This window comes from Neolamprologus brichardi, chromosome 3 (assembly GCF_056152115.1).
Source record: "Neolamprologus brichardi isolate AB-2024 chromosome 3, ASM5615211v1, whole genome shotgun sequence".
In the NCBI taxonomy this organism is placed as follows: Eukaryota; Metazoa; Chordata; class Actinopteri; order Cichliformes; family Cichlidae; genus Neolamprologus; species Neolamprologus brichardi.
The window spans coordinates 31,086,366-31,149,395 of NC_142106.1; the positions used below are offsets into that span (position 1 = coordinate 31,086,366).

Genomic DNA, 63,030 nt, shown 5'->3' on the forward strand with positions numbered 1-63,030 from the left:
TAAGCGTTTTCTAAGGACAGCACGAAAACAGTAAAGAAAGAAAAAAAGCCACCTCTTTCCTATCAGTGGAAAAATGTACCATGTCGACCAATTAAAAAAACAGTCAACACGTGGGATTTGATTGTTTAGGAAGAGGGAGGGTTTTGTAGTGACGGTAACAGCAGCGAGACAGAGCAAGCGAGCGAGAGAGAGAGTTTTTAGATGTGGGAGATTTGTAACGTTTAGTGTGGAGTGTATACTTAGTGTGTTGTGTTGTCTTGTGTAGTTGTTCTGTTGTGTAGTCGTTTTGTTTTGTGTGTCAGTGAGGGCACTAATGAATGTCACTAAGGCACATTTGCAATGTAAACACTGTCACTAAGTAGGAAACCAGCGGAGTGATACACTACCTGTTGTCAGGCCTGCAGGCTTATCTCTGTGCTGTTCTCCTCTGTCTTTTGGTGGACAAACTTTTTTTTTTTACTGGCACACATCATTTGTGGGGCATCTTATTGCAACACCTGATTGTTCTCTCATTTTAGTTTTAGTAATATTTTTAAAATGTTGTACAAAATGAAAAAACGGCAGGTGTATTGGCTGCATTTTTAGATAAATAGCTGTATATGTTTACAAAATGTACAATTTATATTTGCATTTCAAGTTATAAAAATTGACTGTTTTTTTTTTACAGTAAAAATTACTAATAGGATTTTTAAGTTCTTTGTGTGATTTCAGATCAGTAATACTAATGCAGTATGTCAGTCAAAACAACTAAATTCAGTTGAGCTGAAAAGAATGATACCAAACAAGGCAAGGGGGAAAAATAAAATGAAACAATTTGAGGGTGAAATACAAACGTAAACTCAAAAGGAGTCAAAAATGGCTGGTTGTATTTCAGACCTCAGTGGGTTAACAACAAATCATGAAAAATTTGGTTTAAATTTTTGTTCATGACAGTGCAGATTTCTGACATTTTGTGTAATTTGAGCTGTAACAATGTGATTGTTTTCTAACAAAAAACAGTGTGAAATTTATGTTAGACTTGTGTTTGTAAATGAACCGCCCCATGTTGTGTAGCTTTCCGGATTTTATACTTATTGGGCTACATATTTACTTATTATACAGGCTATACAGTACATAGAATCAAAACTCACATGTTTTATGTAACTACAGTGTGTAATTATATGGGCTACAGACAATAATTAAGTTCTAGACTATATTTATATGAAAAACATGTATACTTACTGCATTTGAATCATTTAACCCTATGTAACCACCTGCATATGTGTTTGAAAAAAAAAGGCTTCGATTTTGCCACCGCATTTGATTTCTTTGCCACCCACATGCCACCCTAAGAAAATTTCTCTAGATCCGCCCCAGCTTGTACAGATTTGACAGTAATTTAACTCAGATGATTTAGTGCACAAATGTTTTCTGCAGATTAAATACCTTATTTTAAAAAATTAAACAGGGTGAAAATGAAAGGACACACAGAGGTCATTATATTTAACTAAAAATAAACTTAAAAAATAAAACTAGATGTGAAAAAAATAATATTTTTTTTACATAGTTTTTTAAACTGTTGTTAGGAGCCGTGGAAATAAATCGTTTGCAACATAAAAATGCACCCAATGCAATTTTATCACCACCTGCTTTACGGTTCAATATCAAATCATAAATCAAACTGCACAAAGAATAGGGGGGGGGGGGAAGCATTAAACAACCTACCGTTACAGAAGAGATCTATCCATCTAACCTTTTCTGCTTCTGCACTAAGACTGGCAGTAAGACTGTTTTCTTATTTCTGTAGATAAGACACTTCCTTTGAATTCTTCTTATACTGTAGTGCAGCAGGGATTCTGACCACCCCTTTTATACTATTAGATGAACACTTTCATTTTCACTCAAGATCATGTGATTTCTTGTAAAGGGGTTTAGTGCCTCACTTATTTTCATAAGGCAGTGTAGCGCAGGGGGAATTCTAAACGCCCTTTCAGTGAAGCGTAAACATGAGAATTACAATAACTTTATGTTCCACACAAACATGCGAACACAAAAATAATGCTGCGCAGCTGTGTAATGTGCTTCAAAAGTTTAATTTAAATAGTGTGCAATAAGTAAGACTACGATTACTGTTTCTGTGTGGCCTAACCCACTTTCTTCTTAGAGGGGTAAGATTAAGGGTTTAATTTTTGAGATGTATAGAGGTTGCAGTGGCTCTGAGCTATGTGCTCTAAAATCATTTGGAGGAAATGGTGCTGGTAGCAGCCAAATGTTTTAGTCAAAGTTTTCCTCACTCTTAGCTTGATGTAGGCCTGTGTTTGTAACTGCAGTTAAGGTTCATAAACCCAGTTTTGCGTGATAGTTTTAATGTACTTGGAGACACATTAGACATATTACAAACTTATCACATGAGAATTTGTTATATTGTGTTGGCTTAACAGGACCTTTGCACTGGTCGTAGCCACCTCTTTTTTTCTTGGCTATACTAGAAATTTAACAAGTGGGAGTTTAGTGAAACTCCAACTGTAGAGCAGTTTTTTCACTGTGCAAAAGCCCAACTACTGGCCATTCCAGTGGGCTAGCATATTGAAATTGGTCTAGTTCTTGTAAAACACACACACACACACACACACACAAACAACAACAACAATTAAGAACTAAAATATGCACTGCGCTTGTTGAGATCCTTCACAGCAGTTCATTTTGGAGGTGGATGCCTTTTATTCAGGAGTTGGTGCCATGCTCTCAAAGAGAAGATTTAATGTATCCCCTGCCTTCCTCTCCTGCTCTCTCTCTCCCACAGGATGTAATTATGACATATGACGCTATGCCAGGTGGGCCAATTTCACCACTAGATTTAACCTAGCTATCACCTACAGATCTGGATCCCACAATGTGAAACCAGTCCTCTCCCATCAATTTTTCACCTCTAAAACCACCTCCGAGGGTGCCAGAGTCCTTCCACCTTCCTGCGTCATCAGCTCACTGACTTGGGAGATTAACCCACTGGTCAAAAACACCCAGAGAAATGAGCCTGACCCAGGTAATTGACCACCTAACTGTCTTTTTGTTCCCTGAAGTGTCTGTTTTCAGGTTATACATTGGGCCTATACTGCTGTTCATTGTCACCCCAATAGAAATCGCACCATCTCCTTCCTACAACGCCTGCTTTGGTGGCTGTTAGGTCTGGGCTCGCAGGCCTCGCTAGCTGAGAGACTTATCACCGTGAACAAAAGCAAAACAACCAGAGCTCAATCGGTTTTTAGTTGAGCAAAGGAAGCCTGGTCGGAATTTCAGAGTTCCAAGGTCTTTACCCGAACTCAGCCAGCTCCAAACTTCAGCCTCCCCTCACAGCCTCAAATTTATAAGCTTGTAACATATCTGATGTAAAGTTCATCTTCTCTGATTATGTTCTAGTTGAGGCTAGTTTATTGATTGAAAACAGTTACACAACCCCCCATTGTAAAACCCATATGGTGTGTTGAAAAGCTAAGGCACTGTGTGTGCATGCACGTGCAAACATGTGAGTGCGTGTATGTGTGTCTCTGTATATGTGACTTCCTGCTAGCTATATGTGGTTACAACCGTTTAACAACATCTCTAGTCACAAAAAGGGTTATCTCTCCTCACCCCATATATGGCTCAACTCCTTTAACGGTGCACCAAATTCAAGCATAGGTGAAACCATAAAGGCAGGAAGTGAACATTCCTTACCAAATAAGGAAACCAGAATCTTACATGCAAGTGTACCTGCAGTTGGAAACTATTGCTAAATAGCTTCCACCAACATCCTACATGTAAGGGAGGAACATAGAAATATCTAAACATGCAGTTCAAGACAAGGTTTACAACTTTAAGCACAACAATGGCAACTTTTAACAAAATCACTCCAACAGTCGCCATCTCTCATTAAGGATGTCTGAGACTGAGGCTGCATGTTCGTTCTGTGCTCAAAATGAGAAATCCAATATCACAGAAGAGCACGTAATAGACACGCCGGTCCACCATGTCCGTGGACACACATGCAGAAGTTACAGTACCAGCAGGCGGGGATTCTGATCTGCTTCTTTTGAACACTTTCACCTTTACTCAGGAAATTAGTGCAAAAATGTTTTCTGCAGATTAAAGACAATTTGTTAGAAAGTGAATGGTTGAAGTTATCAAACTAATCATATAACATGTAGATTATCTTGGAATTCAAAAACAAAATTCAGGGTTATAACCAAGCTCAAATATGAGAATAGCAATAACTGGTTATATCCCACATACACACACACAACCAAACACACACACTTAGTGCTCTCTTATGTGGGGAAATTCCGTTTAACAGTTAAAATCCTCATAAAGAAGCAACTTTTGATTTTAATTCTCTTTAGTTTCATTTAGTTTACAGACTGGACTTCTTGTTTCAGTTTAGTTTTTATTGTTTGAAAATGTCATCAATTTTTTTCCAGCTTGTGCACCATCGGCAGTATGATTGCTTTCCTGTTTCCTGCTGTAGATAACAGGATAATCCCCTTATGCCGTTAGAGGAACACTTTCATTTTCACTTAGCATCTTTACATCTGATTTTTTTCTAGTTTTTAGTGCCTTTCAATATGTATTTACATGTAAATCTCTTTGTAGTGTCTGTTTAAATGCTTTCCTGCTTTTCAGTAAGACTGCTGTCCTGTTACTGTAGATAAATCACCTTTTCTCCATCTCTGAGCCAGTGTGGTGCAGGGAGGGTTCTGACCACCCCCTTTTCGTACCGTTAGAACACTTTCACTTTTACTCAGGATCATGGGACTTCCTGTTAAGTTTTTGAGAGCAAACTGCCTCAGATGATTTAGTGCACAGATATTTTCTGCAGATGAAAGAAAATCTCTATACAGAAATTAATCAATAAAATTCAGAATCATAATCAAGGTCAAAAATGAGAATGAAACAAAAGAAACCCTTGTTTGTTACAAATTTATAAGCTTGTAACATATCTGATGTAAAGTTCATCTTCTCTGATTATGCTCTAGTTGAGGCCATTTTATTGATTGAAAACAGTTACACAACCCCCCATTGTAAAACCCATATGGTGTGTTGTAAAAGCTAAGGCACTGTGTGTGCATGCACGTGCAAACATGTGAGTGCGTGTATGTGTGTCTCTGTATATGTGACTTCCTGCTAGCTATATGTGGTTACAACCGTTTAACAACATCTCTAGTCACAAAAAGGGTTATCTCTCCTCACCCCATATATGGCTCAACTCCTTTAACGGTGCACCAAATTCAAGCATAGGTGAAACCATAAAGGCAGGAAGTGAACATTCCTTACCAAATAAGGAAACCAGAATCTTACATGCAAGTGTACCTGCAGTTGGAAACTATTGCTAAATAGTTACTGTTCTGTTACTCTTTTCTGTTTCTTCAGCTGTGTCCCCGTGTCTGTCTGATCTCTGTCTTCTTATGTGTTTAACCTTCTGTCTTTGTCTCAAGTTGGGGTTTCTGTTTTTGCATTCTTTCTCTTGCTGTCTGTTCTTCCCTGTCTTGTGTGTCTTTTGCATAATCCTTAGTCATTAGGTTATCTCCAGCTGTGTTCCCACCTGTTTCCACCCTCTTGTTATCCTGTGTATGATTGTTTATTGTCTCAGTCTTACTTTGCTTTGTCGCATCCTCCTTTCCACAATCTGTTTGTTTTTTCCTGCCAGCTCATTCTGAGACTAATAACGTTTCAGAGGCAGCTCTATCAGACGGGGTGTCCAAATTCATGCTCCAACGTTTTCGGAGATGTTTGTTACCCACTACATTGATAGCTGACCGGCTAACTCGAGCCGGCGAGAACAGTGAACTCCCGTCACATTGTTTCCAGACCCCCGCAGTCTTTCGTTACTCAGGTTAAACATGATATATAAGCCACTTAGATAACTTAAAAATGTTATTGTTTGGCTTGTTTCAGTGTTTTATTTGTTGGTGAGTAAATCAGTTTGGCTAAGATTACAGCTGAATAAACGTCAAACAGAAAACTGATTAAACAGAAGTATGAGATGATCGAGAATTTACTCCAGTGTCCTGTTATATTTTAGATAGCAAGGAGCAGACGGCCGAGTTTATTCAACTCCACCGAGACAGCTGGTAGGGCTGCTCGATTATGGCAAAAATGATAATCACGATTATTTTCACTGAAATTGAGATCTCAATTATTTGACGATATTTATTTAACAATAACAATGTATTGAATAATGATTTTAAAGATTGTCAAAAAATAATATAAAATAGTGTGCAAATACTGATAACTAGGGATGGGTACCAGTATCCGGTGCCATGATGGCACCAGTTCTGACATAAACGGTAGTAACCAGACCGAAAAGCAGCGCACATTTCGGTGCTTTATTTCAGTGCTTTTTTTTTTCCTGAGATGTGATACACTTTGAATTCTAGCCAATCATTTTACGTTTCCGAGGATAGTGGGCGGGTCCAGGTACGTACGTTCTTTTAGAGCAGAGCTACAGATTAAAATGCCCAAGGCTAAGCAGTCAAAAGTCTGGCTGTACTTCACAGCAAAATATGCAAACTCAGCAGCCTGCAACAAGTGCTTTAAGATGATACTGTGATACTGTCAAAGGAGTTAACACCTCAAATCGAATGAAACACCTGGCGACGCATAGCGGTTTTTTTTTAAAGCCGAGAAATGCGCCGTATTTGATAGCTTGCTGCGAGACCTCACACCGTGCACATCTACTGCGGGTGTAGCCGTAGCCCTGCCAGTGTAGCAGAAATGATGACGGATGATGATGGCAGCAGCAGCCGTTCTTCTCTGCGTGAGTAGCTTAATGTTGTTCATGTGTAATTTACGTTGAGTAGGCTAACCACGTTATTACATTAATGCATGTAAGGTGAACTAGCAAACACCGTCGTAGTTACATGCGGCTGTCTTCTTGTTTGATGGCAGATACTCCCTTCACCCTGGCCAAAAAGGCTAAAATGACCAAAGAAAAAGTGGGAAACAGCTAAACATGAGAGGTTTTTGGACAAAGTTTGTGTTTTTTCCATTGTTTAAGCACTGCTTCCAGCCAAGAGTGATACCATATTTGCCCCATAGCTGCAGAAAAGGCTAACATTGTTATCTTTTTACAAAAAAACAGCTGAACATGAGAGGTTTTTGGACCAATTTTGTGTTCTCCATTCTTTAAGCACCGGTTTGAGCACCGTTTAAGCACCAGCACCGTTTTAAAAGTACCGGTTTGGCACCGGTATCGGATAAAACCTAAACGATACCCATCCCTACTGATATTTGCAATATAAAAAATAAATGAAAAATGTAAACATCTATGTTTAGTGAACTTTGCAGTGTTGCTCTGTGGTGCAGCTACGACACTGTAGCAAAGTTTACACACTATGTCTACTTGATCCACGTCTGATTCCGCGAACCCATAATGTTTCCACACCACTGAAGTTTTTTTTTACCTCTCTTTTCAACCAACGGCAGTCACTCTCCTCTCCAAATAACTTCTGCTTAGCTTTCCGAGCTTCCCTCGGGTCCTCTTAATCAGCGGTCCCCAACCCCCGGGCCTCGGACCGGTACCGGTCCGTGAGTCGTTTGGTACCGGGCCGCGAGAGTTGAGGCTCAGGTGTGAAATGTATAGTTTTCAGGGTTTTTATCGGCTTTCAGCGTTATTTTGTTATCGTTTTTATCGTTTACTCGGTTTTCCTTGGTCTTTTCACGTGTGTTATGAATGAATCTTCTTTTTTTCGGTACCGGTGCTAGTTTTATTTTGTTGTATTTACCCACGACACCTTAAAGGCCGGTCCATGAAAATATTGTCGGGCATAAACCGGTCCGTGGCGCCAAAAAGGTTGGGGACCGCTGTTTTAGGGTATGTCTCTACCAGCTTTGCACATCTACAGACTGAAATTCTTGCCCATTCTTCTTTGCAAAACAGCTCCAGCTCAGTCAGATTAGATGGACAGCGTTTGTGAACAGCACTTTTCAGATCTTGCCACAGATTCTCGATTGGATTTAGATCTGGACTTTGACTGGGCCATTCTAACACATGGATGTGTTTTGTTTTAAACTGTTCCATTGTTGCCCTGGCTTTATGTTTAGGGTCTCTGCAAAAGAGGAAAACCTCTTTTGCAGAGGTTTTCTTCCAAGACTGTCCTGTATTTGGCTCCATCCATCTTCCCATCAACTCTGACCAGCTTCCCTGTCCCTGCTGAAGAGAAGCACCCCCAAGGCATGATGCTGCCACCACCATACATGACAGTGGGGATGGTGTGTTCAGAGTGATGTGCAGTGTTAGTTCTCCGCCACACATAGTGTTTTGCATTTTGGCCAAAAAGTTGCATTTTTGCAAATGCCAGAGCACCTTCTTCCACATGTTTGCTGTGTCCCCCACATGGCTTGTGGCGAACTGCAAACGGGACTTCTTATGGTTTCTGTTAACAATGGCTTTCTTCTTGCCACTCTTCCATAAAGGCCAACTTTGTGCAGTGCACGACTAATAGTTGTCCTATGGACAGATTCCCCCACCTGAGCTGTAGATCTCTGCAGCTCATCCAGAGTCACCATGGGCCTCTTGGCTGCATTTCTGATCAGTGCTCTCCTTGTTCGGCCTGTGAGTTTAGGTGGACGGCCTTGTCTTGGTAGGTTTACAGTTGTGCCAGACTCCTTCCATTTCTGAATTATCGCTTGAACAGTGCTCTGTGGGATGTTCAAGGCTTGGGAAATCTTTTTGTAGCGTAAGCCTGCTTTAAATTTCTCAATAACTTTATCCCTGACCTGTCTGGTGTCTAAATCCAATCGAGAATCTATGGCAAGATCTGAAAACTGCTGTTCACAAACACTGTCCATCTAATCTGACTGAGCTGGAGCTGTTTTGCAAAGAAGAATGGGCAAGAATTTCAGTCTGTAGATGTGCAAAGCTGGTAGAGACATACCCTAAAAGACTGGCAGCTGTAATTGCAGCAAAAGGTGGTTCTACAAAGTATTAATTCAGGGGGCTGAATAATTACGCACACCCCACTTTTCAGTTATTTATTTGTAGCAAATGTTTGGAATCATGTATGATTTTCGTTCCACTTCTCACATTTACACCACTTTGTATTGATCTTTCACGTGGAATTCCAATAAAATTGATTCATGTTTGTGGCTGTAATGTGACAAAATGTGGAAAAGCTCAAGGGGGCCGAATACTTTTGCAAGCCACTGTAAGTGGACCTTATGTTCTTCAATCGTCCTGCAAAAAATCAAAATATTATTCAGACCAGTAGTTCTCAAACTTTTTACATCATTCCCCACATTGCAGGAAGAAATATTTTCACGCCCCATCTAAACAAAACAATGACAGAAAAGCCGAGCTGCAACTTTATTAAGATAATAAACTCATTCACAATGAATCCTTCAGTAATTTGTTTTAAACAAGCAACTTTTATTTCAAATAACTATTTGTAACTTTTGTCTAGACTGCTTCATTAGTCTGCACCACTTCTTAAAAAAGCAACAAGTTAAACAGAATGCGAACATTGCCAAACATGGAAAAAGAAAGTCAGTCAAAAAAAGAAATCCAGAAACTTGTAAACAGAGATGAAAAATATATGTGACCATATTCTAACTGTACACAAATGCAACGAGATTCAATGTTCAGCTACTCAATATCATAATCTCTCATTAATAAATTTAAAAGAGATAAGAATACTAAAATTATGCACTATATTAAAAAAAAAAAACACAACAACAACATTGGTTTGGGGAAAGGTTTAAGCTTAAGCTTATAAATCATGTTACACAGTTACAGCACATACGTTTTTCCCAAAAAGTTGATTCTGTTCATCTGGATGTAGCGTTTCAGTGGAATCGTCAACCGATTGAAGCAGGCGACACAGATTAATCAATATAAGGATGAGCTCATTTCTATACACGCTGAGAACCTCCACTATCAAAATGGAGTGTTATTCAGATGTGGGTGTCTGTAACAGGGCTGCCCTTAGTGGCTGGAATCACAGTGAGGCAGACCAAGTCAAAGATTATGGAACAAAAAGTATTTGTTTTTCATGCAGCTCTCCTCTCAAATAATTCCCATGTCAAGTTTATTCACAGCACAACAATCAATGTCTAATGATAACTGGCAGCCTTAAATACCTTCAGCTGTCACAGACTAAACCATTATTCCACTCACAGGTAAGTTCTTAAATCCCAACCTTCCACCACATACAATACATCAATTTAAATAAATAAATATATACATACATTTCACATTTTCATATTAATAAATATTTTAAACTTTAATCTTACACCAAACCCATTATTATAAAAACCCAAGCACAAAAGATTCCCCATACTCCCTTAACCCATGGTCTCTCCCGGAACCTTTAAATGATGTCTGGACCTCAAGGGAAACATTTGCCCAAACACCTTGGAGAGAGCACAGGAAAGAACGGTGAGTAATCACATCTTACAATCACTTCTTTGCACTACCTTTATTCCTAGATTTTTCACACACACATTTGCATTAGTTCTCCTTAGTGATGAGTAGATGAGGCCTCGTGAAGCTTTTCAGCACATTCCCCAAACTGTGTCGACACAGTGTTGCTGTTTTGCTCCATTCTGACACCTGCTGGACCTTAAATATCATTGCAGGCAACTTACTTGAGACTCACAACAGACACTGATTCAATGACCTATAGTCATACTTGTACACTGTAAGGTATTGTACTTTCCATGGAATCATTTTATATCTTTTACATTGCAAATATTGTAGACATCTTTAAAATATATTGTGAATGACATTAAGTGAAAATTAAAATGAAAGTATTGTGAATGTAATATTACCCATTTGACTCAGAGTTTATTATAAATTTCGATTCAGAAAAATAAGTTTATCCAATGTTTTTGCATTCAGTCTATTGGGGTTTTTTTTGTTTGTTTGTTTGTTTTTTTACACCATTTCCCCAGCTTTGGAAAAGTCACAGGCACAGATGAAGCTGGGGTACACAAAAGCTGTAAAGCCAGGTGGAAAAGGTTCTGATAAGATATCTTCCTATTCCCCCAGTACGTTAAAGGATCTTCTGATCTTGGAATTTTTCTGTCTGACACTTTCCACAATACTAAGGGGTTGGCAGCCCTTTATAATAAAATTCAGGACTGCCTGGTCCAGAACAGTCTTCCTAGATGCTTGATTTCAAAATAATAAATCACATCCAATCCAATTTTATTTATAAAGCACTTTAAAATACCCAGCACAGGAACAAAGTGCTGTACAGAAAATAAGTTAAAACAATAGAATAACAGAAAACAGCAAAATAAATAAATAAAACATCAAATTAAAACAGCCCTATATTAAAACAAAAACAAGATAAAACAGCATCGAATCACCTAAAAACCACAGAAATAAAAATAAAAACGAACATCTCATGTGGTGTCAAAGGCCAGGGTAAAGAGGAGGGTTTTCAAGAGTGACTTAAAAACAGATAAAGAACTGGCCTGTCTAATCTATAAAGGAAGCTCGTTCCACTGTTTTGGAGCTGCTACAGCAAAAGCACGATCTCCTCTAAGTTTACGCCCAGTCCTGGGTATATTCAGGAGCAGCTGACCTGAGAGAGCGGGTGGCTGTAGCAGCTCAGAGAGATAAGATGGGGCGAGGCCATGGAGAGCTTTAAAAGCAAATAAAAGAATTTTAAAATAAAATGAATCCTAAAAGAAATGGGCAGCCAGTGAAGTGAAGCTAAAACAGGGGAAATGTGCTCAAACTTTCGAGTGCCAGTTAAAAGACGAGCTGCGGCATTTTGCACCCTCTGTAGATGACTAATATATGATGCGCTGACCCCAATATAAAGTGCATTACAGTAATCCAGCCGAGTGGGCGTGGATCACTGTCTCAAAGTGCTGCCGTGAAAGAATTGGCTTTATTTTTGCCAGCTGCCTGAGGTGTAAGAAGCTAGATTTTACCACTGCCTTAATTTGATTATTAAACTTCAGATCACAGTCCACTTTGACCCCCAGGTTTGTGACAGTTGGCTTAACATACTGGGCCAGGGAATCTAAATACACATTGGGGGTCTCAGTGGGGCTACCAAAAACCATCACCTCTGTCTTTTTATCATTGAATTTTAAAAAGTTAACAGACATCCAAGCCTTAATGTCATCGAGACACTGAAGTAATGGCTGTGTAAGGTATCTGCCTTTTTTCTTTAGAGGGGCATAGATCTGACAGTCATCAGCATAAAAGTGGAAAGCAATGCCGTGCTTTCTCAGTACAGAACCAAGAGGAAGCAGATATAAAGAGAAGAGGAGGGGGCCTAGAACTGTGCCTTGTGGGACACCACACAAGAGGGGAGCAGAGGACGACACATAGTCACCAAGGCTGACACAAAAAGTTCGCCCCGCCAAGTAGGACCTGAACCACTCCAGTGCTGTGCCCCTAATGCCCACCCAGTGCTCCAAACGAGAGAATAAAATGGCATAACCCACGGTATCAAACGCAGCTGTCAAATCTAAAAGCACAAGAACAACACAGTCCCCAGCGTCATTAGCTAAAAATATGTCATTAAAAACTTTTAAAAGGGCTGATTCAGTGCTATGAAAGGGTTTAAAACCAGATTGGAAAACCTCTAACACATTTTGCTTTTCCAGGAAGGCCATCATTTGGCTGTAAACTACCTTTTCAAGAATTTTGTAAAGAAAAGGTAGTTTGGAGATAGGCCTGTAATTTGCAAGAACCGTAGGATCAAGAGCAGGGTTTTTTATCAGGGGTTTGACTACTGCATGTTTAAAATCTACTACTGCATGTTATATTAATAAAAAAATGATGATAAAGCTGTTCAGTGTCTATATAGGCCTACCTGTGTTCATTCTCGGTGTGTTTGTCTCCTCATTTTCATGTTTGGCTCTGTAATGCCTGAACACTGAGGAGGTGCTTTTGTTTGTGTAAGAAAGCTCTGCAGAACAGATGCGACATTTAACCTGCATAAAATGAAATAAATAATTTACACTTCAAGTCACATTGCTGTTTTTTCTATTCTGATAGATTACACTGAAACAAAGAAAGACAAACTATTACCTTATTTGCAGTTAAAAGATCAAAATGATCCCACACAGCAGAAACATTTCTTTTTTTTCGGGCTCCGTTTTGTTATGGAGAGATGTGTATTTTTTTTTTTTATCTTTGCCAAAGTAATTTTGTGGGGGTTTTTTTGGTGGCGACTCATTCCGTTGGCAGATGCGGATGCGGTACCTTTTAAACACAGTTTGACGTGTTGGCAATGAGCGATACAGCCGCTGTATCGCTCACGTGACTTTTTCTTAAAGCGACGCACGCACCGATACAGGCTTCGCTAGGTGAGCTTGATACATGCGTCAGTGTTGCAGGACCCATCACTAGTTCTTCTTACTCGTAAACCTTATTTTCTCACAATCATCATTCCTTTCTCCTCACAGACACCACCACATTTCTTGATGAGAAGCAGCTGTGCAGGACCTGAAACAAAGGCTACCAACTTATTTTAAAATACATAATAAATATTCAATAAATAATTAAACTTCTTGTGTGCAAATGTTCTTCGTGTGCAAATCTATGCTTAAATTGTGACGCTAAATAAAGTGCTAGATAAGGTGCTTTTAATAAAGTGAAAGTTGTGCTCCTAAAGTGCTATAGCGATTATAATAAATAACAGCAAGGGAATCCTCTTCCTTACAGTGTCAAAGAGTGTGACTGCTCTCCCCTTTCAGGAGAGTGACACTAAGAGATGTACAAAAGACTCTCCTGAGGAACCCTAAAATAAGACACTGCCATGTAAAAACTAACTCCCAGTGAAAAACTTGTACTGATACAAGCACAAATGGATGTTACCGATGTGTACATGTGGGGATTTTCTGTCAGTAACATTAAACCTGACCAAGAAATCAGTTTAAAAAGTGCCTCTGTTACTCCTTTTGCTTGATAGAGGAAAAAGCTTAACACTGGATTTAATGGTAGAGGCGGAAGGCAGCTCTGACACACACGGGTTCCTGGTTTGAATTCTGTATGTCTTAGTGTTTAGGAAAGGTCATTTTCCTAATGAGATAGTTGGGGGTTGGGTTCATCTACTTTGAGAGAGAGAGAGAGAGTGAGAGAGACAGAGACTTCCTTGCTCTATTCTTCTTCATTTCACCCTAGACTGTGAATTTTCAGACAGACCAAAAGCAGTACTTATAGGGGGCTAAGTTTTCTCACAAACAGCAATGTATTTGAACTCCACTGACTTATCATTTTGTAGACTATGTCATGAAGCATAACAGCAGCAGTATGTCAGGTCAAGTCAAAGTTTATTCCTACATATTTTAAACTCAGTTGAACAGAGTGCTGTACAAGTCATACAATGTAGACACTATATATAAAAGTCACTAAACAACAATAAATATACACAAAAAATGACAAAATTAGAGAATGCATTTCCTCAAAGTGAGGTGTGAATGCTGATGAGAGTTCATATACTGTATATCACTTTAAGATTGGAATTATGTATTTTAAATTTCTAAATGTCTAAACTGTGTGTGTGTTTGTGTGCGTGTGAAACTATACAGACTAAAAACAGAGGCATTCAATTAGGTTAGTTGAGTAGAACTGTGGGACAATCCACCACAGATTCTAAAACTGACTGTAACTGCCCGGATATGAACCACCTGTCTGCTGAAGAACAACCTGCCAATGAAAAACAAGCCTGTGTCATGGTCCCTGTGCCTCCCTGGCCAGCCCAGTGTGGCCACAAGTTAGTTAGAGTGAGTCTCTCTCTCTCTCTCTCTCACCATCTGAAAACAACTGCCAACAGCTTTCAGTGTGACTGCAGCAAATACTGTGACAAATCCCTGTGAAATCTGCCTCCGTACATTTGTTGAACAAAAGTTTCAAAATCAAGACCATAACCGTGAGGGTGCTGAGGACTTGTCCTACACAACGGTGTGTGTTTTATGTTCCTGATGTCAATAAAGTGGTCACATGAGCAGTTTAAAAAGTAGGGTCTCCCCTGCTGTTGAGACAAAGTCCTCACTGAAAACACTATCTAGTTTTTTATGTTCTATGCTTCAGTTAAAAGGTTCATCCTCTACTTGGATCCACAAATTTTAAACATTTACATCCCTTAGCTTTGAGAAATGAGGGTAAAACGATGACTGTAGAGTGAAAACTGTGGAAACTGCAGCAGTTGAAAGACAATTTTTGGACGTTATATTTTCTGTTAAATATATCATATCACATTTGACCACATCTGCCTTTCTTTCAAGTTGACCTGAAAATTTGTTTTTACTGCAACCACTTGGCAACTTCCTAAAACACCTCTATAGAGCAAAAAGAAAACAAAATGTTTATATATAAAATTACTTGATTAACCTTAAAAGTTCATGCTGCTCAGATAGTGAGCTGCCGTGGTGGAGATTTGCGCTCTCAGGGTGCTTCTTTAGCATTCTGTTAGTCACAGGCCAATACGATGACTCTCCACTAGGTGGCGCTGCTGTGCTTTATGTCTGAGTTCACAGGAGAAGAAGAATGAACCTTAATTCTTCCTGTTGAAGAGGACAGCAGAACACTGAAGTAAATGTTTATATGATGATACTAAAATCGCCCAATCAGGGAAGGTGACAGTGTCTGGGGCCGATGTTGACGCTCAGGTGCGTTTTGGGATCATCTGCAAAGTTTCTGGTCTCGTTCCCAGCTTTGAGACACAACACCAGGCTGCAAAACAGGTATGTTGTTGCTGATTATTCTTACAGCTGTGAGCTAGCCTTTGTAACAAAGTGTCATGAATTTGCAAATTTCGGGTTATGTCAGCAAATAAGAGCATAGAAACTTGAAGAGTTGGTTCAAATACTGATTTATTTGTAGGTTTTGTTTTACAGATGTCTACCTGTCCTTGAAAGCCACAGTGAGTGCAGTGAGCTGCAGTCAGTAACTGTATAACAGAGTAGTTAACGATCAGCTGTGGTGGTGGTTGACCTGAATGTTTTCTTCAGCCTGCAGCTGAAAAACAACCTCTTCTCTGCGCAGCATGTCCGGCTCACTTCACCCGCTGGCCGCTGTCTGTCAGGTGACAGCCACCCCTGACAAAGAGGCCAACTTCTCTGCCTGCAAACAGCTGGTGGAGGAAGCCAAGCAGCGAGGGGCCAGCATGGTCTTCCTGCCTGAGGGCTTTGACTACATTGGATCCAGCAGAGAAGAGACGCTGGCGCTGTCAGAGAGCCTGGCAGGAGGCACGATCTCAAGATACACTCAGCTGGCCAGGTAAACACACAGCCTTCAGGCTCTTTTATCCAGCGCCAACAATGAAACCCACTGGAGAGATTAAGTTCTCACTAACTGCTTAAATGCAATGTTAGTAAAATCAGCTTGTTAAGGCAAAATGTGCTCTTGGTTTCATAGTGTGCATGAACTGGAGTCAGCTGGAAACGTGTGGATAAGTATTTAAATCGCTGTTTCTTTCAGTAAGTTGGAGTTGTGGTTGTCTCTTGGAGGATTTCATGAGAGGGGACACGACTGGGAGGCTGACCGACGGATCTACAACAGTCACATCATAATTAACGATAGAGGTGCTTTCCGCTGTCTGCCCTCCCTCCCTCCCCGTCTCTGTTTAAAACCCCTTTAAAATAAATCAAATTCATTCACGCTGACACGCTGTCGTTTCCTCCACAGGTGACATCGTTTCAGTCTACAGGAAGTCCCACTTGTTCGATGTGGAGCTGCCAGAAAAAGGCGTGTCCCTCAAAGAAAGCGCTTTCACCATTCCTGGACCCTCCCTCGTGGCCCCGGTCCAGACTCCAATCGGAAAGGTGTCACTTTAAGGGATTTTAAACGTGCAAGTTAATTTTAATTCCTCTTATTAGATTAAACATTTAGGGGTTTAAATGTAAGCTAAGGTTGCTATAATCATGGGAATCCAGTCAGAATGCAAAAGAAAGCAGTGATTCTGCAGCTGGTTTTATTTTACAGTCCTTACATGTGTGCCAGGTGAGTTCAGTTAAGATAAAAGAAACTCAGAGAGGAAATGAGGGAAAGATGACAACTGAGAAAAAAGGTAAATGAAATAACAATATTTACTACAGTTTTTACGCTGGTTTCACAGAAACTTGAAGTTTCTCTTTGAACATTTGATGTTAAATATCCACCAAAAGTAAGTCAGGGTTATTTATCCTACAAGGTCTTGTTTGGACTACTTCAAAGATGATTATTTGCAGTGTTTGAAACACCAAAGCACTGATTAAGTGCAGTAACATTAAGGTGGCCACGTGCACTTTGTGTTTCTTCTGACCCTGTGCTTAATCCAGGTGGGCTTGGGCATCTGCTACGATCTAAGATTTCCTGAGTTGTCGGTCGCCCTGCAGAGACACGGGGCTGACATCCTGACATACCCGTCAGCCTTTACTGTAGCCACAGGAGCTGCTCACTGGGAGGTGAGCTGGCTCATTATAGGACAGCTGGATTGCTGTGAGATATAAACCAACAGTGTCCATAAAAATGTTCCTTTAAATGCATTCACACTCAGGTGTTACTACGTGCCCGGGCAATTGAGACCCAGTGCTTCGTCCTGGCGGCGGCACAAGTTGGACGCCACCATGAGAAGCGCTCGTCATACGGACACGCCCTGGCCGTGGACCCCTGGGGCGAGGTGCTGGGTGACTGCGGGGAGGAGAAGCCAGGTTTGGTGCTTGTGGAGGTGGACCTGGGGAAAGTGAGAAGCACAAGGAGGAACATGCCGGTCCAGCAGCACCGCAGAGATGATGCCTTCTACCACAGCCTGTCTCAAACCTGAGAGGAATGTGAGAGGTGTTTAAGGATGGATCCACAAATCAGGATGTCTGTAACAGCCGGCAGAATAAGGTGTCTTTTTTCACTTCAGACTTCAAGCATTAATAGGAGATCAAAAAAGACATCGTTGTGAGCTCAGAATCAACAAACCGAGGTGGTGGAAATTTTTCTTTCCTGTGTGGAAAGAAACCGTCAGTGTTTTTACATCAGTAGTTGACAGAAATTGAGGAAGTTCAAATTAGTTTTCTCTGCTCATGATGGAGAAATCTGAGATTTATTGATTTAAACTCTGAGTCATCAGTGTAGTAGGTCATCTTATTTCCAGTTATTAAAGCTCACTCACAGCCTTTTAGCTCTTCCGATAAAGAAAATAATTCTAAAATCATCCCACGAGTCTGTAAGTGACATTACTCCTTCTCATCAATAGGTGGAGCTGTTGGCCAGTAAGAGCACAGGAAGGGAGGAAAGCAAAATCTTGCAGTAAGAGAAGATATTGTGAAAGATGTGATGAGAAACAGCGGGGTTAAAACTGAATTGTTTTTCACAGTTAATTTATTAAAATGTGAATTATCTAAAAACATGACACTGTTTGTTTTCTTGTGTTCACTAATAAAAAAAAACGAGTCTTTGCTTTTCTTCAGTGATGACTTGTTTCTGTCTGATGGGTCAAAATCCCAGCTCCAGCAAGAAACTTATGCATACAGTTAAACATGTATAACAGCTCTAAATATGAATATTAATACGAGCAGTCATGCACTAAGGTTTAATGCTTGTTGGTGTAGTTTTCAGGTCCATGTGTGTACCCACAAATCTTTGCTTCATATTTGGGTAATATTCTTGCCTTATTTATTTTTGTAGGACAAAGTGACCACACAATAAAAACCTGCATGCAACCAGAAACACACACAATCAAATAAAATCAAATATTAATTAAATGAACCGGGATGAACACATTCAAGAGGTGTAAAAAAAAAAAAAGAAAGAAAAAAACCCACCTTTATTCTCAGAAAGTTTTGGTTTTGAACACATGAATGTATGTTGTTTGTTTTTTTCTTAATTGAAGCCCAGTATTTTATTGAAGAACAGTTGACAGCGGAAAATCGTTGCAACTTCCAGCAACCTCTAAAAGCTTGAAATTCCTATTTTCATCATATACATGGCTGCTGTTAGGGAATACATATTTTTCTCCAGGGATTGGTGTGATTGGTGTTGGCTAACTATTCTCCTAGGCCAGTGTGAGTGGGGCTTTAACCAGACAGACTGACAGAAAGACAAAAACACCTTACTTTAAAGTTGTGTTTTATTTTAATTTTAGTCAACAAGCTTAATTTAAGGCTTTATTTGTGGATTTAATTGCCACTTTTTCCATTAACTATGTCCGATTATAGTGTGTCCGCCCATCCCAGTGTCATGATTTGCTCTTTTGAAGGCCTCAGGGGAATTCCTTCACATCTGGGACAAAGTTCACTCAGACTGAAAAATGAGCTGGTTAGATTTTTATGGTCAAAGGTCATTGAAACTTCACTTCTTTCCATGGAAAAGGGTTGTCAAACAAGTGGTCCACTGGCCAGAAATGATGACTGTTTCTGGTGGAAGTAGTTTGGACAACCATGTTTCTGCACACTCCTCAAATTTGGACATTTCACAGTGTGCACAGGTTTATCCGTTGCATTGCATAACTAAAAACTGATTGAAATGGTTGAATTTTGCGTGATGAGTTAGTCGAACAACACAAGTCTGTGCAGCAGCGCCTTCGGTCGTCTCTGTGTGTTCGGTTGCAGTGTGGGATGAATAATTGATCAGCTGGCTGCTTCCAGGCTGCTGTACTATCACAGAGACGGTGGGTGGGAGCCGCTGTCCGCCGATGTCCGCCGCTGCTGCTGCTGGAATATGATGGGAACAGGAAGTGAACGTCACTGACACAGGAATGGGACTGAAAAAAGGAAAACACCACCAGGATGAGGAGAATGTCAAGCTCCTCGGCGTAGGAAACTAAACCCCGGCTTCAGCTCAGGAAAAGGATGAACTGCTGCGTCCGAGCTGGATTTGAGGCATCAGGAAGGTACGTTTGCTGTCATTTGCGTGTGCTGAGGTGAAGGTTAGCCCGCTGTGTGCTGGAGAACAGAGATGTGTGTTTCATCCTCCGAAGCTCTCCGTCCATCCACCCGTCCTCCTGTAGCTGTCAGATTCAGTGAACTTGGCTTCATTTCTCATCCTCACTGTCGAACAGGTGCTAGCGGGTTTGCTAGCTAGCTGTGGATACTAGCCTGGCTCCGCGTCGATGCCCCTTCAGTGGAAATTTACTGTTAGCCTGGCTGCACGTTTCACTGTGTTTTGCAAACAGTTTGCTGGAGTCAGGCCCTCGGGTTGCAGCTCAGGGTGAGTCTAGCAGGGGTTGTTGTCTTGTTGTTGTTTTTTTCTGGACCTGTTTGCCCTGTAATGCAGATGTAATAGTAGTGCACGCGCGGCTAACTGCCGAGCTCGTGTGGGTGCGAGAAAGGACTGTCGGTGCGATTCTGTTTCTGCCATGCTGGCTCTGACAGGGTTGTTTTTCCTCATTGGAGCCGAGGAAGCATCAGTGCGTCTGTACCTGTCCAGCTCTGGAGCTGAAAGCTGGCTTTTCCTTGTTTAATATCATATATAGGAGCATTTTTAAGTTATAACTCACTTACTAACGAACTGTCAGGGACTTTAAAAAAGTTGGTCTGCAGGTCAAGCACTGCATCTTTACAGTGGTGTTGTTGTCTTTTCGTGCACCAGATAATTCAGTATAATGTTATTAAATTAGGTTTTCTCTGGGGTGTTTTCTACAAAGTGGAAAATAAATTTGAAAACTGAGGAGTATTTTTTTTCAGGCATAATGCCCCCAAATCACTGAAAGTAGTAGCTTTCAAAAAGTGAACGTTTTCAGGCTTTCTGTGATGGGAAACTGGAGTTTTTTTGGGGGTTTTTTTTGTATCCTTGATCATTTGAAGTTGACCTATTATGCTGTCATGTGCATGAAGTCATAATTGTGGTCGCTGTTATTTATCACAACCATACAGGTCAGAATTCCAATACACTCATCATGTGCAGAAATATTATGGTGATTTTAAACTGTTCTTTTTCCAGGCTGGAATGATTATACAGCAATGAGTTTAAAAACAAATCTTGGTGCACAAGTTTGAATTTACTTCCGATTTTCTCAAATCCATTCAAAATTACATATATATGTAAAAGCTGAAATATATGCATACATTCCCACTAGTATTTGGTTAAATGTCCCTAAGCAAGTCACATCTCGATGCTTTTTGTAGTCATCAACAAGCTTCTGAATATTGGCTACTCTTCTTGGCAGAAGGAGTCCATTTAAATTGGTTGGTTTGCTAGCATGGACTCTGCTGTTAGGCGCAGTCCACAAATTTTCAATAGGGTTGAGGTCAGGACTTTGGGGAGGCCATTCCAGAAGCTTAATGTTAGCCTGATCGATCCAAAACCAGATCTGAAGTGTGTTTGGGATCATTGTCGGTTTGGACACCCAAATGTGTCCAGGTTTTATCTGTCTTGCTGCTGATTTGAGGTAAAGTTGAAGAATTTGGAGGAAGTTCTCCTTTATTATTATTCCTCCACTTTGTGTAATATACCAGTACCACTGGCAGCAAAACAGCTCCTGAGCATGATTCTACCACAACTAATGTGGTATGTTTAATGCTGACGAAGAGAAACGACCAGTTTTAGTTGATCATGATCACTAACAACAAGTTATTAAACCTTGGCCAAGTCAAGATAAAAATGTTGAAAAACACTACTTATTAATAGTTAAGTGAGTGTATGTATACTTTTGACTGTGTGTATTAGAGAAAATTCTAAATAAATTTAAAATTATTCAAAAACAAGAATTGGATGCGTCAGTTTCTTGTTCTTTCTTGTTTTTGAAAGAAATTAAAGATGTATGGTGGCAGCCCGGCGTTTAGCACTGTTGCCTCACAGCAAAAAGGTCCTGAGTTCAATTCCACCATTGGGCCAGTGTCTTTCTGTGTGGAGTTTGCATGTTCTCTCTGTGCCTGCGTGGGTTCTCTCCAGGCAATCATCCTTCCTCCCACAGTCCAAAGACATGCAGTTAGTGGGGTTAGGTTAATTGGTGATTCTAAATTGCCCATAGGTGTGAATATGAGTGTGAATGGTTGTCTGTCTCTATGTGTTAGCCCTGTGACAGACTGGCAACCTGTCCTGGCTGTACCCTGCCTTAGGAGAGCTGGGATAGGCGACTCTGATAAGGCTATGTGGAAGAGGATGGATGGATTAAATATGCATGTAGATGTATGCTGTACAACCATTTCACAATGGAGAAAGGCTGGAGCCTGTCCCAGTTACCATAGGGCAAAAGGCGGGGTACACCGTGGACAGGTCAACAGTTTTAGTTGATAATGATCACTGCTCACATTCACACCTATGGGCAATTTAGATGCACCAGTTAACCTAACCCCACTAACTGCATGTCTTTAGACTGTAGGAGAAAGCCGGAGTATCCAGGGAGAGAACCCACGCAAACACAAACTCCACACGGAAAGATCCCGGCTTGATGGTGTATGAGTAAAAAAAAGTTTGGTAGAAAAATATTTTTAAGTGGATATAATATAGAATTTTTCAAATACTTAAAAATGTTTCTCGTCAGGAACATATAGTTATGAAATCCACCGATTGCATGGTTGATAAATCATGCAGTTTTTGGTTGTGTTTAACTTCCTGAACTGTAACGAATGATCGTCACAAATGAAGTGTTGAATGCTGTTTTTAAGCAACTTTCAACACTTCAAAAGACTGAATTCAAAATAAATATAAACACAAAAACAGTGAATCCCCACTTTCACAAAGCTGGAATTACAATATATACTAATCAGTAATAATACTTTTAGATTTCTTTTAAGTCAGCTAAACATTTCTCCTATAAAAATCATGTCAAACACATGATGTGAAATTTGGGATGCTGCAGACACTCAGATATTCTGTGTGATTAGTGAGCCTGATCATGATCAGCATTCATATTAATATTCACTTTTATTCTATTCACGTAGCTCTGACACTAACTTGTTGACAAAGTGACCTTGACATTGAAAAAATTCTTAATATTATGCATAACCTCATGGTGATGTTCCCTTACTCTTGTATATCCATCTTTGTTTAAAAACCCGGTGTGTGCGTGTGTGTGTGTGTGTGTGTGTGCGTGCGTGCGTGTGTGTGCGTGCGTGCGTGCGTGCGTGCGTGTGTGTGCGTGCGTGTGTGTGTGTGTGTGTGTGTGTGTGTGTGTGTGATTTATGATTAGCTGGTAGTCCCGTCACAGCACAATCAGCATCTGTGGCGCTTTCACTTTTTCCACCCTGGCAGACACAGACAGGTCAGATCAAAGGCGCTGCAATGCTCTTTATCTGATTTGCTCTCTGCTGGGTTAATCAGCACTCAAAGCAGCTCGTTCAACTGTTTCTCTCTCTCCTATCCACTTATGACCCGGTCTGTAAGGTTTGCTGCTTGCTATGTTGTAGGTCAGATTACACACACTGCCTGAGACTGGTTGAACATTTACAAATCCTGCAAAGTCTCAGTTTTGTCTTCTTCCTTACAAGAAAAATACAGCCTGTGTCTTTAAGTAAGACTTGTTTTCATTGTTATTGACAGTAATAGAAGTAGTATTAGTGCTTTTGACTGCTGAGTATATACTTTTCTGTCAAGTTACTTCGGTGTGTGTGTGTATTCAGTAACCAAAATACAATCTCTTTTAAAGTGAGGCCTGCGGTTGTTGATGACAATTAATTTAGTTATTTTAAAGCTAAAGATTTACTGATACTTCAGTGAACTTATAAATAAAAACTGTCTGTAGTTGGAGTGCAGTCCCTCAAGCTGCCGACCTTTTACTGGTAGAGTCCTCCACACTACGTTAACTCTCCTGCTAGCTACCAATATGCCACTGTGGACGTGCTGTGTAGTAAACAACATGCAGTTCAGTTCCAGTTCGGGTTTATTTATGTAGCACCACTTCACAATAACAGTCACTGCAAGCAGAGCTTGATGTAGAAACTTAGTTGTCCACCTTAAAAATAACCTATAATGCAGTCATTAGGCAGTTATATATCTGTGTGTTAATATAAAAAAAGTCTGACAGTCAGTTGATCAGTGTTACTGGAAATGTGTATGTGTATGTACATACAGAATTTATTTTGACTGTGTACATTAGACAAATTTAGCTATTTATTGGTAATTTTAATTTGTTTGTTTGGAACAGGTCGCTCTTGCAAATGAGACATTGGATCTCAATACGACAACTTGTATAAATAAAGGTTAAATAAATAAATACAAATTAGAAGTCCTCTGTGGTCCTTGTGCTATCAGCACCTGTATTAATCTGTTGTTATTTAATCACATATTTGTTCTTTGTGATACAAAACTCGCTTTGGAGAAATGCATATTCTGCTCCCACCGTTTGAGAAACTGGGACCCGATCAATACTGAGTTTTAGAGGCAGTCAAGCTATTATTCATGCTTTTATTTCCTCTCAATTAGATTACTGCTGTGGCCTTTTAACAGTTATCAGTCAGAATACCACTTAATAGATTTCAATTTGTTCAAAATGGAGCAGCACGAATTCCTGCAAGAGCAAAGACAAGTGAACATAGTAGACCAGCTTTAAGGACTCTGCACCGGCTGCCAGTTTGTTTTGGAAGTATGTTTAACTCTACTGTTAAAGCCTTTCATTGTCCCAATATTGGCTCTGCAGTCACCTCCTGACTGTTCTGCACCGCCTCTTTAATACAAAACACAACTGAGTGTTTGCTGTTAGCCAGGCAGGCAGAAGAACCCGAACTTCACAACTATCTTCTTTTTCGTTACTCTTTTTTTTTTTAAACAATTGTTTGTTTTATAACGTCTAACTTTTACATTTTTAGGTTATTGTTAGTTTATCCTTGTCTGCTGAGTCACACTGCAAATACTCTCAATGCTGTGCTTCAGTCTTCACTGGTCTGTTTGAAAATTTAGATTTTAAATAGATGTGCAGATTATGTCTATAGCTCACTATAAGATAAATAACTTTATTATTATTAATCATACTTTTTATAATCATCTGCCAAACACATTGTCCACTTCGTATAGTTTTCTAAGTACATATTTAATGTTATAAACTAGGTACATGTAGTTTGAACCGTTGTGCCTTTAAGTTAAACCCAGTCACACAGACCTAGAGACGGGTTGGTGACTTTCTGGCAACCACCGGTCTCTAGGGAAAAGTGAGTATTCCCCAGCTGACATGTTCACCATCAAAGTAAAGATGTGCCTCCCTGCAGCAACCAACATGTTTCCATAGGTGCAGCTTTTACTCTGAAGGCAAATATTTTGCAGTTTGTGTTGCATCTTTCTCAGGTTCTCAACCGCTTGTAGAGCAACTATTGAGCGTTTGCAGACAAGTCTGAGTCCTCACTGCAGACCACAAGCAACCCAGGCCACCTGCCACTGACCAACACAGTCACAATCACAAGGTGGTCTTCAGTGCAGCACTTCTTTGCAACTGGTCTTTAGATCAATGTGCCTGGGCCTTTAGCAGTCTTCACAGACACTGCTATCAACTTTTAGCAACACTAGCCAACTGGGGAGAGAATACACTTTGCTTTTTGGGGGAGCTTTTTCCACTTGTAGCTGGTGGTTGCCAGATGGTCACAACCAGTCTATAGCCCCGTTTGACTACGGCCTATCTGATCAAATATATTATCACTGATAGTAGTAGTGTTATTATAAGTATTACCCTTATTACATTTTACTTTGACTGCTCGTTAAATAATTAGAAAACATTTTGGAAACGATCATTTCTATTGGGTGTAACTTTGGTGCTAAAGTGGCAGAAAAATGATGATATAAGTTGATTAAATGATACTCGTCTGTTTCATTAAACTAATAACTGCTTACATTTATTATATGTGCATGTTTGGCTGTATATGCGTGTGTTATTTTCTCAAATTGACTTCCCTGCATGACTTCACACCTTCAGCCATCAGTGTCAGTGACACAGTCAGAGCAGTTGGCCGCTTGTTGCTGAAGTGCTGTTAATTATGATGAGTGAAAGCCCCGTGCTGTGCTGGGGCTGCTCTACATCGGATGTTTCCCTACAAAACGATCCATATGTTGACCGCCCGCTGCCTATGATGGATACGCATGTCAAGTCCTCTCTGTGAAGGAGGTACGAGCCCGACCGTTAGAGGGAGGGTAAAAAGCTGAGTCACATCTCAGCAACAGTCGCCTGGGCAACACCTCCATAGTGACCGGCTGAAGAAAGATAAGGTCCCTCGCTGCTCAACTAGTTGTATAACATCAGCAGACCCTGCAGCATTTTGTTGCTGCGCTGCTGATTATGCCGCACTTATCAGCTTACCCTCAAACAGGGAGCTGCAATCTGAGTTGCTCGGTTGCAACTCCTAAATTATCAACACCCTCCAGTCTCCCTGGTGTAATTATTGTTTTGATCTCTGTTGCAGAGAAAGAGGGGAAACTTGAACAAGTACACTGCAGACTGTCATAATTATAGCTATCACATGGCACTAGCAGAGCTGAGTAAAAGAAAATATGATAGTTAGAAGTGAAGCTGTCCATCATTAAGAGACGCAGCAGCGTGGTTCATCTCATGCGTGCATTTTATTGTCTTAGCTTGCGATGCTTCGTGAGTCAGCACCCCTGCTGTGCTTAAATGTGCGCTTTATTTAAATGGCAGAATTGGCAGAGTATGGATCCAAGATCTTGGCGGTTTTTATGTAACTGGAGGTCAAACAGCGAAGAGAAAACAATCTCTGCCTCAGGGTTGTTTCTGCAAATAGGCTGAATTGAATTTCCTGACCGTACTGATTTGATAAAGCTCAAAGGGAAATCCCCTCTCACAGTGAATGAGTGTGATTGTTGGCTCGGGGAAAGTTTGTCTTGTCTTTTTTCCTCACATTGTGGAGTTGGTTCCAGTGAGGATTAGTGCTCTGTAGCTCCACCGTTGGCCTTTGCAGAAGGCTGTCGTGTGCTGTCATAACAAGTGTCAGCGTTTGTTTGTTGGAGGTGAGAGATTTTCACTACAGAACAGCGTCTGAAGGGAGGGGGTCAGTTATGAGAAACATGTTTGTGTGATTCCTGCGGGTGGGTAAGAACGGGATATTTAATGACTTAGCATTTTTATTTGATACATTTTGATCAGTTTGCATTTTATCATGCAAACTGAGCAGGATAGACGATGATAAATTGTGTATTAGTGCACAATTATTAATTGTGATGAGTAATAATTGAAAATTGCAGATCTGTTGCCGTCTGCTGTACATATGGAGAAAATAACATTAAAGAAATTCACATAGATGCCTCGTGAGGTAGGTGCTGCCAGATAGTGATTCAACTGCCAAATGCCATAGGCAGAAACCCTGAAACCAGACACTCACCCTGCAAGCCTTCACCAATCTGTCTGAGAATGATTGAAGTCAATCTGAGGCAGACCACGATCGTTGGAAACAGGTTGCCACGTGTCGCATGTTCCACTTCTGGGTGACCAGTTGATCATCACAGGCTACGTCCACACGTTTCTCTCGTTTTCTCTCCGTTTTGGCCCCCCGTCCACACTGAGACGGCATTTTCCCCAAGGAAAAACGCAGCGTTTTGAAAACGCTCTCGAAAACGCATTCATTTCAAAATGGAGCTGCCCCGTCGCAGTGTGGACACTCGAAAATGCAGACTTTCTAAAACAATGACACATTTTAGTCATGTGATGCAGTCATTTGACCAATTAAACAAAGATAGCGGGGGGGCATTATACAGCAGTTGTTTTGATTGCTCTCAATTTTGACAGATTAATATCAGTTTGTACGTGCTCCAGATAGCTTTTCTTCAAATTCTTTAATTCTCACTCGCTTGTGCGCATGCGCAGGACTGAAACATAAGCGTTTTGGGCCGTTTCAATGTGGACGCACAACTCTGTGAAAACGACTGAAAACGCTAGTGTGGGCGGGGAGCGTTTTCAGACGAAAACGCCGTTTTTAAATCTATCCGGGCTAGTGTGGACGTAGCCTCAGTTACAATGAAGCAGTTGCCAAATGTGACAAAAAATTCAATGCAACCACCGCTGCAGGGTGTGGAGAAGTACCTCATATGGTGCTGTTGAATGAAGGCTAGCAAGACAGGAGAGAGATTACTTGATGAGAGGCTCACTGCAGAGGCAGCTAATTATTTCTCTGTTGTTTATATGTCACAAAGCCAGGTTACTTATGTTTGCAGAGGATTGTATTTGATCTATATTTATTCTTTCAAAAAGCTGTTGTGTGTGTCTTTCTGTGGACCACACAATTCACTGCATTGTTAACACAACCTCAAAACATGCTGTGACCACCAGCTGTGACTCATACACAAAGACTTTCAGCAGTGCAGTGTGCAGAGGTTAAGATGCGCTTCATTTTTGGGGCGAATTTAAGGACGATGCCACTTAATTGTGACAGGCCCAGTTTGACTCTGGCCTGCAGTGGAAAGCTAGATCTCCCGCTATTCCCTTTTTCCCTGTCTACTTTTATACTATTATATTCAATCTGGATCCAATGACAGAATCTGTATCACTGATGGACATATGGTTATTTTAAAAGTCAATGTAGAGTTCCACAGTGAGTTCCAGTATCCCAATACTTAATGAAGAAAAAAAAAACTTCGTTATAATCCTGAAAAAGCAACAGAGCGGGGGAAAACTCTCAAACTTTATGCAGATATAATCTGACAAGGAGAAGATAGATGAACAATAGCGGTGCCTTCCCCGCTGTTTTTATCTTAAAACAGAGTTTTGCACCTTGACGTCTAAATTTAACTGGTTTCAGGAAGTAATATGAAGAAAAGCACTGTGTGGAGAAACACCCGTCAGGAAATGAACGACTTTAGCGTGAAGCAACGTAGGAACTACAGGGCTGACTAAGCATGTTTTACTTCTGGCCATAATTCAGTCAGTGTTATCCAAGCAGGAAAACACACACACACACACACACACACACAGAAATCAGCAGTGGTCAGAAGGTTTCAGCTCTACGCTACTTTTCTGTCTTGCTCTTTTTTTTCCTTCTTTTTTTTGTCTCAATAAAAAGTTAACAACACAGACTGAGTAGGAAGTTTAGCTCCTGTAGAATATAAATATAGAGAGCTAATGTCTGTTTTAAGCCCAGGTCTCCTTTCACAAGTGTATTGGATAAATATAGAGCCACCTGTGCATCCTTGATTAATAAAGACCCTCCATTATTCAGCACCAGGCTGCTGATATTCCATCTTTCCCCATTACAGCGTGGCTCATCATGTTTCGAGGTACACATTTCTATTAATAGCCGAAGGTCACCTTTAATCTTCAGGACCCGCTGCACTGTCATCGTGTGTGGGGCCTGCTCAGGATCACTTTTGGTTTGGTCCTGAGTCACGTTTGTGGCTACGTATTGAGGTGTAGTTTCCAACTTTTCCACAAGGGGGCGAGATGTAAGAGCAGGTGGCGTGCAGTGGCATTGAACAGGCTCTGTAATTTTTCCCCCAGCAGGAATATTATCATAATCGTGCTCTCATTGTGGAGAGGATACCCATGTGTCATTTTAATCCCTCAGTCTATAAATAACCTTCACTTGGCTGCGCTGCGGGTGGAAGGGCCTTCGGTTTGGTGCATCATCTTTGCCAAATAAATCACCAAATCACTTTTATTGTCACGTCACATGTGCAGGTACACTGGTACAGTACATGCAAGTGAAATTCTTGTGTGCGAGCTTCACAAGCAACAGAGTTGTGCAAAAATACAATAACATAAAACAAGCAAAATATAAGAATGGCTAAATCTGAGAGTAATAAATGTACAATATAAGAGTGTAGCTGTTGCTTGGGGGAGCTCGCGACGAGGCTGCCATACTCGGTGCCATCTTGGTGTATCAGATACTTAAGATTTAAAATTTTTAGTGTTGTCTGAAGAAAACAAGTAGGCTAAGAAACAAAAATAAAGAAATGTCTCTTATTCATATGCCAAACACCTTTGAAACATTGGACATACAAAACATAATAAAGCTTTTACACAAAAAGGGAAAAAAGACTTTAGACGAGCATTAAGAATAAGTAATATAGGGTTGCTAGGTTTTGGGGGGGTTTTGTGGTTAAATGACCCATTTAAGTCTGAAAAATAACCCCAACACTGGGATTTATTGATGGACTGATCTCTGCAGTTAGAGGCTGGAGGTTTCTTCTGCTCACTGCGCCTCAGGTCTGATTTGTTGCTGTGCCACGTCATTGCCATGAAGGGTTCACTTTGGGTCACGAGCTGATCATCATCTTCATCATCGTGCATTTTTCTCTTCTCATTACCCGCTGTCAGCCTGCATTCATCTTTCAGCTGAATGGATGTCTCATCCCTCTCGTCTGCAGAAAGAAATTAATGGCTGCAGATTGTTTATCACGTTGGAGTTTTATTATATCAAAGCTACGCTCTGCAAAACGCCAACAGATTAAATGGTGTAATATCTTGTTATCTGTTTTTATATTATTCAGTTAATACAGATGGAGATAAAAAAAAAAAAAGTATGTGTGATGCATGAAAAAGAGAGAGGGTAAAATTTTCTGTTTGGGGTGGGATAAAGTGTACTTGCAGACCCATGACGTGTCTGGATGTGTGACAGTATAGGATCATGTGAATAAGTCTACATTCACACTGGACTAGAGACCAGTCTGCAACCATTTGGCATCCACTGGTCATGAAGTAATGATGGGTATTCTTCGACCAGTTGCGAGCCCCAGTCACACAGGTCTATAGACCATTCGGTGAATGTATCAACCATCAAAGCATTGCTATATTTGATTCCGATGTGTTTGTTGTGCCCGTCTATCGTTGCTATTTACCTGCTAACACACCACCCTGCTCACCTGTGCCCCTCATAGCCTCACTTCACCATGTAGACTCTTAAATCAAGCACAATATGTATAACTCCACCACTCCCCTCCTTATCACCCAGGGTCCCGGCGCGTTGCTAAATGGAGTCGGAGCAGCTGTACCACAGAGGTTACTGCAGGAACAGCTACAACAGCATAGCCAGCGCCAGCAGCGACGAGGAGCTGTTGGATGGAGCCGGCGTCATCATGGACTTCCACACCACCGAGGACGACAACCTGCTCGATGGGGACGCTGCCTCCCCAGGTAGGGAGTACGGGATATTCTTTTCCAGCGCTTTGATTGGTCAGAATCTGGACATCTTGAGCTTCCCTTCACGAATCCCCCGACCCTCCTTTCCTTGAACTCTCAGTGAGCTTCCCCATCGTTGCCATCTTACGGCTCTCTGTTGGTCTCTGGGTGTGAGTCATCGCACTGCTGATGCTTGTGTGTGCTTCTGTCTTGTGCCACCGACACCCTCATCTTCATCATCATCAACTGTTCTCTATGTCAAACCCTGGAAAAACTTTCTCTTAAACCATTCACCAAGCATCATTGTCCTGCTTCCATTTTCACCATTGAAGACCAGGGCTCGCAAAATCGGTAGCCCGACGTCCCGGAGCTAGCGATATCTCTGGTCGGGTGACCAAAATCTATCTCAGCCCCACCCGTCGGGTTATCATATAGCCCAACGGGCGGGGCTGAGATAGATTTTGGTCGCCCGACCAGAGATATCGCTAGCTCCGGGACGTCGGGCTAGCAATTTTGCAAGCCCTGAAGACACATGAACTTTCACAGTTATCTTATTTCGTATTCACTTTCTAGATTTTCTTTAAGAACCATTAACTTCTTCCTGTTTTCACCCATGAAAATTTCTGGAGCTGTATTACCAAATATGATAGTTTTCATCTATTAAATGTAACAGAAGTAACAAACATGTAAAACAGACATGGTACTTAACTGATTATCAATGACCTTTATAATATCGTCCAATTAAAACTGAGTTTATTAGCTGTTTTGTAATCATATGTAAGGCAGTTTTAGCAGCTCCATGTAGTTTTTTTTCTTCCTTTGTTCATTTGTTGCTGTCTCTGCATACCACCTTATTTGTAATTGTTGCTCTGTTGCATGGTTTTATAGTTTGTCCTCTTCTAGCATCCTGTTTATCTTGCCGTGCTGTTTCCCTTGATCAGTTTGACCTTATCACCTCTTTAATGTTCTTGCTTCCTGTTTCCTAAAGTGTGCCTCATTGCATGTTGTCATTTCTGCTTTTGTGCGTTCTCCTCCTCCTTTCATCCCTTGGCACTTGCAGACGTTCCTGTCAGGTAGCTGTTAAGCAGAGGTGGTGGTAGTAGTACTGTCATGTGGCAGAGTGAGTTGATTGGCTATGTTTTGCCAAGTTGGAGCAAATGTTACAGTTACTTAATTACTTCATTCACAGACAGCGCTGAATGTGATCTCTCCCGTGCCAGGCAGCCACGTTTCATAATTCCCATCATGCCTATCATTTTTCAGCGCGGTCACCCGCTTCTCAGTCAGTCAGCGTCTCAGTGGTGCTCCGACTCGCTTATCCCCATCAGCACCCAATCCGCAGCTTCCTGTTTTCTCTTCCTCGTCTCAGTAAATATGCTGATTCGTTTAATTTCTTACTCGCAGCTGATCAAACAGAGAGCACGCGTCGTGCTGAGGATCGTGTCAGAGGTGTCGGCCGAGCGCGGCTCTCCAAATATGAGCGGCTCGTGTTTAGTCAGAATATCTCTGCGCTGAAGCGGTGTCTCTCTTTGAATGCAGAACGAAGACTGATTTTGGCAAGCTAGTGTGTTTATGCAGGCGATAAAGGCACCGCATTCAGTTTCAACCCTGTTTTGAGTGTTTGTTTAGCACAGAGGTTATTTTCCCTCTTTGATAAAAGGATAATTAGGATCAACTGTTTCTATTTGATACATTTCTTGAATTGCAGATGGCTTAAAATGAAGATACAGTGCACAACGATAATTTTTTCTTTTTTTTGGTAAGCCTGTGCTGAAAGCAGAATCCTGACTGTCATCTTTCTTTTCTGTGGTCCCAGTGAATGTAGCTCTTCTTGCATACTGAATAGTGCAGCCGTGCATCTCTGCCACTTTTCCTTCTCCTTCTCCTGACTTTAAATCTACAAAGTAAACAGTAATACCTGTAGCCAAGCATACACATTTACCCTAAGAGTCAGTCTAAGTAAAGGTTGAAAGGTTTCACAGGGGAGTTTCCCTTTAGCAAAGTAAAATGTTGAGTCTTGACTGAGCATTTTCATTATTGAACAGTGAAACTGAGGGTCACCAGGCTAGTCAGAGGAGAGACACATGACTTTTAACTGCATGGGCGACCAGACAAGAGGGAGATTGTATGGAACAAGATCAGTCTGGCTAGCTTTGTTGTAATGCTCATTAGAAATAAGTAAATCAAGTTTGGCTGGATTAAAAAAAAGTATCCTGGCAGGATCTTAACAGGAGCAGCAACGGCATCAGCTGTAGAGCTGATCGCTTGAAGCATGATTTATGTCTGCAGGTAGGTTTAGCATGCTAACATGTGTCATGGCTATTACACAACCTGATATTGTTCGTTATCAGGATTTCTTCAGTCACTGGGCCTGAAAAATTATGTTTATATACAGTTTTGAAAGACTGCACATGGGAGAAGTTTGCCTGCAGGGCTTTTTGTAAAAAAAAACAAAAAAAAAACAAAACAGAAAGGCAAATTAATGTGTTACCTAAAGACCTATTTTAAACCTTCTAAAAATAAATGTGTAGATTACACCCATCCATAGGGGCTAGAGCTTATCCTAGCTGTCCAGTCGGGATTCTGTCACAGGGCCAGCACTGAGTGAGGCACAACCATTTACAGTTACCAGCTAACCCACTGAGCATTGAGGGGGATGCTGGAATACCTGGAGAGAACCAATACAGGCACAAGAAGAAGATGTGAACCCAGCCAGTGGATTGAACTGAGGAACTTGTTCCTGTGAGCAGTGATAGTGCTAACCACTGTGCTGCACCGTGCAGTTCATTTTCTGCCTAAAACTAAATAGTGATTGAGAACTGCTTTTCTTACAGCATTTTTAAAAATTGTTATAAAATAGTCTTTGTTTTATCTTAAAGTAATGTCGGCAAATTTAGGGGGTTTGTTTTGCTCCTTAGCAAAGTCAAGCTCTGAAAGCGACCTCTAGAACACAGCTCGATCCTTTTTTCTTTGTAACTTAAAAACACTGCTGCAGCACGTTCCCGGGTAGACCCTGGTCAGTTCTGTGTGTGGCTTATTTAGCCAAAGTCACAAATACATAACAGTGGCTATACTGACCACACCGTTTAGAATTTAACTGCTGTTTATGTGCACTGCCACCATCTTGGATTGTTAAGCAGGGTCAGTGGGGTTGCTTTGACATTCCAAGTTGGAAATCTGACTTGAGGGCATGTTCCAGCCGTAACTTTCCACTTCAAAAGAAATCATCTTTATATCCTCTATATTTAGGGGTGTGCTCCATATGGAGCACACCCCTTCCACTTCAACATGAGCTACACCTTAGTGTTTCTCTCTGAGCTGCAAAGCTGTGACATCACAATGTTGTGATTGGACAGTTGCAGTGATGGCGCTGGAACAGCAACACTGTATATATTGTCAGAAAACTACGAACGCAGTGACATCGGATACACAATTACAGCACTGATGTTAGTTTTTGGTCTGATTTAGCATTTTGACATGTTAGCTTATTAGTATAAAATTCTGAACATGTTTTATAGATATTAGTATATTAATGTTTGTAAAATAGACCATCCAGTATTTTTGATGCAGGTACTAAAATTAATATTTAGGAGATATGGCCTGATAGTATTATAGTTCCTTAAATGTCTTATAGTACATTTTATAGTAATTGTTTGGTATTGCTTGGTGTATACACCAGTCCAGGGTATACACCTACCATGGAGCTGGATCATTGAAGTCACTGAAATTCATCCTGTGTGGAAATATTGAAGATGGCTTTGAGAGTTGTTGTCTTTGTCTCGTCTCTTTATGTGCAGAGAGTAGCAGAGGGTGTGTTTCAGGCACTGAGTGTTTATATAAGAGGGATTGGCTTAAAGTTCCGTGTCTTCAGGTTCTGTTGATGTACTCTGAACGTGGTGAAAAGGTGAAAGCATAAATTAACCTTAAGCTGTCACCTTTTTGTGTTCTCACTGCTGCTACAAACAGAAAAGTGTGAGAGAAAACTCTAATTATAGACTAATGACACAGTCAGACAGAGAAACCCTTTTCTCCCTTTAAGAAATCTTTAATAACTAACAGTAATTAACAGCTAATGACTGGCTTCCTTTCCACATTGATATTTTGGACCATATTGTAATGCAGCACATTACTACAGGCCTGAGCTCCACCTACCTGACTCGTCATTCATGCTTTGTGTGTGATAGACGTGGAACAGCATTCCCATGAACCAGTCTTGGTGCCGGCCGGTGCGAGCGAAGGAAATCTCTGGATGAATGCCTTTCCTTGAAGTTGGTGTGCTGCCCGTGTCTGCTTCTCTGTGCTATTTTTACGTGAGGGGTGGGTTCATAGAAAACCCCGTAAAGCCCTCCTCTGAGCTTAGACTGCAGTGTGACCGAGGAGCCGGATCACTCAGTAGTCCCATGGAGTGTTTGAGTGAGACTTGTTGCACTGGACTTTTACTGGAACACATTTTATGGAAACCTGAGAGATTTGTTGTGGTTTTGCTGCTTTGAAGTGCTGGCAAGGGCTTTTTTAAAGGAGGGAGGTGACAAACTATGGCTGATATCACCTGTGCCACTGCTGAGCAGCGATAACGCGGCGTGACAAAAGGTAAGGGGGTGTGAAGGTAAAAGGATTTCAATTTGTGAAATCCTAGAATAACACATGTTAAGCCTGAAACCACAAAAGAGGGAACTGAGTCAGTTTTTTGTTTCATATAATAACACGTGATTACACAGAGTTTACAAAACATCTTTGAAACATAGGGACTGATTCTTTTTGGATTTTACTCGTGACATTGTTTTCAGTTATTTTGGAGATGTTTAACCAGTAATGTTGAGTCATAGTGCCTAAGTTCTGGGATGTCCAGATAATATCTCGGGTGATTTTTGTTTTTGTTTGTTTTGGTCTGTGTCTGCTGTTCTGACGTGGTTGACACTTTGTTTTTGGTTTTTATTCAGGATTCAGTTTCTTTTGCAGCCCTCATAAATGTTTCATTTTCTTCTTGGATGCTAAAGGCAAGATAGCACATCACATCACTACTACATTCTGCTTTCTTTCTTTCCATCCATGGACTGACAGAGATTTCAGATAAAAACTGGTGTGGAAAGTTTTCTTTATCATTTTAGGATGTAAGTAGAGGTGTACTGTGCTGGTTGAGGCTCTAGTTTTTTCAAAGTGCTTTTTATTGACTTTTATTGGCATTCTTCATGTGTAGTGCGTCTTCAAGTGAGGTTTTACAACTTCACAGTGTCACGGACAGCAAATATTGTTGCACTTCAGAAATGAATCAGTCTGTTGTGGAGTAAGATTTCAACGTGGATGTTAGTGACTCAAGCTAAACAGCAATATATTAATGACTAACCTTGTGCTGTGGATGAGCTCAACTCTTGGCTAAACATGAATGTTTACTGAGAACAGTCTAACCCACATCCTACATCCTTCCTGTGCTAATGTGTTTTACATTGGTGTAACCATAGCTCTACTGCTGGTCACAAGGCAGCAGATATACGCTAACTAGCTCAATTTCACTAGCCTTCAAAAATGTTGCCAGCATTTACTTTTCTGTCTTTGTTTACGTCCACTGTTTAATGTGTCACAGTGCTGGTTTGCCTTTGGGATTTGAAGGAGATTTGCACTGAAGGTTTTGTCCTCGCTGCTGAGGGTTCAATTCCCCGCCTGGCCATTTGCATGTCATCCCTTGACCTCTATACTGTTACATATATGGTCATTATGTGGGTTTTTTGGCTGTTTTAGTCCTCCCTGCAGAGACCAGGCAGATCTAATGGGGATTTGATTTTCCTGAAATAACGCACATCAGTCTTAAACGCGAATGGGAAAAAGTAATCCCATTACTTTACTGATTACTTATTTTCAAAAATAATTAATTATTTAGTTACTTTTTAAAAACACGATTTACAACCTGAATAGGTGATAAAGCAATAGATCTTTCAGCACAATTCTACTTTTTCTGCATAATCCATCATACAAAATGTAATCAAATGGAAGTCTCTTTTTAAAACTTGTTATATTTGTTTTAACCTTTTAACGTGGCTCAGGGGGTTGGGAAACGTATCTGTAACCGGAAGGTCGCCGGTTCGATTCCCGGGCTCTCTGTCCTGGTCGTTGTGTCCTTGGCCAAGACACTTTACCCTACCGCCTACTGGTGTTGGCCAGAGGGGCCGATGGCGCGATATGGCAGCCTCGCTTCTGTCAGTCTGCCCCAGGGCAGCTGTGGCTACAACTGTAGCTTGCCTCCACCAGTGTGTGAATGCGAGAGTGAATGAATAATGGCATTGTAAAGCGCTTTGGGTGCCTTGAAAATCGCTATATAAATCCCATCCATTATTATTAACTTTATGCATCAAGCAAAAAATTAATTATATGCAACATTCTCTGACTGGAAGAAATTTGTTTAACATTTAAACCTATTTTCTGCACCTTCCTACGGAGCCCCTCTGATGACATGGTCCAAAAAATAAATAAATTGTGGCCACAAAATACTATTTCGAGGGCACGAAATAGGTATAACATGCGCACGAAATGCTCATTTGTGGGCACGTTATTTGTGGGCCTACGAGGGCCTACTTTGTGCCCTCGAAATAAAATAAGTATTTCGTGGGCACGAAGTAGTATTTTGTGGTCACAATTTATTTATTTTTTGTTACAAGTAACGCGTTACTGCCCATCTCTGCCATAGACTATTTATTATTATTATTATTTTTTTTTATCATTAATTGATTTAATTAACTACCATATGATACAAATAAAAGCAAGAAACATTCACAGTTGGACATTTTGGCTCAGAAAAATTAATTAATCGTAAATCTCTGGTCAAATTTGTTGCTAGTTAGCTATTTTGTCTTTTTTAAAGCATGGTGTGTGTGTGTTTCACTGCATATGGCTCTGTAAAAACTTTCTTTTATCCTCCTTACTGCAGTGCTTAGAGTGGAATTTTCCGTTTTGGAGCTTACCAACTCCACCGCTTGTAAAACAAACGCACACCCCTGTGACCCGACACTATGGTTTCTTCCGTAAGAGCCACGGCTCACTGATCTCCCTTAGCAACTAAAGCGGGTAGGGCCGACCGGCCTGTGATCGTCTTTCCCTGTGTATGATGACATCATCAACTCTAGCAGTCAGCTGCTGCAGTGAGGAGCGAGCGAGGAGGAAAAGGAAGGGAGGGGAGGGGAGGGAGGACTGTGCGCGCACTCTCTCTCTCTCTCACACACACACACACACAGGCACGTTTTTCCGCTCAAACAGACACGCGCGCTCTCTCTCACACACAGCCCCACTTGTCCTCCTCTGGTAAACATGGCAGCGGGAGCAGCGAACGGCACACGCAGCGAGCATAGCGTAATGAAACTGAGCACGGTTTAGCTTAGCCTCATCTAGACTGTCAACATGGAGGAGGAGGACGCGGCGGCCGATCCCTATTTGCCTTACGACGGGGGAGGTGACACCATCCCCCTGCAGGAGATCCCTAGAAGAGGTAACGACACGTCCCACTCTCCCCCCGCCCTCCTCTTGATTCCCTCCTTTTGATTCCCTCCTTTTATAACGCTGCTGCGATAACATAGGTCGACCTCCTGCTTGTACACTTGAGTGCATGTATCCATATGGCAGGTGGAGCAAACTGCCTCCTCTGCTTTATGGACCACAAGCTGCCATTTCCACAGTCAACAAGCTACCTAGCCGGCACATTCCTGCTCTGGCCTCTCCTGCTGATGATTAACCGGCAGTGTGTGCACGTCAGCCAAAGATAATGAGATAAACACAGGGTGGATTTGGTGTGAAGACTCGAGCTCAGGCCTGAGAACATCACGGGCATCCATTTTAATTTGTGCACAGACGTTCTGCAGAAACTGCTGGTTGTGCACATGTAAGCTGGATGTTTGTACATCTGCGCTGCTGTGCGTCTTTGCACCTCTCACAGTCTTTCCTGCAGTGTGAGGACACCTGTTGGCAAGATACAGGATGTCAACTCGCATCAATCAGCCAGGCTATCATTTTTTTATGACATGTTCTCCGCTCGAATCTTTATCTTTCCTCTGTGGCGTTCAGGGAGTCAGGAGTTGGTTCCTTTTGGCCTTGTTAGATTTTTTTTTACGGTGAGCGAGCAGGGACAAAACACTTGTCGTAAGCTTAGTAGGCAACCCCTACTCCCAGCATTCACGCTTCAGTCGACAAATGTCTTCTGTTTTCATCAGTTTAATGTTGTTACTCTGGAATTTCTAGCAATTTTACAGTCAAAAGCACACTAGCTGTACTGCTGAAAAGTTTGAATTAAAGGTGAAAGTGGACACGGTGCAGTGCGCAGAGTACAGGCACTGCAAAACAAACTTATAGTAAGTCGATCGTCTTGTGGTCGTTGACCTGAAACACTGTGGCCTTGTCTCAGCCTGGTGAGCAGCACGTAAACACAACCTTTTGGACTTTGATCCATTTTTCTGTCCGCCTGGTTCATGGTTCTCCAGAGACTCCAGCAGTGTGGACAGCACGCTGCTGTCTGTCCTCGGGCTCTAATGGGATCATTTATGATCACATGATGGCTGAGAAGTCTAACCCTGATGACCCAGCTGCCTCTAAAGCCTTCTTTGAATTACTCAACAGTAGTAGAGTAGATCTAATGAAGATTAATACAGCTGTGGTTGTTGGAGTGAAGCAGGAAACCTCTAGTCACTTCTCATTTCATTGGTGATGGTTGTACAGGAAGGCTGTGTCTGTTCATTTAGAGAAGTGTGTTCTCCACTGTCAGCAAGACTCCGTGCACACTAACGTGGCGTTCTTCCTCCAATGCAGAACCGCAGCATTACAGTGCCAATGCACAGGGGAACATAGCTAAAGCCTTCTTTTTCTTTTCTTCTTTTAATATGCATGTGTATTGTCTGCATGTCTGCTGAACCATCCAACCACGATGCTGGAAATGTGCGCACATACAATCCCCTCTGGTTTCTGTTTTCCGTGGCGTCACCATCCACACCTGCAGTGGGACTAATGAGTGCCTGAAAGCGCAGCATCATCAGGAGGGGCTCGTCTGGTTTATTCCATCAGTGAAATCTGTTGTTTTGAAACGTTTCCCTTCTTAATTGAGCCACGTTGGTTCTGCAGTTTAGAGCAGCAGTCGTGTCTTTATCCTCCGTTGTATTCATAGGCAGATACTGCTGTGATCAACAAACCAGTCGACAGCAGAAAATATTAAAGGCAGTTTGTGTCTTTCGTAAAGTATTCACTTTTCTCTTTTGTTTTTCTATAAATGTGGCCTTTGTCAGGTTCAAGGATGGGCTGGCACATCTGCAAAAGAGCAATAGCAACACATGGTGCACTGACGTAAACATGGAGGCCAGTGTAGTCAGCATTTATGGTGTCGGTTATGTCGATGTGCTGTAGAAACCTGCAAAACCGTGAGCTCCAAGATAAATGGAGCCAACTATGGGCTTCTGTGGCTGCCACTTCTGCATGGAGGGTTAGGGTTGTGACTTGGATAACTACATTGAAACGCAGTCAGGCACAATTTAAGGATGTGATGAAACATTGTTAACCACATCCATCAGCACTTCGCTAGATGACTCTCACGGTAAGATACTAGAGTCCAGGAAGTGACATACAAGTCCCTTTACTTCTGATTTGACTATTTAGATGTGCTGTGTACTCGATTCTCGCTTATGAAAATGAGAAGTAAAATGATTAGATTCTGTGTAATATGTGCTGCTCTTCACGTTGTCATGAAAAAGAGTTCAACACACAAATAAATTGGGTCACATTAGCTGTGGTATGATGAACCTGTTCTAATCTTGGACATTTCTCTAACCAAACTGTTTGTGGTCGTGTTCGTGGTTAGCATTTATTAACCAGTTGTCAGCTGTGTGTTGGAGTCTTTTTATTTCCTGTTCAATCAGGCTGGGTTTTTTTTTCACTCCTCTCATGCTGTGAATCATCTACAGAGATGTCAGGATAATAATTTTGGATAATAACTTTTTCAATTAAGGGGTAACATCAGGGCTAAAGGATTCTGAGAAAATTATTTTTTGTGACAAAATTCTGTTTTGTTTTGTTTTTTTACAGTGAGTCAGGCTTCAGTTCAGTATTTACAAGCCATCAACTTTTTAAAAATCTTTTTCAGTCATCCTTGTAACGATTTTGATACGTTGCTCATACCGAGGCTGCTGGCCGCCTGTGAGCCCTGGATAGCTTTAGCTTTAGCGCCTTTTTCTTTGTAAGCTTCTTTGAAAAGTCCATGTGTCAGCTGCGTGAGGGTGATACAAGTGTCTAAGTAGGGTATCGTTTCATTTTTGAGGTGGTCTCCCTCTGATTTACCCTGGCAAAATGGTGTCTTCAATCACAGTGAGGAGCTTCCATGCTAACCACTTGTTAGCATGTGGCTGCGTGACGACTGTTTGCCTGAAACTGACTGCCTCATAATCAAACATACATAAAGCTGGCTGTCTGGTCAGTCCGGTCTCTGGCCAGTCCATTGGTGATGCACTGTGTGTTTTCCTCTCTGCCACACATAGAACTGAGGATGCAAGAGGCAGGTGAAGATAAACTTAGGATTATACTTAAAATAACATCATTTCATTTCATTAAATAAAAACTGCAAACTGTAAAGGCCTTTTTCCAGAGCTTGATCCTTTACAAATCTGAGTTTTAAATTTGAATATGTTGTCTTGGTATATTTAATGTCAGCTAAACAGCACATGCTGCAGAGCTCTGTCAGCAGAGGTTGTTATAGCAACAGGATGTCCAACTTGTGGTGTCGAAACAAAGTAAGCAATTGAAATTTGTTCTCAATAAACTAAAACCACTGAAATTATAGAAGGATTTTTGTCACTCTTTTGTAGTTACTATGCAGATGTAACCTTGATTAGTCAAAGGAAACTCGATACATAAACAGAAGGTTTATTTCTACCTTTGTTATTTGTTGAGCCCTTATAGGTGCACCCAGTTTATTGACCTGTCCAAAGCAAACATATGAGGCTTGTGTTGTGAACTGAGTCATCGCCCCATCACTCAGCAAATCCATCCCCGCACTGTAACCATCACTCTGAAATCAAAATGGAGACGGATACAATCTCTGTAATGCTTCTCCTTATTGCTGCTGACTCCACAGCAGCTGAAGTAGTGTCTTACACAGTCACTACTCCTTACTGTTCACTGGACAGGATAGGCAGCATCTAATCAGGAGCCATTTCATCCCTGCTTCTTCCCCTCCTACATCCTGTCAAACCTCAAAGGGAGAGACATGAGCTAATAAGCAGCTCTTTCAGAATCTCTGTTACGGCCCCGTTCAGGTTTGTGGGAATCGGGCTTTACTCTGGACTAATGTCTCAGAAAGATTTTGATGTTACCCCACTGCAGTAGTAGTTAATGATGTGGCTGTGTAGGAATGCAGAGGAAAACACGAGGATGTGTTTCATGATCTGTTTTAATGATCCCAACCACTTAAGGTCACAGTGATGAACAAACCTTTGTGTGATAATCCCCGTTCATTCTTAGTTGTTCAAGATATTAAAAATGTAAAGAGGAGTTTTGTTGTGGTGCCTGGAATTGATGTTTGCTGTACTGAAGGTCATGAGAGTTACCCCATTGTATGTTTTGACTGGTTTGGCACTTATACTGTATTTATACTTCTCTCTGTGTGTGGGTACCATATAATGAAATGCTGTTTCTACTGTAGGCTGTTTCTTTTTATTCAGAAAGTGAATTTATCTGATATTATATTTGCATATCTTACTAAATACTTAAAACAATTATAATTTGTGTTGTAAACTTCTGACACAGTTATTTAGTTTAGTTTTACTCTTTATCTCAGGCACAGTGCACAAAAACAGTGCTGTCATGACATGATTGGCTCGTTTTTGGAAATGGCCTCAAGTGGCCACAAGAGGAACTGCAGGGAATTTTTTTCCGTCCTTCCATGTTGGCAGCGCTTTTATTTTAGTCAGGGTGACTGTGCATCTAATTAATACTGACAAATATGGCTTCTTGGAATTGGTGTGTGTGTGTGTGTTTGTGTGTGTGTGTGTGTTCCTGTCTAGCTATCGTTGTGAGGGCCAAAATCTGCATTCTACTATACTTGTGAGAACCAGCAGTCACTTGTGAGGACACACAACCTGGTCCTCACATTTTTGAAGGCATTTTTGAGGCTCAAAATGGGGTTTTAGTGTCAGGGTTACAATTAGGTTATGGTTAGGGTTGGGCATTCATTTGTAATGGTTAGGGTTAGGGTAAGGGGCTAGGGAAAGCATTATGTCAATGATAGAGAGATAGTTGAACAGGTGTGTGTGTGTGTGTCATGAGATATAAATATGAAAATCTATCCATGTTTTCAATCCTTTAGGGAGCTCATTCTGTTCTTTATTGGACTTGAGTAAAAAAAGAAGACTGTGCAAAAGCTGAGCTACTAGTAGTAGAGTACTAGTAGAGTGTAGCTCTACTAGTAGGTCATCACAGTGTGCTGACCCTGCTCTAGTTTCCTATTCAGAACTTGTGGGGTTTTTTTTTTATAAAATAGTCTTTTACAGTTGTTTAAATATTAGAAAGTGTCATTGCACTCACATGCAGCCTTGTTACTTCCTGTGAGTAACTTTCTGAAGATGACTATCTTGTATTTCCGCGTGTTCATCTTGAAGCTCAGAGAGCACCAAAGTATTAAACAAGCTCAGCATGAAGATCTGAAAAAGCCTCTTTGCTTAGATGTCCCAGTAAAATATCTGAAAGCCTTGTTTATGAAGATGTCCTGGTTTAGCTGCTCACCTGTTAAAGACAGTAAAATACAAACATTGTATCTTTTGTCCCCGTCATTATCAGCTGGGTCAGGTAGGACTTGTGAGCCATCTTACTGTCTGCTTTGGTGGTGTTGGTTTTAACACACGCAGTAATTACACCCATGTTCTTATTTGTTCATTAATCTCATATTGTTGACTGTACCCAAACAGGGGAAACGAGCTGTACTTGTTGGATTTGCAGGCCTTGTTGTTGTGTCATTTAATCTTATTGTTGCGCACAGTTCAGTCTTTGTTTTCAGATGAATACTTGTGTTATCTGAAGGAGGAGGCTCGGGCTCGATTTAATAACAGTTTCAAATGTCAGAGGATGGACTTTTCTCTGATTACTCAAACAGGCTTTGTCCCAAGTTAAACAAACTAAATGGCGCTCTTAAGGAAACCTGCTGCATTATACGGATGTTGTGGAGGGATTTTTAAGTCTCCCACAGGTCGCTGTTGTACATCAGAGATCATTTCTCATCACGCCGCCACTTCAGGCAGCAAAGAGAAATGTCAGCCGTGTAAAGCCTGTGATGCTTCTCAGATAAGACGCAGAGAATCGGCCCCTCAACTCGCCCTGATGTGTGTGCGTCTGTGTGTGCAGATGACTCGGTATGTTTTGTTCTGTGTTCATACTGAGCATGTCCGTCCTGCTAGAGCAGGTCAGACCTAACCAGTGACTGCCGGCGTCTCGTCCCAGCATAATGAGCAAAGTCATTGCACAGAATGAGAGGATCAGCCCATCTCTGAAAGGGCGGCTAACAATGTTTGCTGCTGTTTCGCTTATCATTAATGAATTTTTCCTGATAATAATCCAAGTCATGTTCAAGTCATTACTTACAAGATAGAAGTGGTTATTTGGCCTGAAGGGAGTCACATGGCCCTGCAGCCTGTGGACCAGTGAAGCAGAATTCAAAATAGCTTTTACCCTCAAAGAAAACCTAAACATACATAAATATATTTAAAATGTAATGAACTTTAATGTTTAGATGCAGTTTGTAGAGGTAAGCACTTATAATTAGTTATGGGTTTTGTTCCACATGAGGTGATGGACTGCAGTGTTTCCAGCAGTCTCATTAAATCTCAGTGATGGACGTGCAGTGACCTCTGCGGTGCTTCTGATGGGGCTCGATCATGGAGGAGGTGTAACTCTAATGCAGCCGAGGCAGCACTGTGATGGATCTCTTTCTTTCTTTTTTTTCAAGGATTATATGTAAGAATCAGAAGTATAAACTGCCAAAATGTATCGTTTAAAAAGTCATCAGACTGATGTATGGTGTAACATTGTAAGCCTGTTCACACAACCTTCTGGTTTCATACATTGTGGGGAAAAAAAATCATATTTCTTGTTTTTTACTCTTTCAAATATGTTTTAAATGTCAATAGTCTTCTTTTAAAAAATTGGACTGTGAACTTGTGCTCGTTGTTTTTTCTTCAGGATCTAACTACGCCATGTCGAACGGCGGCGGGGCTCCCAGCAGCTCCACCCACCTGCTGGACTTCCTAGAGGAGCCCATCCCTGGTGTTGGGACCTACGATGACTTTCACACCATCGACTGGGTCCGTGAGAAGTGCAAGGACCGCGAGAGACACCGGAAGGTGAGGACACCGACGCCAAACCAGCTCAAAAAATAAAAACTTTTCAGCTTCGAACAAAATTTTTTATACTTTGATATAACAACTAGTTTGTATGTATATTACAAAACCTGTCAGAGCTTTCACCCAGAGACAGAAAAATATTTTTAATATTTTGGAAAGAAAATATTCTTCTTCACGGGCCACAAACAACCCTACTTAATTTAAAGAAAGAAAGAAAAAAGTTTCACACCACTGTGTTATGCACTTCCTGTTGTATGAACAGTTTGTTTGGGTCACATAAAAGAAAGAAATGTCAGGTAGGATCAGGACCTACAGCCCTGATGGCTTAACAGAGAGGGTAAACAACACTTTTCTAACAAAAATGATCCCTTCTTATAATGTCAACCACAGTTTCCAAATTATAAATTAAAAGATCAATTTCTTATCCACCACTAGCATTCACAGGCTAAGTGTGTGGGAGATTTTACGGCCCTTCAGTTGGTCATGAGCGCATTTCGGGTCTGCCAACACTTTTATCCAAGTGTTTTACTGCAAGACGCTGCAGGACAATCTGAATGTTATTTGCATACCCGGTGTTCTCAGCCCCTCAGCTGACTGTTATATTGAGGCAACAGTGGAAATCATGCCTGTAGAGGTGGTGTATTGTCACTGAAGGTCACTGTTTTTACCCCTCAGTTGTAAAAGGCTGATGAGGTATTGTTAACCTTTCCCTCACTTGCATTAATCTCACTGTAAGTTGATCTAATAGTTTTCTTTTTAGCCATCGATGCTTGTTATTGAGTCTTTTGTGTGTGTTGATACAGATCAATAGTAAGAAAAAGGAGTCTGCATGGGAGTTCACCAAGAGCCTGTACGACGCTTGGTCCGGCTGGCTGGTGGTGACGCTCACTGGCTTGGCATCAGGTAACACACATGTGGTACTAAAGTGCACACTAGGGCTGCACGATGTTAGGAAAACCTGCGATGTGCGATAACTGTGATCAATACTGTGATAACGATATGACTTGCGATAAAATAAATAGCAAAAAAACAAAACAAAAAACGAATACATAATTTCCGTTTTACTGCAACAGTTTTATTTAATGAAAGCTGCTGTATTAGCAGTGTAACAACAACGTGCACTTTAGCATTGAAACATTGCCCCCATAAAAAAATTTCTGAGGCTTGAATTCTGAAAGACATCCTTCCCGGTCTCTAGAATTAGTTTTAAATAAACATAACTTAAATTATACTGCAAAACTGGAGAGGAAACTTTACTGTAGTGCTTGCGTAGTTTTCAGCTTGGCTCAGTTCAAACATGCTGGTCTTCCGGCATGTTTCATACATTTGTGGAATGGCGACATGGGAAAAGTAGTTTCGTGAGGGGATGCGGTATCTCCGGTCCACTTTATGTATCAGACTGGTGAAGCCCTCTCTGCTAACTGTATTTATAGGCATCATGTCTTTATCAAATCCAAAGTACCTCCAAATAAGCGAGGTACTTTGGATTTGATTGGTTAATGCTGTGAAGGGCTCTATTCGACTGGTCAAATGTATAAAGGGGTTTCTTTGATTGGTAAATTCTTTAAAGCACGTGTGTAAACATTTTAAGGTACCCAATTATCGCAGTTTACGTCATCTTTTGCGATGGGCCCATCGCGCAGGCTGATATCGCGATGACAATAAATTTTCGATTTATTGTGCAGGCCTAGTCCACACAGCACACAGCTCTTATCTGCCCTGCTGGTGACTCTCACATGCTTTGCCTCAGGCAGCTCACACTCAGTCTTTCTCTTGTTCACTGTCTTGTGCTCTCGCTCACCCACCTCTTATAACCACACTGTTCTTCCTGCAGAGCCCCACGTGACAGATCTCAGAGCCATGAAATCCTCGCCGTGTGTGTTTTATGGCCACTAAATAACAGAAAATCTTTTTCTAGCTGAGCTAGTCAAAGTGGAGTACTTATAAAAAGGTCCAGGCTACAGAGGGGAGAAATGAGTAAAATGCATATGCCTGTTGGGCTCTTTGTGTAAAATAAGCTCTGCACTGTGATATCACATTATATAGATTTAAAACTGGGGTGACTGAGCTGTTTTAGGGCCTAAAATGTCCATTACTTCATAAAATACAGTCTTTTGAAATCAGATAATTATTACTGATAAACTTACAGATACCACTTTCCATTGTCTTTATCACACCAACAGACCTGTTCCCCACTCCCCACAAAAAACTCACAGGTTGTGGGAGAAGTAGGTGGATAAAATGATGGTAATAATATCACAATGACACATGTAGAAATCTAGAAATGTGGCTGCACTCAGTCACGTGAAGGTCAGTGAGCCTGTGATGTTTAGACCCATCTGATATGAAAATGTCAGCCACACAGTCCCCTTACATGCCAAAGGTCACTGGTTAGAGAACAGGAGGAGACACAGATCCCAGTATCAGGATATCCAGGTATCAGGCATTAAACATCTGTCAGATCAAACATGTGAATCTTTCCACTGTGGCAAGGTTTGTGAATAAAGGAGCAGCCGAAAGAAGCTTTGTTGTTTAAGTCAGACACTGATTTTTGTGCTGTAATATTTATGCATTGAGAGCTGAAGATTGTCTAATGTGAAGATTTGCTGCAGAGTTTTATAGTGTGCGTTTAGGTTCATATTCAGTGAGGATGTTTCTCAGAATTATTGTTAAATCACCTGAAAACATCTTTGTCAGGTAGTACGCCTGGTAGTGTAGTTAGGAACTCACCTCTCTCTCTGTTTTTCTGTTCTTCACCTTTCCTACTCGTCCCTGCCTTCACTTCTTTGCCCTTTTATTTCCTTTCCTTTCCTGGTTTCCTCCTCCCGCCAGGTGCTTTGGCTGGCCTGATTGACATTGCTGCTGATTGGATGAACGACCTGAAGGAGGGCGTGTGTCTGAGCGCCTTGTGGTTCAACCACGAGCAGTGCTGCTGGACGTCCAATGAGACCACCTTCGCTGAGAGGGACAAGTGTCCTCAGTGGAAGAGCTGGGCTGAGCTAATACTGGGGCAGGCTGAGGTAGAGGAACACGGGCACATGAAAGGGAGAGCATGCTGTCGATTTAAAACCAGACATTTTCTGCAGTACGTATACGTCACTGCAGTGAGACCGAGAGGCTACGGCTTCTAAGCAACAATGCAAAAATAAAACCCTTGTTGTTCAAATTCATTAAAAAAAAAAATTCAATTAAAAAGTAGACAGTTTGCAAAAGCTTTGCACCTTTTCTCATGAGCTGACTGCAGTGACAGTGACACTGACACATAAGGGCAGACGTAGTCTCAGGCGTCCACACAAGTTTTTTTTTAAATTTTTTTTATTAAAGGTTTGGACGTTTTTCTTCCACTCTTTAACTTTTCCCTCCCTCTTCATCCGTCCCTCTCTGCAGGGCCCCGGCTCGTACATCATGAACTATTTCATGTACATCTACTGGGCTCTGTCCTTCGCCTTCCTGGCAGTTTGTCTGGTTAAGGTGTTTGCGCCGTACGCCTGCGGCTCAGGGATCCCAGAGGTGAGGAAAACATTGCTTTTGTAAGTCCTGGTACAGCTGACTTTCTTCATGTTAACCTCTTCTGGTGATACATTGATGTGCATGAAGGAAATCCTTGAACTCTTAAATGGGAAATGTTGTTCGACTGTTTGCTGGGGGATCTTTGCACGCATTTTCTGATCGATTTGTCTCCCGGTGACTCTGTGAAAGAGTCTGATGGGTTTCAGGATCTTTTAATGTACTGAAGCACTTAAAAACCATTAATTCAGCTGGGAGATGTGAAATATTTTACTGCTATGAAAAAAAGGGGGAGGGCTCTTTGTTGCCATGGAAACACAAAAGCGGCACGTGTTAGACAATGACTTGAAAGCAGAGATGCAGCCCAACTAACAACCCAGTGAATTTATGTCATTATTTCTTTTTAACTTTCATGTGTTTACGTGTCTGATCCTGAGCACCTCGCTTTCCTCACACCTGCCTCTCCCACAGATCAAGACCATCCTGAGTGGGTTCATCATCCGGGGCTATCTGGGCAAGTGGACCTTGATGATCAAAACCATCACTCTGGTGCTGGCTGTGGCGTCGGGCCTGAGCCTGGGGAAAGAGGGCCCCCTAGTCCACGTGGCCTGCTGCTGTGGGAACATCTTCTCCTACCTCTTCCCCAAGTACAGCAAGAACGAGGCCAAGAAACGAGAGGTGAAAGCAAAATAGTCCCTGTAGCACGAGTAATAAATGTTTAATACATACAAGTGTCTTTAGTAGTTTGTGCGTGTGTGAACGAGCCCGCCGCTGGTGCTGAGGTGTGTTTGTTTTGTGCTCTCAGGTTCTCTCTGCCGCGTCAGCTGCCGGGGTGTCTGTTGCTTTTGGAGCACCAATCGGGGGAGTCCTCTTCAGCTTAGAGGAGGTGCATCAGCACTTAAACAAGTTACTATGTGGTGTTGTTTTAATGTGATGGTAACAGCAACAGTATTAATCCACCAATGCTCTCCTCTCTCCTTCAGGTGAGCTACTATTTCCCTCTAAAGACGTTGTGGCGCTCATTCTTTGCGGCCCTGGTGGCGGCCTTCGTGCTTCGCTCCATTAACCCGTTTGGGAACAGCCGCCTGGTGCTGTTCTACGTGGAGTACCACACGCCATGGTACCTGTTTGAGCTCATCCCGTTCATCCTGCTGGGAGTGTTCGGGGGCCTCTGGGGCGCCTTCTTCATCAAAACCAACATCGCCTGGTGCCGGCGGCGCAAGTCGACACGTTTCGGTATGATGTGACCTCGTGGTGACCTCACCATTTAAAACTTTTACTGAGAGCTTAATGGTGGAAAAAGTGAAATGGAATAAAGACTGTTTCTATCAGTCGATACTCTCCTCTCATGTGCTTTTTATGATTTTAGTGACTCCATAGTGCCGTGTCGGAATTTTAAAATCCTCTTTTCTTAAAATCAAATGTATACAAGCATCTTTCCATGAAGCAAACAGAGCAACAGTGTTTAATCTGCATTTGAGGCGTTTCACACAAACCTGTCTCGCTCTGTAGGCAGGTACCCGGTGTTGGAGGTGATCCTGGTGGCGGCCATCACTGCGGTGGTTGCTTTCCCAAACCCTTACACGCGTAAGAACACCAGCGAGCTGATAAAGGAGCTGTTCACCGACTGCGGTCCGCTGGAGTCTTCGCAGCTCTGTCAGTACCGCAGCCAGATGAACGGCACCAAAGCCTTCTCTGATGACCAGCCGGCAGGGCCCGGCGTCTACTCGGCCATGTGGCAGCTGTGCCTGGCGCTCATCTTTAAAATCATCATGACTATATTCACATTTGGACTCAAGGTGAGAGATTTTTTTCCTTAATAATGAAGCAGATGTTTTGCCCTGCGAGTCTTCATCAGCACTGAAACATGTTCCTTTCTCGTCGTTAGGTACCGTCGGGTTTGTTCATCCCCAGCATGGCCATCGGGGCGATCGCGGGGCGGATTGTTGGCATTGCCATGGAGCAGCTTGCATATTATCACCACGACTGGTTCCTGTTCAAAGAGTGGTGCGAAGTCGGAGCTGACTGCATCACTCCAGGGCTCTACGCTATGGTGGGAGCTGCAGCGTGCCTGGGTGAGTCAGCACTTAATGGGATTGTTAAGCTTTGCCACCAGTTTGTGCCAAAGCCTTCACGTTTCAGCACCGAGGGGCAGGTGATGAGCATATATGAGATATCCTGCTGTTATTGTAATAACTGGCTGTGTCAGAACATTACTCACTGTGAGTAACATGATCAGGGATGTGTAGCTTTGTCTCATCTGTTATAGAAATAAACACTTGTTTAGTTGGAGTCGTAGTTTAATGCGTGTTACTGTCACGCCTTCCTCCGTCTGTAGGTGGAGTGACTCGTATGACTGTCTCCCTCGTCATCATCGTGTTCGAGCTGACCGGCGGGCTGGAGTACATCGTCCCCCTCATGGCCGCCGTGATGACCAGCAAATGGGTGGGCGATGCATTCGGTCGAGAGGGAATCTACGAGGCCCACATCCGACTGAACGGATACCCCTTCCTGGATTCAAAGGAGGAGTTCACGCACACCACGCTGGCCCGGGAGGTGATGAGGCCCCGACGCAACGACCCGCCGTTGGCAGTGCTCACGCAGGACGACCTGACTGTGGAGGAGCTGCAGGGCATTATCAATGAAACCAGTTATAATGGTTTCCCTGTGATCGTGTCTAAGGAGTCCCAGAGGCTAGTGGGCTTCGCTCTGCGCAGAGACATCACAATCGCTATAGGTAAGACTGGAGAGACAACACCTGAACCCCCGTGACCTTCTGGAGTTTAAAGATGGTGTAAAGTGAATGCTTTTCATATCTCTACAGAGAATGCACGCCGCAAACAGGAGGGCATCGTGCTGAACTCAAGGGTGTACTTCACCCAGCATGCACCCACGCTGCCTGCCGACAGCCCTCGACCCCTCAAGCTTCGCTCCATCCTGGACATGAGCCCCTTCACCGTCACTGACCACACCCCCATGGAGATCGTGGTGGACATTTTCAGGAAGCTGGGTCTGCGCCAATGCCTGGTTACTCACAACGGGTAAGTGTGTCTCAGAAGGAAGGAGGTGCTGAAGGAGCTGAAGGTGGATCCGTCTCACATCGTTGTTTCTGATGTAGTGATTGCTTAACACACACGCACACACTGTCTGGTGTTGCATGAGCTCTGGGATCCCTGGATTTATGCTGTAATCTGCATGGCCTGGCCTAATCGCTGTGCTGCACCTCCTTTTATCCTCCTGGTGAGCAGTGACGGTCTCCTTTACAGGAGAAGCTGAGCTGCTGACGGAAACTAACCACAAATACATAACAGGTGTCACGCAGTGGGAGTATAGACAGTAAGAGGAGCTGATGTGTGGTCTGAATCTGAGGAGGAACGTTAAAGGTTTTACCTCCGCGAGAAACCTTCAGTGAAACTGATTTAAAACTAAAGTCTCGTCCACGTGTGGAGACGCCTGCAGGAGATCCAGTCTGATTGGGTCTTTATGTTGAAACTACGAGACAGACCGTGTTAATTTGCTGTGATGATCACTGGAGAGGAACTGTGCAGCAGTGTTTGTTTCATTTACCTTTTTTAGGATTAACCTTTTATTTATTTCTTAAATAATGACACAATTTTTTTTTATTTTTCATATTTTTGTTGTTGTCAACAAATCTCATGAAAAGACCTAAACTGTCAGTCATGAAGGAGGTTCAGGATGATTTAAAGATCTTTCCTTCTATTGTTATTGGGCTTTGCTAGAGTAGCTTTGCTTGATTAATAGTTCAGAATAATCTGTATTTACCTGATACTGGGTCTTCATCCACCTGAATTTAGGCAGCTGCTTTAGCTCCTCTCCCTTGAAGCCAGCTTCCTTCCCATTGGCTGCCCCTCCTAAGCAGAAGGTTTGAACAGCAGGTATGCAGGGGATTTGCTCAGAGTTCCTGAGATGACTGTTTTAGTGATAGACAGTGATGTCATACAGAGCAAAACACAGAAAGAACTGAGCACATAGAGCAGTCCGAATGCTGAGTTTGTGGCTCAGAGTCACACACTTATCTCATAATTTAAAATGTTTAATATGAACACTCACTCCTGTAACAGTAAGGAAGGGACAAGGCCTCCTTTATACGTATGAAGAAGAAAGTATGAAGAACAACATTACACAAAGATTGAAAAATAAGTACTTATAAAACACTGATCAATCCTACAGAGATTAGAGGGATTAGGTTCATTGGTTGGATTATTATTAGCTGCTAATAAATGTTGGTTCTTAATGATTCTTACATTCGCGTTGGATAAACCTAAAGTCATTTAATGCACCTGTCTGATACTCTGCTGTAACGTAATCTTTTTTACAGCTTACAAAAGACACTGTACACTTTATTAGGTACACCTTGCTAGTACTGGGTTTGACCCAGGTTTGTCTTCACAGCTGCTTTAATTCTTCAACAAGGTGTTTAAAACATTCCCGAGATTTTCGTCCATGTTGACATGAGAAGTTCCCACAGTTGCTGCAGATTTGTCTGCTGCACATCCAGGATGGCAATGCCACGAGCAGTCTAACAGGTGTACCTAATAAAGTGGCAGATGAGTGTAAAACAGTATTGCGTGTTGACCTCTTCATGGGATTTGTTGACAGAAGAATCAGTCATATTATAAGTAATTAAACGGTTATTCTTTTATCATTCATTTATATCTTTAGTTGTGTTTGCTTGTTTAGTTTTGTTAGTTTTGAGTTGTATTTTTTGTTGTGTTTATTGTGTACTGCTGCTGTGTGTTCTCTCTGTGTCTGTCTGTTGTTGTTGTTTTGGGCAGTCTGCTGAGTAACAGGTGTGTGTTTCAGGATTGTGTTGGGCATCATCACTAAGAAGAATATATTAGAGCATCTGGAGGAGCTCAAGCAGCACACGCCGCCCCTGGTGACTAGCCCCGCCCCTTTCACACGTGATCTGTTCCCCCCACTTTTTTTTCTTTTTTTGCACCTGTCTCTTAGGCTCTGCCTCTTAGGGGAGGGGAGGGGGGGATGCATGAAGTGTAGTGTGAAAAGCTGATGGCAGTTCCCGGCTAAAACATCCAGACTTCCTGCCCTCTTCCTTATTTCAAGCACTTTTCTGCTCCTGGGTTTGTTTGTTGTGGATTTACCTCTAATGAAGTCAAAGCCAAACATGCGTAGACAGACTAGTCTGACCTCCATCTTCAGGGTAGCTGTAGCAGTTTCGGAGACATCGCGTAGAGAAGCATTAGGCTGGTCCTGTAATGTTGGACCTCGATGGGAACTGTCACCCACATCAGTTCAGAGCCCCTTTCAGACACGAGCTTCAGCGCTTACTGTGAATCGTGTTGGACGTAGTGGGAGTCACACGAAGGGCCAGACAAAGGCTCAGCTGCTCAGGCATGGCAGCTTCTCATGTCTGAGAAAATGGACAACAGAGTTTATTGACGTCCTGTAATACAAACAACACAGCCTTCATCAAACTTGTCATTTGGTCCTCAAGAAAAAAGTCTAATAACCGTTAAAACGCTTAGTTCAAGGTTATTGTTAATAATATTGTTAATAAAAACTAAAAGTAGTTTAAAAGCAGCAAAAAACGCAAAGAATGAACTAATATTATTAACTTTACTTAAAAAACAAAGGAAAATGCTCAATCTTACGGCTGACAGTTAAACTTTTTATTAGTATTTTAATCACTCATAAAATTAAAACTGAGCGTTATGACTAACGGCAACTAAACTAAAACACAACAGAACAAACTAAACTGAACTGGGACAAGAAGTCGATGCTGAAACTAATCAGAAAACACAAAACCGTCATAACTCTGGTTTAGTCCAGCACATGAACATCTCAAACTCATGACAACAGTAGCTTCTGTTAGTGCGAAGCATTTAATAAAACTAGACTGTATCCTGATGTAAAAGGGAAAAAATGACTGATTTTTGATGATGGAGGAAGCTTCAGTTGAAAAAGAAAAGTAAAGAATCTGTCATCATGTAGTTTTTCTGCGCCGTACAGCCCATAAAACCAGCTGCACATGAAAACAAAGCTTATATTTGCTTTCAACTCCATTACTTTGATATTTGTCTCAAGGAGAAGCACACTGTGTTTCAGCTGCATGGCTATTTTCAGTTAAATGACTCTCTTCTCTTTCTGTGGCTTTCATGTTTTTGCTTTTGGAGTCAAACAGAGCCTCGTGGCAGATGGATAAAGCTCTTACATTCAGTGCCTGAACTTCCTTTTTGCTGTGCTTTGACTTAACTGTGTGTTTAGTTTGGGACATAAATCACAATGCAGCCGGAGTTTACTGAGAACCTGAAGTGATTCATCGAGCCAGGTTATAGCATGATTTGATCAGATATGCCTCTTACACTCAAAACCTTCAACTTCAAACACATTAGTGGGGAAACCACCAGAGCCTCTGGGCGCACACCTGAGCAGCTGCATCAGAGTAAACAAACTCTGTTACACGGTTTAATATCAGTCTAGAAAAAACGGTGTCCATTAAGTATTAATTGATAGTAAAGATAACGAGCATCGCCCACCCTAAAACTGTTTGCATCCATAAAGTGTGTTAATGCACACGCACCACTTAAAAGCTCCAGTTTGCATGGAGTGTGTAAGCAAACAGAAGTGAGTCATAAACTAACACTGCGCCTGATAACTGAGTTATTTCAGGCTATAAAGCAGGCGGCTGAGCCTAGTGATTGTGTGTGATGAACAATGATGGCACGTTGTAGTCGGTGTAAAACTCTGGATTTTATGCACAGTTCTCCGTCATAATCCAGATTTAGACGCACTCTTTTGCTTTTCATGGACATTTTTGTTTTTACACGGCTTGAGATTTTCAACACTATTCAGTAAAAGACGTTTAACATAAATTGACTAATATTAACTGAAACAGTGATTTCCTGGTTTTTAAAAATAAACGGTAGTTTAGCAGACATGTGACGAGTGCTGCTGACGGTGTCTGAAAGGGGCTCAGTAGATTCCCACAGAGCAGAGTTCATCCCATCGACCTGCATTTGTACACACAGTAGCTGTTCCGTGCTAGCCCCGTTCACTCACAGCACCCTGTTGTGTTCCTGGCTGACTGTGTGATCAGAGACACTCAGCATGTGTGCAGTCGTGTAACCGTGAAGCCTGTTGTGTGTTTCCCATCTCCCCCTCACAACAGAAGTCATTTCAAGTTCATCCTCCCAAAGTTTTCTGTTTTCATTAACGACTGCTTTTTCCCTCCCCCCTCTTTTTTTTTTTTTTTTTTAAACCCCTCCCCTCTCGACCACAACCGCCCCTGGGGCTCCACAGATCAACGACATGTGAGCCGTCACCTGTACAACGACTGGGCGAGTAGTTAGCCGCCTTGGGAAAGCGGAGCACCGTTGTTTTAGTCCTTTTAAAGATTGAAGGGGGGGGGGGGGGGGTGTTAGTAGGAGGGAGGGAGGGGGGCAATCTGTAGTGATGCGACTCATTCCTATAATCCCCCTCATCCTGTAGTGGTAGTGCGCGTGGTGGAGTGACGATGTTGTGTTGACTGGTGCCAGTAGTGCTGTAGCTTATGTAGCTAGCGTGCGATGATCACATGAGACCTGTTATGAAGTGATTACTAATCCTGTTCTTTAACCTGCCGATGTTTCCTCTGAGCCAGCAATGTCCCGCCTTCTGAGTGTGGGCCCACAGCAGACATGGAGAAGGTGTTAGAATATACTCTGGAGTAAATGTTAAAAAAGCACGATTATTATAAGCAATAGGAAGGAAAATAGAAACTTTTAAAGTAAATTATAAGTAAATTGTGTATATTGTCATTAGAAACACACAAAAAAACACCACTAGCTCCAGTTGATATAATAATCTGTAATAAGCAACATGGCTACATCAGCTACTGTGACACCACCCATCTGCTTCTGTTTCCAGATTTTGAAGCTTCAGTATTTTTGGTGCCACCATATCAGACATTAGAAACGTCCGAGTGTGGATGAAAGGATGGAGGGCTCGTTTATCAGCTAACATGGCTGCATACGTAAACTGCAGCTCACACACTCGTGTATCAGCACCAGAGGAATAATGAGGGTCTGCAGCACAGATTTATGACCTTGCTGTGCATGCAGAGAAGAGTCAGGTGTACAGCACAGTTACAGGCTGCTTTATTATTAATGTGTTGTAATGTTAGTGCAGGTGGTGCTACGCTCACTTCCTGGCCCAGATTTTTACCTGAAATTCGCTGGGGCAGGTCACTGCTGGTTTAACTGGAAACATTGTGGTCACTCTTCACCTGACCCACTCTGATCTGCACCTGGCTTCCCGAGCCTCTGCTGCCGGTCTGAACCCAGGTCTGATCTGTGTGACTGCTGCTTCACACCTCCGCCCTCCACAGGTACCTCAGCTCCACCTACTCAGACCTGGGTTCGCTTTCAATTATTTGCCTTCTAGGGTCAAAACGCAGCTGAAGATCACGATTAATCATAAACGCATGAACTCCTTGTGGTCACCTGACTGCATTAACACAAAGCACACTGAGCTCTTTGGACGCAGCTCTACATGATTTGAGTTCTGTAGGAGTCACATAGCTTCTTCTCACTGCTCTCAGCTGTTTCTCCTCTTCACCTGACCTCACTGCAGTCAGCAGGAGCATCGCCGATGTTTAAAAAGCTGTCGTGTTAGTCCTTAATGGCCTCAGCTGACTGACTAAATCCTTTAGTGTCATACAGAGAGAAAGTGCTCCATAGTGCTGCGAGGTGGATTCATCACAGGAGTCAGAAATCGCTATTGAAACATGATTATGAAATGAGCTGTAATTTATCACAACTTGAAGTCACCTGTGTTTTGTGGAAACTTTCAGGAAAAGAGAAATCAGAAATGCAAATAAATCCTAAAATGTGGAATTTCACACTAAAAAACAGACTTTGAACGTTTTTCTGTACAGCGACTGGGCGATGTAGACTTTCTGGCTCAACACAGTTCAAACCCTTCACCATTAAGTTTTTTAGCAATCTGAAATAAACATGATTACATTTTTAATGAAATTCGAGTCAGAATGTTGTTCATCTCCACAGACCCATGATGACTGACTTCATGCAAGCGATATAACCGCTGGCGACACAAAGCGGGTCTGTTGAGAGTTAATCTTTGAGGCGATCGACTAAAAATGAGGGTGAAGTGCACCGCTGATTGATATATGACAGAGTGGTAAACAGATTAGAGGGTTATCTTGGCAACTGGAGCTTGGACTCTCCGTTAGCAACCAATGATGCTTTAAAGTGAGTCACTTCATGTGTGAACGGCCCTTTAATGTGACACTGTCCCCTGGTTACCAACGGGGACTCTGTCACCTGTCAGACTTTCAGGGCTTCGTATTATGAAAATGATGTTACAGAAAGCACTTTGAAAAATGTCAAACATTAGAAATATTTCTCACAGCTTCATAGAACAGGAACAGTTGATGTGTTTTTGTGACAGGCAGTAACAAAGTGTCTAAAGATACAAGTTGTCAATTACATGTAGACACATCATGAACCTGTAAAATATCAAAGCATTAAAAGGCTCAAAGGATGAACCAGTGTTACGCAGCCCAACAAACAAAGCATTCCTGTGAAAATGGTCAAGTACAAGGACTGTAAATGAGTGAAAAAGCATCCAATGAAAAACTTTGAAAGGCCTTCAAAAAAAAAAGGAGAACTGTTGCTCAAGAGCACTTTAAAAAATACAAAAGCCTGCTTGGAAACAAAATATAAAGAAGTGATGGCTGGCTCAAGACTTTTGCACATCACTGTAATGTTTGCTGTCTGATTTTACTGCAAAAGCTTTAAATTGGACTGAATAAAAAGAAAAGGTAAAAGACAGAAATGTCCTCTCTGACTCCTGTGATGGGCACCGCCTCTTCCTCTGCTCCTCTGACTTTACTCCTGTTCACTGCTTCCTGTCTCCTCTGAAGGATCCAGCTCCTCCTTTTGCTCAACAGCAAATCTCAAACGGCCGTGGCAGGGGTCTGAAGCGGGGGAAGCTGGGTGCTGTTTCTCACCTGCCTTTTTCCTCTTCCACCTCCTGCTGCTGACTTTTGCTTCCTCAGGGACTCGTGCTTTTGTTGGCCTCATTCTGACACAGATTCATATCATTAATGTCATACCGGAGCCAAAATTAAACAATGCGATTCTGTTTTTGCCAACAAAAACATGATGTTTTTATTGTTTCCTGCTTTACTTCAGCTGCCGAGCACCAACACCACCACCACCTCCTCATGCTTCTGTCCCTCTTTGTCTCCCTCTGCAGGCGGCTTCTTGGTATTATCACAAAAAAAGATATCCTTCGTCACATGGCTCAAATGGCAAATCAGGATCCAGAGTCCATCATGTTCAACTGATCCGCTCTTTCCAGGACGGCTGGGGTGGAGGGGGCAACGAGGAGGAGGAGGAGGAAGAGGTGTGCCTCCTGAACGGCTCCAGTCTCTGACACTCGGACCCCGTTTTTGTTTGTTCGTTTTTAGTTTTCAGCTGTAGACCCTGAACCTCACTGACTGACTGACTGAGGCCTCCAGAGACTTTCAGGCCACCCGAGGAAAAGACGATGACACGAGACTTTGTTCTCATCGTCCGGCTGCCGAGGACACGATGAGGTCACGGGTCGAAGGCACGCACACACACAAGGAATGCACTTTTTACACACACACTTTTGCACTCGCAGACACCTCACTCATGCATGCTGTACACACACACACACACACACACACACACACACACACACACACACACACACACACACACGACTCCCTAAACCTGTACAGCTACGCCCGTTTGCACTCTACACGTGCCTCACCCCCTTGTACTGTCTCCCTCCTCTGTGGTGGACGCCGCCTGGCTGGGGTCAAAGGTCAGAATGAACCGCTGATGAGGGACGCGATGAGGGACCTTGAAGCCTCCAGGCTCTCGTTTAAATAAAGTTTAAAACAAAAAGCATCATAAAAACAACTCACTTCCCTCACCCCCGCGCACACCTGAGCTGTCCGTCCTGCAGAAGATTACCTTGTTTACCTGTGAAGTGTGTCTCTGTGTGTGTGTGCGCGTGTGTGTGTGTGTGTGTGTGCGCGTGTGTCGTTAGCACCACTACATTCCAGCCAGGTTATCATCGGAAGTGAGGGGATGATCTTACGCTCCTCACCCCGAAAACACGGCAGCCTCTTGTGATCGCATCATGGCACGCTGCTGCTTCCCTGGGTCATGTGAAAATGAGACGTCTGTAAGGTGTGTGTGTGTGTGTGTGTGTGTGTGTGTGTGTGTGTGTGTGTGTGTGTGTGTGAGAGAGAGAGAGAGTGTGTGAGTGCGAGGAAGAGAGGACGGTACTGTATTTCAAGAACAAACGTGTTCCCAGTGAGGAGGGAAGAAGTGAAGATCTCTGCGCGTCCATTTCTGAGCCAGTTTGTGTGTGTGTGTGTGTGAGAGAGAGAGAGAGTGTGTGAGAGAGAGAGAGAGTGTGAGAGAGAGAGAGAGAGAAAAGGAAGGGAAAAAGGAAAAAGGTTGAGTTTTGTGGAACCGCAGTTTGTTTCTCCCCATGTGACCTTTAGATTATTGCTCTCCAATCATTTCAAGTCTGCTTTAAGTGATCAGTAACTTCATCAGTAACATGACGCATGTACCTTCAGCCCACCTTTTATAATTATAGAATATGTAAAAGTTGATCGTCCGAGCCCCTACAGGTGGTGTTTAACACTCCAAACTCATTTACACAACAAAGACTGACAGAAAGAGAGATCAACTGATCAACACTCTGTGATCAATGCTTTGATCCACAGATTCTCAGTGTTTGGTTTAAACCTCCTTTTAGGTCTTTAATAAACGTGCTTTGTCCCAACATTCAGAGGCTGTGAAGCTGTAAATTGTCACGTTTTAGAAGATGAAGCCAGCAGACGGTAATTAAAAAACATTAAACTTTATCTGCACTACACTTGTTGGAGTTTGAGAGATTTTTATATAGAGTTTGTACTCTGATCCAAAGCTGCCGCCACCTTAAATCCACGCGTATTTGTTGGGTCTAACATGTCATTAACGCCTCGGATGAAGCTTGCTTTTTGCCCTGCATTGTTTTCAAGGTTGTAGAGAATAAAACTGCAGAACATCTGGCTGCAACTGTCTGTCGCTTTCAATCACACCAGGTTTCTTTCTTTTCTCCCCACGTCTGCCAAGTGCCTGGCACAAGTTTTTTTTTTTTTTTTTTTTTTTTTTCTTTAGGCTTTTCACACCCCGATCTCTCTGCTCCCTCTTTTTTTTTTTTTTTTTAATCAAACGTCATCACTCAATGAAGGGAAATGAAGTGAGGTGTGTGTGTTCCTGTGTCCGTCTTTGCATTGCAGTGACTGTCCTGCTGTGGTGTGACAGGATCGTCTTTGTTACCTGTGGTGTTGCCTAACGTTGTGTTTCATACTGATCTCGATGTTTTTTCTTTTTTTCTTTTTTTTTTTTGTTTCTTTTTTTTATTTATGGGTAGTCTGGATAGAGTTGTGCATTACTATAATGAATTTCATGTATGATTACAACAATTGTTTGATTGTATATTAAAAATAAAACCTGTAAAGATTAAAATTTGTTTTAAATTAAAAAAAAAGATTCAAGTTGCACACGTGGACTGATGTGTGATTTGTTCTCGGCAGGTTTTGCTTGTTGTCAGGCTGTTGAGCTCCACTTGTTAGCTGTCATGAAGCTCACAAAAGTCCTCGATTTTAGAATCAGACAGACTTTTCAGAAAACTTTCCACGAAGACAAAGTTTATTTACCCTTTTCATTAAAATAGAAACTCATTCTTACAAAAAAGAAAAAGGTGCTCTATAAATACAAATCCATCACCTGTTGACCGACAGGTTACCAGGTCCAAAGGAAAGCTTTTACCTTCATTAGGTACACCTGATCAACTGTTTGTAAATCTAAATCTAATCAGCCAATCACATGGCAGCAGCTCAACACATTTATTCATGTAGACGTGATCAAGACGACCTACTGAAGTTTAAACTGACACTGGTCTAAATGTTACAGAAACTGCTGGGATTTTCCCCACACAGACATCTCTCTGGTTTATGATCGGGAAAATATCCAGTGAGCAGCAGTTTTCTGGAGGATTTTATTTTGGCCAGTCTGCTTCAAGCTGAAGGCAGGCAGCAGTAACTCAAATAACTATTGTTACAACCATAGTAGACGATGCAGAAGAGCATCTCTGAATGTTGAATCTTGAAGCAGATGGGCTTCAGCAGCAGAAGACCACGTCAGCTGCCACTGCTGTCAGCTAAGATCAGGAAACTGAGGCCACAGTTCACAGGTTCACCAAAATTGGACAACAATAGACGGCGTCTGGTCTGATGAGTCTCTGGAACTTTCAGAAGGTAGGATTAGAAGTTGGTGTCAACTGCATGAACGCGTGGCTCCATCCTGCCTTGTATCACCAGTCCAGGCTGGTGGCGGTATAATGTTGGGGATATTTTCTTGGCAAACTTTGAGCTCCTCTGTACCAACTGGGCACCATTTAAAAACCACAGCCTGCCTGAGTATTAATGCCAGTCATGTCAATCCCTTTATGACCACAGTGCACCATCTGATGGCTGCTTCGAGCAGGACAACACACCATGTCAGAAAGCTCAGATCAAACTGGTTTCTTGAACATGACAATGAGTTCACTGAACTCAAACAACCTCCACAGTCTCCAGATCTCAGTGTGATAGAGCAGCTTTGAGATGCGGAGGAAGAGGAGATTCAAATCATAGATGTGTGATGCTGTCATCCCAACATGGACCATGAAGGTACCTAATAAACTGTGAGTGTAACTACTGGTTTGCTGTCTCTTTTCCTTTCGTGTAATGGCTGCTTTGTATTTCAGGTCATCAGGTTTTCTTTGGAGTTGTGGTTGCAATCTTGTGGTCTTTGCCAGAGGAAGAACCTGCAGACCGAGCTATCACTTACTGTAAACGTTGTAAGGATTTCATTATTGTTTGTAGTCAAATGCTGTGCAAATACTCTCCACCCTGCTTTGCATGTTGTTTATTGGTCGGGCACTTAGAAACATTAGCAGGGATAGGCACGCACTCACTCTCTGTTCTCATGTTGCTCCACAGCCATAATTTGCCATATTGTTGACACAGATGTGGCACATCTGGCAGCTGTGGTATAACTTTACTGCATATAATCTAAGATAAAAGCAGAATTTGATATGAAACTGATGATGTAAAGAAAATCTTGTTTAAAAAAGAATGTTATCCACTTTATCAGGTTCTTCCTCCAGAGCCAGTTGAAACAGGAAATGCCACCTAAATTTAGGATGGATCTACTTACCCACTGGCTCATCTTACCCCACTT

The 63,030-nt window shown here is 42.0% G+C and overlaps 2 protein-coding genes across 8 annotated transcripts; both read left to right on the plus strand.

Annotated features, from left to right (window-relative positions):
* The first annotated feature begins 15,466 nt into the window (after positions 1 to 15,466).
* Positions 15,467 to 18,337, plus strand: nit1 (nitrilase 1). The gene is made up of 6 exons (XM_006805498.3): positions 15,467 to 15,663; positions 15,965 to 16,198; positions 16,400 to 16,503; positions 16,607 to 16,743; positions 17,239 to 17,364; positions 17,457 to 18,337. Exons 1-6 carry the CDS (start codon positions 15,575 to 15,577, stop codon positions 17,721 to 17,723), a joined length of 957 nt encoding a protein of 318 aa, XP_006805561.2. The 5' UTR covers positions 15,467 to 15,574; the 3' UTR covers positions 17,724 to 18,337.
* A 1,192-nt stretch (positions 18,338 to 19,529) lies between these two features.
* On the plus strand, positions 19,530 to 60,637 carry clcn3 (Cl-/H+ antiporter 3). 7 transcript variants are annotated; one of them, XM_087836391.1, is made up of 15 exons: positions 19,530 to 19,781; positions 30,709 to 30,890; positions 45,063 to 45,223; positions 46,027 to 46,126; positions 48,056 to 48,243; positions 48,611 to 48,733; positions 49,202 to 49,408; positions 49,536 to 49,616; positions 49,714 to 49,966; positions 50,243 to 50,529; positions 50,619 to 50,805; positions 51,069 to 51,467; positions 51,555 to 51,771; positions 53,555 to 53,630; positions 58,970 to 60,637. In XM_087836391.1, the coding sequence occupies exons 2-15, from the start codon at positions 30,728 to 30,730 to the stop codon at positions 59,147 to 59,149; spliced, it is 2,622 nt and encodes an 873-aa protein (XP_087692517.1). In that variant the 5' UTR covers positions 19,530 to 19,781; positions 30,709 to 30,727; the 3' UTR covers positions 59,150 to 60,637. The 7 variants fall into 7 exon arrangements, with proteins under 7 accessions (XP_087692517.1, XP_087692534.1, XP_087692533.1 ...); XM_087836408.1 differs by lacking the exon at positions 58,970 to 60,637 and adding an exon at positions 56,012 to 56,052; XM_087836396.1 differs by lacking the exon at positions 19,530 to 19,781 and adding an exon at positions 20,039 to 20,098.
* The last annotated feature ends 2,393 nt before the right edge of the window (positions 60,638 to 63,030 follow it).

Excerpts from the sequence above, each read along its gene's own strand:
- clcn3 (XM_087836391.1), top strand. The coding sequence starts at position 30,728 with ATGGAGTCGGAGCAGCTGTACCACAGAGGTTACTGCAGGAACAGCTAC. Across the intron at positions 49,409-49,535 it reads ACGAGGCCAAGAAACGAGAG|GTTCTCTCTGCCGCGTCAGC; the intron begins GTGAAAGCAAAA and ends TTGTGCTCTCAG. Across the intron at positions 49,617-49,713 it reads TCCTCTTCAGCTTAGAGGAG|GTGAGCTACTATTTCCCTCT; the intron begins GTGCATCAGCAC and ends TCTCTCCTTCAG.
- nit1 (XM_006805498.3), top strand. The coding sequence starts at position 15,575 with ATGTTGACGCTCAGGTGCGTTTTGGGATCATCTGCAAAGTTTCTGGTC. Across the intron at positions 16,199-16,399 it reads AGATACACTCAGCTGGCCAG|TAAGTTGGAGTTGTGGTTGT; the intron begins GTAAACACACAG and ends TGTTTCTTTCAG. Across the intron at positions 16,744-17,238 it reads TCCAGACTCCAATCGGAAAG|GTGGGCTTGGGCATCTGCTA; the intron begins GTGTCACTTTAA and ends TGCTTAATCCAG.